This window comes from Neltuma alba, unplaced genomic scaffold, assembly GCF_004799145.2.
Source record: "Neltuma alba isolate B1F8T4 unplaced genomic scaffold, ASM479914v2 tig00004063_pilon, whole genome shotgun sequence".
Taxonomy (NCBI): domain Eukaryota; kingdom Viridiplantae; phylum Streptophyta; class Magnoliopsida; order Fabales; family Fabaceae; genus Neltuma; species Neltuma alba.
The window spans coordinates 34,418-106,506 of NW_021633550.1; the positions used below are offsets into that span (position 1 = coordinate 34,418).

The window sequence follows — 72,089 nt, forward strand, 5'->3', positions numbered from 1 at the left end:
TCCAGGTAAATCAGTCCACATGCAAATGGATTATTTTTAGTTGTAACTATATGTATCTATGTTATGAATTGTCTAATCTCATTTGCAAATGGGCCCTTGCACACCTGTTCACTCACAGACACCTCCTTCAGTACGAGTAGGTCACATGCAAATGGACTATTTATAGTTGTGAAAATATGCATGTATGGTGCAAATTGTCTAGTCCCACTTACAAATGGGCTCTCCCACACTTAAGTCGGACACACGCATTAGGTGAATCAGTCCACGTGAAGCCAGGTATGTGTCTTGCAAATTGGCTAGTCCTCCTTCTAAATGAGGTCTCCCACACATGTTCCCTCATGGACACATGCTTCAGGTGAACCAGTCCACATGTGAGTAGACTAGTTCCACATATGAATATAGGTATATCTTTTGCAAATTGGCTAGACCCCCTTGCAAATGAGGTCTCCTACACGTTCTCTCACGGACACATGCTTCAGGTGAACCAGTCTTCATGTGAATAGACTGATTCCACATGTGAATATGGGTATATCTTTTGCAAATTGGCTAGTTCCCCTTGCAAATGGGCTCTCCCCCACTTGTTCCCTCACGGAGACATGCTTCAGGTGAACTAGTCCACATGTGAATGGACTGCTTCCGCATGTGACGCCAAGTATGTGTCTTGCAAATTGGCTAGTTCCCCTTGCAAATGGGCACCCTATTCAGGCCAAGGACGGCACATGTGTATAGACTAATTCTAGTTTTGAATATATGTATAGGGGTTGCAAATTCCCTAGTTCCACATGTGAATATAGGTATATCTTTTACAAATTAGCTAGTTCCCATTGCAAATGGGCTCTACCCCACATGTTCCCTCACAGACACATGCTTCAGGTGAACCAGTCCACACGTGAATAGACTGCTTCGGCATGTGATTTCAAGTATGTGTCTTGCAAATTGGCTAGTCCCCATTACAAATGGGCACCCTGTTCAGGTTAAGGACGGCACATGTATATGGCCTAATTCTAGTTTTGAATATATGTATAGGGGTTGCAAATTCCCTAGTTCCATATGGAAATGGACACCTTGTTCAGGTGAAGGAGGGCACTTGCATATGTAAGAGGACACGTTGTTCAGCTGATAAACGACACTTGTGAATGGTCTAATTGTTGTTGTTAACTTATTTGTCTCTCTTGCAAATTGTCTAATCATTCGTGTAAAGAGCTAATCCTTAATGTAGGTTGTTCAGTTGGAAATGGATGAACATTTGGTGTTAATTTATGTATCGTTCTTTCAAATTCCTTAATTTCTGTTGTCAACCGTACATCCAATCAAAGTAAACAAGTACTGATAATATGAATCCATCAAAACAGACTTTATTAACATCTTTTGTATGCACAACATTTAAGTCTGCATAAAGTGTTCACAACAACAATTACAATGCTTATCAGTGAAAACTACAAGGTAGGAATTTGCTCTGTCATCACTTACTCTTGCGTTGTGTGTTAATTTGGTCAAGGTATCTGGCAATAGCATCTGACTTGATGTTTCTTTTATGAGTCACGAGCCACCACAACAGCTCACACCGTATAGATGTATATTGATCCTATGGGACAACAATAACGTTTCTCAGTAAGTTCACACAAATGCATGAAGTCATTAACATATAATTCAACACCTATCGCTGTATAATAAGGCATGGTGAATTGAACTCTATCCTTCTCTTGTGGGTTGGGCCACTCTCTTAGATATGCGATGACATGAACCCCACATTCGTCACTGAAAAATGAACACATCACAATGTTGGCTTATCTATGTCGATGATAATTTATGACAAATAACTTACAGTGAACAAAAGACTCACATATTCTCTTGAACATGAATCGTGGGATACAAGATGACATTGTTTGAATATGGGTTGGCCAAAGTCTCCAGCTCAGGCTTGACTTTCCTTAGCATTTCAATGAAGTGTTCCTTCTACATAATTACAAATGATTATCACACAGGGGATACTATGGTTGTCCAGAAAAGTAGAAGAATAATTACCACACTTACACAAGTTTGTGCCATTATTTGCTGCCCCTTTAATGCTAGATCAGACCTTTTCTTCTTCTTTTAGTGCTTTATTGTATCCTCGCCACCACGCAGAGAGTCTAGCATATAAAACTTTAGTGTGCTTGGTTCAAACACAAAGCAAAACCAATGCAGTGCAAACAAAACAGGTGCAAATATGTATTCACATTCAGCCAAATTGTATCCCAGGTGTTGGGGGAGTAATTCTTTCAGATGTTTGTCCACTTACCATGCTGTGTGTTCCTGCACCATCATTGCCTATCACAACAGAAAATTGCACAACAATACAAATTGTTAGTGAAGAAACTGTACCAATAACTTGACTGAACAATTTAAAGCATTGACCCATTAACAAGTGATAGCACTAACCGTGAAATTTGCATCAAATATGTGTCTTTTAACCACAGAGGCATTCTCCTATTAGTCAACATTGAAGGTGTGGGCAATCAGAGTCATGATTTACAGATTAAAGGAGCAGGAAAATTAAAAATATGGCACATTCCATATATGGCCACTTTGATGTAAGTTGAACAGGTGCACATACATGTTGCTTATCCACCTTCTGGGACCCAGTGCTTGGAGGTCTGCTTGTGTTGCCAGATGCCTAAACATATCTACCATGACCCTACAATAAATATGAAAATGGAAATAAGTAGTCAGTATTGTATACTAGTATTATTCACAAGCTATCTTTTTCATAATAACTGACTATACTTACTCTTAAGCCTCATTTGGTTGACACCACTCAGTACACATAGTATAAAATGCATCCCTGTCACTCATTTTCACCTTTCTGCCATAAGTAGACATGTAAGGAGATTTCACTGCTGGGAGTTTACGTCTACTTGACCTCCTTGTGGGTAGCTGTACCACTTTGCCTACCATTTTCCCTTCTTTGTTCCCTTCTTCAGTTTCAGATGCCTGTTCACCTTCAGTATCCTTTTTTGCAGCTTCATTTTCTCTCACGTTGTCATTCTCATCTTCATTTTCCTCTTCTTCTTCTTCCTGTTTATCATCATGCGATTTCTCACCACTTTGATGTTTTTCTCCGCCTTCTACAATCATAACTTCATCATGTTGTGGCTACTCATCTTCATCCTCCTCAATGTGGTGTTCTTTTCCTTCTTCTTCATGCTCATCTTTCTCACTTTCATCCGGCTACTCATCATTGACTTCTTCATTGCCTCTCCGGTTAAGAATTTTGTTTTCCAACTTAACCAATTCATCACAAACAAAGTTTTGAATCTTAGCCATATCATTCTTCAATGTGTTGTTGAAATTGACCCAAAACTCCTTAATGTCCTGCACATTATAAATGTATGTTATCAAACAGATATTAAGTTTGACCAACATACATTACCATATTGGTATTACTCACCAGATGATGGAAACTTCTACTGCTCCCCAGTTGTGTTGACTCATTCACTTCAGCAGAGGGTGGACTGTAGAAAATGCCATGTCGACTCTACTTTTCTGTATCAGTTCTGCTCTTCACAGCCTTATCATCCCAATGTCTGATGGTGTCTTTGTCTTTTGGTTCACCTCCTTGCAAAGGGAACCTTTGCAGGAAGTACAGCTACAGAGAAAGAAAAAACATGACTCAAAAATCAAATTACATAATACATCAACAGTTTAATGGTCAAACCAGATCTAACATCATTTATTTTGTAAGGAAATATGCAAGTACCAATAAAAAGTAGATGCAGCCTCTGACAACTCTGGCACCCTCAGTCTATCCTTCCTTACTGCTCCTATTGTACCATTTAATTTCTTCACTGAGTTTGTCAAGCACAAATGAAGCCCAATCAAAATTTTGCCAGTTATTTTCTGTGCAGGCCATTACCTTTAGCACCTTCTCACTCACACTTGCACTTCCCGTAGGACAAAGAAAAGTTCCCACTGTGAAGAGAACAAAATAGAATTCAAAGTTTTCATCTTCTTTATCACTCATTATCTTCTCCACAATTTGAGAATATGTTAGTGGAGTATAGTCCTTTTTCATCTCATTTACTTCATCCTTGAGGCCAACCAACTTCACTTTGGAGCCCTTATCTGGTAACCCAAGCACCCTCCTAACATCTGTACCAGTTACCTTCTTTGTCTTCCCCCTTATGGTCATTTGTTTACTTGGGGGGTCATATGCATGAATCAACTCCAGATATAAATCTCTGCACAACTTATTCAAAGTAATACCAAAAAGATGGCCAAATCCCATTTCTTCTACCTTGAGCTTTAAATTTTCTTTGCCATTTATAAAGTTTGTCACTTCCTTGAATTTTGTGGGGGAGCAGCAGGTAGAAAATGGGGACACATGTTTCTCCTCCTTCTTCTTCTCCTCTATCAGTTGTTGCTCCTTCTTCTTGCACGGCTCCCTGTCAGCATCACTCATCTCCTTCCAAATTGCTAAAGCCGCACCTGTGATTGCTCCCATATTTCCATGCATCTCCTGCTTCTTTTGCTCCTAATATTCTCCCTTAAATACTTTCTAGCCAATAACTTGTGCATTATTTTTTCCCATCTTCTTCCTTTATCTAATAATCACAAAGTCATTAGTTAATAGATCAAACAGCACTTCAAAATTCATACCATCCAACATTTCTTGTTACATAGACTCCAAAATTGTATGCACACTAATTGTTATTCTTAAATCCTTAAACTTACTTGTCATACGACAAGACATCAAATTGTTACATGCAACTTAACTGGATAATGACACCATTCTTCGTGTAAATTGGCTAACATTCATTGTCAAGCCACAAAAGATCAGATTCCAACAAACATGAAATTATGCAACAGAGGTGGTTAATTAACTAATTGTTCATGTCAATTTCCTAACTTTCACAGTCCAACACAGATCAAACAATTACACCGAAGGTAAGTGGAAATGCAGCTAATTGCTTGTGTCAATTGCCTAATTTTTCCTGTGAGGCTACTCCAGATTAGATTCCAACAAATATGAAATTATGCAACAAAGGTGGTTAATTAACTAATTGTTTATGTCAATTTCCTAACTTTTACAGTCCAACATGCATCAAACAGTTACACAGAAGCCAAGTGGAAATTGAGCTCATTGGTCGTGTCAATTACCTAATTTTCCCTGTGAGGCCACTCTAGGTTAGATTCCATCAAACATGAGATTATGCAACAGAGGTGGTTAATTAACTAATTGTTCATGTCAATTTCCTAACTTTCACAGTCCAACACAAATCAAACAGTTACACCGAAGGTAAGTGGAAATGCAGCTAATTGCTCATGTCAATTGCCTAATTTTCCCTGTGAGGCCACTCCAGATCAGATTCCATCAAACATGAAATTATTCAATGGAGGTGGTTAATTAACTAATTGTTCATGTCAATTTCCTAACTTTCGGAGTCCAACACAGATCAAACAGTTTCACACAAAGTAAGTGGAAATGCAGCCAATTGCTGGTGTCAATTCCCTAATTTTTCCTATGAGGCCACTACAGATCAGATTCCAACAAACATGAAATTATGCAATAAAGGTGTTTAATTAACTAATTGTTCAGGTAAATTTCCTAACTTTCAGAGTCCAACACGCATCAAACAGTTACACAGAAGCTAAGTGGAAACTGAGCTCATTGGTCGTGTCAATTGCCTAATTTTTCTTGTGAGGCCACTCTAGGTCAGATTCCATCAAACATGATATTATGCAACAGAGGTGGTTAATTAACTAATTGTTCATGTCAATTTCCTAACTTTTACCGTCCAACAAAGATCAAACAATTACATCGAAGGTAAGTTCAAATGCAGCTAATTGCTCGTGTCAATTGCCTAATTTTCCCTGTGAGGCCACTCCAGATCAGATTCCATCAAACATGAAATTATTCAATAGAGATGGTTAATTAACTAATTGTTCATGTCAATTTCCTAACTTTCAGAGTCCAACACAGATCAAACAGTTTCACATAAAGTAAGTGGAAATACAGCCAATTGCTGGTGTCAATTCCCTAATTTTCCCTGTGAAGCCACTACAGATCAGATTCCAGCAAACATGAAATTATGCAATAGAGGTGGTTAATTAACTAATTGTTCAGGTAAATTTCCTAACTTTCAGAGTCCAACACGCATCAAACAGTTACACAGAAGCTAAGTGGAAACTGAGCTCATTGGTCGTGTCAATTGCCTAATTTTTCTTGTGAGGCCACTCTAGGTCAGATTCCATCAAACATGATATTATGCAACAGAGGTGGTTAATTAACTAATTGTTCATGTCAATTTCCTAACTTTCACCGTCCAACACAGATCAAACAGTTACACCGAAGGTAAGTTCAAATGCAGCTAATTGCTCGTGTCAATTACCTAATTTTCCGTGTGAGGCCACTCCAGATCAGATTCCATCAAACATGAAATTATTCAATAGAGATGGTTAATTAACTAATTGTTCATGTCAATTTCCTAACTTTCAGAGTCCAACACAGATCAAACAGTTTCACACAAAGTAAGTGGAAATACAGCCAATTGCTGGTGTCAATTCCCTAATTTTCCCTGTGAAGCCACTACAGATCAGATTCCAGCAAACATGAAATTATGCAATAGAGGTGGTTAATTAACTAATTGTTCAGGTAAATTTCCTAACTTTCAGAGTCCAACACGTATCAAACAGTTACACAGAAGCTAAGTGGAAATTGAGCTCATTGGTCGTGTCAATTGCCTACTTTTCCCTGTGAGGCCACTCTAGGTCAGATTCCATCAAACATGATATTATGCAACAGAGGTGGTTAATTAACTAATTGTTCATGTCAATTTCCTAAATTTCACCATCCAACACAGATCAAACAGTTACACCGAAGGTAAGTGGAAATGCAGCTAATTGCTCGTGTCAATTACCTAATTTTCCGTGTGAGGCCACTCCAGATCAGATTCCATCAAACATGAAATTATTCAATAGAGATGGTTAATTAACTAATTGTTCATGTCAATTTCCTAACTTTCAGAGTCCAACACAGATCAAACAGTTTCACACAAAGTAAGTGGAAATACAGCCAATTGCTGGTGTTAATTCCTTAATTTTCCCTGTGAAGCCACTACAGATTAGATTCCAACAAACATGAAATTATGCAATAGAGGTGGTTAATTAACTAATTGTTTAGGTAAATTTCCTAACTTTCAGAGTCCAACACGGATCAAACAGTTACACAGAAGCTAAGTGGAAATTGAGCTCATTGGTCGTGTCAATTGCCTACTTTTCCCTGTGAGGCAACTACACACCAGATTCCCACAAACATAGTGGGTAATTTACTGATTCTCCATGTAAATTGCCTAACTTGACAGATTCCATAAAATATGAAACCGTTAGACAGAAGCTAAGTGGATAATCTCCTAAATCCTTGTGTCAATTGACTAATTTCCCCTGTGAGGCCACTACAGATCAAATGCCAACAAACATGAAATTTTGAATTGCAAGTTGTTACTTTACTGATTGTTCATGTAAATTTCCTAACTTCCAGAGTCTAACACACATCAAGCAGTTACACAGAAGCTAAGTGGAAATCCAGCTAATTGCTCATGTCAATTGCCTAATTTTCCTTGTGAGGCCATTACAAACCAGATTCCCACAAACATAGTGGGTAATTTACTGATTCTCCATATAAATTACCTAACTTGACAGATTCCCGAAAACATAAAACTGTTGGATAGAAGCTAAATAGATAATCCCCTAATTCCTCGTGTCAATTGCTTGATTATCCTGGTGAGGCCACTACAAATCAGATTCCAACAAACATAGCTGGTAATTTACTGATTCTTCATGCAAATTGCCTAACTTGACAAATATATGCAAACATGAGGTTGTCACATGCAACTAGTTAGTCAACTAATTCTTCATGTCAATTGACTAACTCTCATTGTTAGCCTACAAAACCTCACATTCCAACAATCAATGGGATAAACAAAACAAAACAAACTCATTTGCCTAATCCATATGACAACATTTGCCCCTCCTAATTCTTTTCTTAATTCCTGCAAAATGCCTACAAACACTATAACAATACAGTTAACTACCAACACTAATTTTTCCCTAAATAATTAATAAATTTCCTATTAGCCCCCACAAAAACGCTTCATGCTACACTCATAAGCCTTCTCTCACTAAATGAGGAGCATTTGCTAAAGGGCAACAGGGGTGACGACCAAACACTATGTGACACATTGGTAACCATTCCTGGGTTAGAACCTAAATGTCATTACCAAACACACCCACCTTTCAGCGGGTCATTCCTCCTTAACCTACCATGAAAACAAAATCAAAGAAATCTACTGCATTTAATATGGACCACGAAGCTTACCAAAGGAAATCAGTGACTTCTTCTCTCCCTGCTTCTTCCTTCTTTGTGGATAGCCTTGCAAGTCTCCTCCTTTGTCAGCCTCTTCTTATTCTCCTTCTGCTTGTAGTGACTACCACGAACCTGCAGAATGAAGCTGACAGAATTTTTGGGGGCCACGTCAAACACTTTTCGCAGATTGCGAGGGGCAAGAATCTTCCCATAGAGGTAGCACGTTCGCAACCAGGAGAGGGCAGATTTTTCGCAGAGTGGTAGCACGTTCGCTAACTGGGAGACGCTACAGTTTTCCCAGAGTGGTTGCACATTCGTATAGCGGGAGAGGAAAGAGTCTTCGCACAGTGGAATCACATTCGCATAGAGAGGGGGGGAGGACTTTTGACCATCATTTTTTGGCCTTATTTTCAAATTTCAGATGAAGTAAAATGAGGGCCAATGGCATCATTTCGTTTGTGGAATTAATATCAGATTGGCTCCTTGGTCCTGCAGTGAGGTTTCAGAAAGTTTTGGGGGCTCTTTGACATTAATTGTGTTTTGTAGTCCTTAAGTGAAATTTTCCCAAAAATATAAATATAAATAATTCAAACAACTAGAAGTTAAAAAAAAATAGTTTAAAATGAGGTATTTTTCAACTAAAACATATATAAGAGAAATTAATTTTGGTTCTTATGACGTGTAGCTGTTTTAACATTAAATTATCGGTTGATTAATATTGATATAGAGGTAATGCAATTATTAGTGCACCATCAGCATATATGGGCTTTGATAAAGTTAGTCGGCCACGAGTTTGTTGAAGCAGCGAACAACTCATCATCGCCAAATATAGTAAATATAATCGGATATTGTGGTTTTTCTTATGGAAAACTTACATGTATTGCGTTATACATGCTTTCCACTATCTCGCAATCTTTGAATAATCTTCCAAGGGCCTAATCTTTGAATATAGTTTTAGGAATCTTATAACAAATTCCACTCTACCTACTACATGAAATAATCTATAGGACTCTTAAAATGTAATCTCTACTATCCTAAACGTAAAAGTTATACAAGTAATAATTTATATAAATTATGAAATTAATTAAGGTAGTTTATAAATTAAGTTAATTTATTTATTAAAAGAAATGTCTTTTAGTTTTTCTAAAACCCTCATTTGAAAACTACCCTTATTGATTACTCTCATTAGTCGTGCAATCGGTCCCTCAATAGAGGTCATTTGGGGGAAAAAATAATAAATATAGAACATAAATATACAAATAAAATTTACCCCTAAACTAATTCTGACATTTAAAATTAGATTTTTTTCCCCCCATAAATCACAGCACACATTATATCTTATATAGTAGGATGAAACTCCAAACTTTCCCTTAGGAAAGACTCAAAGAAATACATTTAGGTCCTGTTTGGTACAAAACATTAACAATAAAGATTAGGGATTGGGATTGAAACTAAGAAAAATCATTAATAAAATATTTAGCATGAGTAATTACTTGATACATGAGATTAGGCAAATCTGTAAAGGTGGGATTAGAAAATACCACCTCCCCTATTCCTCAATCCCACATGCATAAGTTTGTCTAATCCCATGTAACAAGTAATTACGCATGCTAAATACTCTTTTAATAGATTTTCTCAATCTTAATTCCAACTGCAACACCTCACTTTTATGTACTAATATGATCATTTTAACGTCTGTGAATCACTAACGCCAGGTTTCTGTCCTGGGAAAAGACAGGGATTTTTTTTTTTCTTTAACATTAGAATCCGTTGATCAAATATTTCAAACCTTCAGATAACTGATTAGTGATCCAATATCAACCCTGCTTTCAACTCAATCTATTATCACCTAAAATAATTTCATACTATACAATCTTATAATATTATATTAAAAATAAAGCAACGCTCTTGGTTGACAGCATATACGTGCACCTGGCAATGCTCACTTCCTTCTTCTAGTGGATACAAAATAATATTTCCATAGAGTAAGTAAAGTTACTTGCCCATATAATTTGCTATACAATTTACAGAATTATAACAGGTATCTCTACTCTTCAACCAGCCACCTTCTTCTTAAACAACCTCCTTGTTCTTCGGGCTACTAGCTTTCACTGTTCATCATAAATTGGGGGGTGAGATTCCGAAGAATCCCCGTAGTAGTAATTTCCATCAAACAAATGTGCAGATCACATAAAACATGCAAAACAAGCCATATGGAACAAAACCTTGCAAGCTAATGCAATTAAGCATTTATGCGCAATGACAGATAGACAAGCTGAATAAATAATGCGCAAATAATTGGCAATCACTGCCGCGCATATAATTGGCAATCACTGCCCCATGTCTGTTAGACAAGCTGAATAAGTAAAGCGCAAATAATTGGCAATCACTGCCCCATGTCTATCAGCTGCACGTGATCACGGCTAAATAATCCATGCAAGGAATTAAGGATTACATGTTCTCATGCTTTTTGAATAGCAATATGGCACAAACAGACATGCAGCAATCATACACAAGTGTAAGGGAGGAAAGAACTACTACCTGAACCTTCTGCTTCAAAATCAAACCTTACTTGTTTCCTTTCTCTTAGCTTCTTCGGTGGGCTTTTGCAGATATCAAAACCTATTATTTTAGTAAAGGTAGGTTAATGCTTGATCCAACTAAAATTCATAAATTAGAAATCTATCTTAAAATCCCAATCCTTTTTCAATCTCTATTAGCCTTTAATTACTCTTATCCCCTTGCCTTACAAGCTTACTAATCGAAAGTGTGTACACATACACAAATATATACTTTATAGCACTTCCCATGCCAAACACCCAACATATCGCCTATTCCTACTTCCTAACACCCTTCGGACATCACTAATAATATATATACCTGTATATATTGATTTGCCTTCACTTCTTTGCCTTTTATAGAAACAGAGCCTATTAACCCCACACTTCTATGGCATCAGCGTGTAAATATATACGTTTACACTATCTTAGATTCTAAAATTTCACCCCCACCGTCCTCTCGTGCAAGCAAACATATATATAATCACCTTCCTTCATCGTTCCACACCCAAAATAAGACGCCATTATTAGAAATCATTCAACCCCTGTTTCGAAGGCCACAAACCGACATGCAACCAGAAAATATATACATATATATTCATCACTTCAATTCCACAGAACCCGACGCCAACCCCTAAACTATTAAACCCAGTTTCGTCGGTCAACCCAGCAACTCCACTCCTAACAGCGTCGTATTAACGTTTCTATAACCCAAGAACTGAGGTTTATTATCTGGTTACCCAGGAATAACGAAGCCACAGCCATGAATATATAAATCTCTGTTTCGGCTATCACAAAACAGAACCACCCTTCACTTACAGCAACAATAATCGACATATAATGGACATGCAAGCTAAAAATCATACTCCATTATCATCAACAAGCATTACTCTTTCATCATCATCAAGTTCCAGCCTTCATTGGGAGTTTCTCTCACTAAAACGTATCTCTCTCTCTCCTCAACAGCACCGGAGATATGACCGAAACCAGAAAGAAAGACAGCAGTGGACACGTGAAGCTCACCTGATTCAGAATCCAAGTTTGCATGCAAGTGTAGCTCCTCCGATCACCACCTCCGTCACCAACTTCTTCCTCTCGGTCTTTCCCTCTCTCGAGTTCTCTCACTGTCGCGGATGGAAGGAAATGAAAGAATGCCACGGTGATCAGTTATGTAATGAACAAGTGAATCAGGTGGCTAATGGAGAAGGAAGCACGTGTATTACATAGTTGCTGGACCATTTTGCCCTCCAAAATAATTATTTCTCCAATCTTATCCTTCTCCAATTTTTCTGAAATATAAGATATATCCAGAGAAAATAAACCATTCTTCTCTTAAAATTATCTATTAAAATTATTTAAGCCATTTTTGGGGAAATACCTTTTCCAAAATGTCTCTAAACCCTAAAAATCATTATTCCATAATTTTCCCCAATTGTGATTGAGCTATTAAATAATTTAATGAACTTTCTATTTTCTACTCATCCTGAGTCAGAAAATTCAGGATGTTACACCAACCCTTATTCTTTATTTTCAATATTTCGTACCAAACGGAATCTTAATGTTATTAGGATATGTTTAAGACAAGATTGAGTACATAATTTAATTTGGACCCATTTTTCTTTTGGCATTGAGTCCTTGTTGGTTTAGTTATATTTTTTGTTGGTCTAATCACAATGGGGAAAAACATATATTTTTATGACGGTAATGATTGTTTGGCTTAAATTATCGGATAACGCAATGTGATCACTTTTCTTTGGCGCCGCGTGAGATGAAAATAAGTATATAATTCATACCAAGGGGTTTGCCGCACACTAATGATTAATTTTAAGACATTACGTTCTCTCAGGTCAAGTGAGTCAAATAATAATCCATTTTATTAATTAAGCTATCAACTAATTAGGATAAAACGCAGCTAGCGACCACTGAACTGATTCCAAATAATTAATTTAGGAGGTAACCTAGAATGCGCACTGTAAAATTTAAAAAAAAAACAACAACAGAGAGATGTGCTTTAGCGGCATTTTTTCATGCATTGACTGCGTTTTAAAAATTAATTTTGAAAACCTAAAAAATATATTGAAATATTGTAGTTTTTTAATTGTTTTAATACATTACGTTGAATCTTTAATTTTGATAATTTTTCATGTTGAATATAATTGTAGTTAAATTTAGATATTTACTTCTTTTTCGATTGATTGCACTAAAAAAAAAAAAAAGGCCTTCAGTGATGACTTTCAGCAGTGACTCAAAATGTCACTACTAAAAATGTGACTTTTGGAGGTGATTCTACTTTCAGAAGTAACCCTCACTATTAGTGACTTTTTAAAGTTGTCACTGAAAGTCAATTTTTGAAAATAAAACTTTCAGCGGTATTTAGTGTTGCCATTAAAATAATCCGTGTTACTACTGAAACGGCCTTTTAGCAGTGGCCTAATGTAGCCACTAAAAGGAATATTGCTGCTGAAAAGGGCTTTCAACATCTATTCAAATGACTGAAAGCCTTACAAAATGTAGTTTCAATTATTTAAAAATACAAATATATTATATGATAATTTCAATCATTAATACGATAAAATAATTTTTATATATTTATATTACTATTTATATTAAAAAATTTATATCTTTAAAAATATAAACTTTATATTTTTCAGGTTGGATTTCACTTCAATCCATATTTTTAAATTATATTATCTAAACAAAAAATTAACTATTATAAAATCTAATTTTTTTATATAAAAAAATCAATTGATTTGAAGATATTATAGCAAAATTTAATTATTCTATATCTTTAGTTATTAATAAGTTATTTTAGTTTGGTTTTAATTTTAAGTTAAAAAGAAACCGAATCATTTAGAGTATTAAATCTTTGAAAAATGATAAAAAAAATTAAAAAACTAAACCACTTTTAGCAAATAAGATATGAAAATGTTACTCATTTTATGTAAAATCTATTGATAAGAAGAAGCTAAAAAAAATGTTTGAGAAGAGCTTCAAAATTAAGGCGCAGCTGGTGGCAGCCGACACCCCAACTCGGATACTATCTCATTGATTCCGTTCTCTTGTGGAATAGTATTCACTCAGCAGTATTATATTATTGGTGTCATAGTAATGTCAGAATTCTCTTGCTCTGGTTTCCTCCAAAATGTACAGTGGCTTAGACAAATATATGAGTTCCCTCTCATAAACATTACATATAAAATGAGCCAGTTCCTTTTCTCGTTATTTAACTTTGTAGCTTTACGATAATTCTAAGAAACATATATAGGAGCGCACTGCTCTTCATCAAACTTGAACTTTAAATAATATTCGTAGAACGAAAGATACACATGCGGAGAGTGATGAGAGGGTTCAAAATGCATACAACTACTCTTGAAGAACACCGACTAAGTATTATTTTTTGGTTCATTCATTTTGAACTACGTGAAAACATTGAATTGGAGCTCATCAAAGCAGTGAATTGGCCATAAAAGAAATTTCAGTTATATATGCATTTCGTCGATAGCTTTTAACCACTTCGTATCGAACAAGACGTTCTAGAGATTGAGTCGCATCTATCGGGCGCCTTCATCTTTACTCAATGATCAGCAAAAGAGTAAAAGAAGAAAAGGAATAAATTGAGCTAGCAATAACTTGAACAAACACAAACAGATATGACCATTGCAAAATGTAAATGTGACCTCATAATAAGAAATATAGCAGCAGTGCTGCACTAAGCAAGTGAGATGCAGAAACCCCCACATTATTCAAAACTTATTCTAAAATGATGGTAACTAGAAATACTGATCCAGTGAAGCAGTGGAAATGTAGTTTTCCCTTGAAACAACGCTAATTTTTTATCTGAAAATGATGTGAGAATCAGGTCCACTTGGGCTCAAAATTTTGTTCTCACGAACTCTAGGATCGTCTTCATTTGGCTTAACTGGTAGCTTACTCGATCGTTCTCGCATCATCACTCTCAGACTCGCCATTGTTGGGCTCAGAGACCTTGCCTCGCTTCCTGCATTTAGAAGGAAGACCAACAAAACGCATACTACAGTAAGCTTCCGCATGATCTGATGGCGATCAAATTAGTGTTTCAGAAATCAACCTGGATGTTTTTGGTAGGGGCATCAGACCTAGGAACTAGGTATTTATAGTAATCATAGTATGTTGCATTTAGAATATTCTTAAGTGTAGTGGGGCTGTGTTCTGCGTCGGATCTTCGGGCTGAATCGGCAGTTATTGTCCTTAAAATTATTCCTTTTCGCCGTCCAACCAATTAGATGGCTTCAAGTTGGAATAAAAAGAGAGATCAGCCAATGAAACTTCAAAATTATCGTGTTTATGACTCATCCATTTTCTATAGTAAAAGAATCCGGTAAATAAAGTTTCTGTAGAGTCATCACCATATGTCTCTTATGTAAAACTTGAGTCACTGTTTGTCTTGTAATATACACAATACACACAGATATTGTAAATGAATTTTAGTTATTTTTTCAACCCTCCTATGAGCTTATTTGTAAAGTGCTTTTATACCTATCCTAGAGCTCAATCAATCAAATAGGTGTGTGTGTGTGTGTGTGTATCAAGTGGTTTCGGAGATTCCTCTAAAGATAAAGGTGTCCAATACTGTTGGATAAGGAAGAAAATGAAAACAATCTTTTTTTAAAAAAATAAAATTTAAGACAAGATTTAGTGCGCACTAATGCATCCGCATGATTCCTTGTTGTTGGCAATGGTTGTTAATAATCCAATCGAAACAATAAAAACATAAATATAAGGATTAATATGCTATGTTGCGTGCCATGTAATAGAACTTGGGACAAATATAACATGACATTTGAGATATATTAACATCAAAGTTGCCACTCAGCATTGGATTCCGTTGACCTAAATACCATATACTTTATTATATGTAATAGAGTATTGGACAACTTCCTACTTTCTCATCTGAAGTCTAAGTTTCATATTTCCATGAGATTTAACTCTGACTTTAGTCCCTAAGGTAAGTATTTGGACAAAATAGGTAACAATCTTTTAACTAAGTTATATTTTAACCCTTATTCCTGTTTCTTTTTCTTACTTTTATAATCCACTATTGAAGATAAACTCTAAGGCCTTGACTTGACAATTATTATTATTATTATTTAATGAGTTATCCTGCCTCGCCCGTTAAAAGGAAAGATTAAAAAAACTGAACGAGTTGTGGAGGCTTATCACCATTCATTGATTTCATAGCTCAATCAACAACAAAAGTCATTTCATGCCATTTGTTCCAGACCCATGTCAAAAAAAATACCTAACCGGGACTTTTCAACCTCCATTATATTGGTTTTACCAATGTCGGCTATCTGGAACATGATATATATTGGGTTTAGTAGGTCTAATTAACCTTATAGATTTTGCCAGTCAATAAAGGACACATATTCAAGTCCAACTGATATACGATTCTTAATTAGTTGATTTTGATGTGAGTTTTTTTGGGCAAAAGATTATTATCATGTCTAATCATGTGATGAACCCACTTATTTAATGGATTCATATGTTGAGAAGAAACATAGAGAACCGAAAGACAACATAACACGCAACCCATTATTTGTATGCATGCATGTGACAGATGAGTATGAGTAGAGAGAGAGAGAGAGAGATAAATAGAGAGATCGAAAGACCAGTGCAAGTGCGTGCGGGCACAAACATAGAAACACTCCACGCCAGGGCTTCTCATAGGCAATTAAGGTATTGGCTTTAGTTGTTAGATTGTCAAATATAAGCCAACCCTTTTTTTTTTTCCTGGTGACAAAGAGCAAACCTAATTTAATGTAAGAATAAGTCTCACATAGAATTCGACTAAGAAAGAGGTATATAAATGGAAATAGTCATATATTATTGCCTTAAAGCTCTTGGTTAACACATGATGTCGAATTCATTTCTTTGCATCATTTGAACACCACTGTATTTCTTGTTGTGGGATGGACTTAAAAGCATACATTACAAGGCATGCATGGAGGAACTTGTGTGAAGATGATTTAAACCAGATTAAGATGCCTTTTCCTAGTATATATTTTCTACTTTTATGATGATGTTAATTTTTTTTATACATTTCAGATCAAAGTATTTTTTCTGTTGAGAACCGATTTGAACAAATGAGTATGAATTATTTTGATCCAAAAAATGTTAAAATATTGGGTGTGGAAGAATTGATATGTATGTATGTATGTATGTATGTGAATTTAGATGTATTGGACATATGCAAAGAATATCGCTAGGGATGCCAATGAGGAGAGTTTCATAGATGGCTTTTAACGCTATGAAATGACAGAGGCAAGACGAAAAAACATTATCATTATGTGGAATGCTATTATGATTCAAATTGGGCTGCATGTTCTAACACAATTAGGTTAGTAAGAGATTATGTGGTGAAGCTAGGAGAAGGCTTGGTACCTTAGAAATCAAACAAACAAAGCATAGTAGCAAAATCATCAACTGATGCGCAATATAGAGCCTTAGGAAGCATTGTATCATAAGTGATTAAGTTGGTTGGTTTTGTTAAAGGATCTGAAGATGGAAAATGTACGCAAAGCCTGTCACCGTATACTATGATGGTAAGGCTATAACTCAGACAGCCACAAGAGAACCAAACACATAGGAATGGATTATTATTCTGTAAGAGAAAAATTATAAGAAGGTTTAACTATTTTGAAAGACACGCTATGGCAGGCTAACATATTGACCCAACATGAGTAGCCTAAACATTTTTGGACCCTACCTAGTGGGGGGGGTTGTGGAGAGTGTCAGTCAGCTGGGCTGAGCATGGATAATGGGGCCCAAGTGTGAATTTGCGTTCTTCATTTGCTTTTCATTCTTGTTCCATGTATTCAGTTAGTGGGCTATATTATACTATTAGCCCATATGATAGATACATCTTTCGTTCATTTTAAAAATATGGGGTATTAAATTTGAGAGAGGTACTCATATTTAATACTTAACAGTACATCAAACAGCATAAAAAGATACATGTGCTTAAGGGGAAAAAAAAAAACGTATCTGGTTCTCCTCATTCCCTATTTCACAATATGTATTATTTTAAGTGGATGTTAATAGTGAAAATTCATATCATTCGACTCATTTTCTTTGGTTCTCATTTCATTTTAGTTTTGGGCTATATATCCATGCAAACAATATTAATTGAAGAAGAGTAACAAAAATTTATTCCAAAATTCTTGCGGGAGAGAGACCTACATTATCCTCTTTCTAGGGAATGCCCAAGTTACTCACTCTATCTCCCCCCCCCCCCAAACCCAAAATGAGTGTTTCCTTTTGAACTTGAAAACCAGCAAGAAGTTGAGCACGTGACTCAATGTGCGGTGGCGCCACGATCCAAGCTTGAACTCCTCACTAACAACATAAGGGAGAGGCAAATGGCAAAACACTTCCTCCACGTTACTCGTTGGAGCTTCATGCTTTCTACACAAACGCCAGTCAGTAGGATATATGTCTCCAATTATAGGCCAATTCCAACTACATAGAACAAACAAATTCAGAACTTGATTCTTATTTATATGAGAGAAAAGATCATCTGGGAATGAAATGAACTTTCTGCATGTAATTTGTCAACCTTTGATTCCAGGATACTAAGCAAACTTCACAGTTTCATCCTCAATTTCTGGGGCTAAAACTTCAACAAATCTTACATCACGACTTGCATAAGCGCAGATAAACATACATGAACCAGCGATCTCTTCTTGCGCTCTAGCACACCATAAATATTCTTAAGCACAAGCAAGTGACCCTTTCTGGATCTTACTGAAACATTTAATTACATTCTCCAGTTCCCAACCAAATCATACATCACAGAAGCAGTGCAACAGACAGTCACAAGCAACATGGTCATCAATCTTGTACATGTTTTCTATTGATGTAGAGCTTTGCAAAAGCCAGGATGTTACCTTCTTATCACTGTTCCACCCGGATCAACTGTATTATTGCTGACTTTTACATCATTTACACAGCAAAGAGAAGCATCTGGTTGACCAAAAAAAAAATCTCTCCATCCAACATTGCTGTTAACTCAGAAATTCATGCTATTTCAATACTTTTTCCATTGCATTTCCTATTTTTAGAATAAACTTGTGCATAATCTAGACTTTTACCAAGGAAATTGTGCATAGACAAAAGTGTAGAAGATTTTTCGGAATTTCACTACTTTTAAGTTGTGATCAAAGGTCCAAATGAAGTGGTTAAAAGCTTTGAGAAGATGGGACGAAGGAAGTTAGAAGCTAACTGGAGAAGAATCTGAAGACAAAGTAAGGAGGATCTCTGCTGTGTCCTTCGCTATTGGCAAAGGGTGTCATTCGCTATAGCCAAAGCTGCATGATTTTACAATTCGCACGTTCGCCATAGCGAATAAGTAAAAACTGTTGCCATGTGTTTTGGTTACTCATGCAAAAACATGGTTGAATATAAGGGGAAAACGCAATAGAGGCCAACATTCTTGGTTTTCAAAGGGCTGGAATAGCATAGGGAGGCTTGGAAAAGAGGAGATTGGAGGCACTGAAGATAGGGTTTGGTGTTTTGAAGAGATTTGAGACTCCAAACTTGGTTTTCTTTCTTTTTTCTTTTCCTTTTCAGTTGTACTCTGATATGGACCGAATTATTTGCTACATTTCTGGTTTCTTTAGGTTTATGAGTAGCTAGACTCTTTGCTCTAGGGTATATCCGGCCATTGTATGGATTGAGACTTGATTTCTCCTTTCTTTTAGCTATTAATGTTAAATAGGTACGTTAATTTTATCTTGTCCTTCTTGTTCCTGAATGTTTGGCCTTCATTTGGGAGGTTTTCTTTATTTAAATTTGACTTGAGAAAACTAATTTTGATAATGAACTTGGATAAAATTGTGCTAGAGTTAAAATTTGTGGTTCGAATGGATGGTTTGTTAGTAACAGATACAGTTACTAACCTGTCATTGTCATATTACAGTTGGATCTTAAATGAATTTTCATTGAGGGTTTCAAGAGATTGAGCATTTTCGTGAGAAAGAAAATTTGGTCTTGACTTGAAAAGGCTTGATCAAATATTTGTGAATTTTAGACAAGCACATCTTTGCATTAAGAAACTAATTAAAGAAGAATTAATTAAATCTTTTGAAGTACAATGGGAGAAGTAACCCTAGGTTATTTCCATCTTGAAGTCAAGTTTACTATCTAGTTTTCATTTAAATTGAATTTGCTTAACTTTTATTCAGTTTTTCCTTTAAACATTACATTTTTCAAATATTTTTAAATAACCTAATCATGAACACAATTATGATTTTTTAACTTGTCTGACCTTAGTCTTTAAGGAAATGATATCTTCATACTATTTGCGATTCATGCACCTGCGGCTAAGCTAAATGGCGAACGATTGCCAAATCCATTAGTAAAATTTTTGCAACAGAAGGAGTAACAATTCCAACAAATCCATTACAACAATGAATCTTGAAACGAAGATCGAAGCAATCCCATTTCTGGCTTTAGGTGCTTCTCATTTTTATTCCATCAATTTATTTCAGTCAACAAAATCAGCAACCAGAGATTTTGAACCAAAACCACCAAACCGAAAACCTTTATTTCCTCCTTCTCACAATAATATTTCAATTAACAGTCTAAAACAGCACCTATCAGGATTGCATATTTTATTTCCTCTCCTTTTCTTTTCATTTTTCCCCATTTTACTTTTATAATTTCCCTTCTCTTCTGCAGCTGAAACTTATCGTTTGGAGCCGGAAAAATTTGAAGAGACGCAAGATTCACGCGCGAGCTGGGAGAAGAAAGGAACCATCGTCTTCAAGATTGAGGGGAATGGAGGCTGAGCTGTTCATCTTCTTCACTGGTTCTTCATTGTCTCACAGAGAGAGCACGCCGACACTTCTGGAACAGCGGACAAGGTCGACGGAGAGGAATGAGTTCTGTAACACCTACTATAAATATATTAACAGGGTCAATAAAGATAAAAGTGAACCACTTGAAGGCTAGAAGCCAGGTTTCTAAGTAGGAAAGTTTTGTTTTAAAAAAATATTTTCAAAATACAGACTTTTAAAGTCAAATTACAATGCAGGATTCGAACCTATGAAAAACATTGGAATTCACTGGTGAAATTCATAACTTCAAGAAAAACTTGATTAATGATTTACCAATTTAACCCTATCTATCATATAATGATATTATATGATCTGTGGTCAAAAAAGCCTAAGATGAACTCCAAATCTCTTTAATATAACTCATCTATCATGAATATCATTTTATATGTAATTATAGTTGTCACTTCAGTTGATGACACTTACCTGCTTTTGGCGGTGTGCTTACCTGCTTATGGAGGATACAGAAGTGTGTATACACACACACATTTAGACATATATATTTAACAAATGATTAGTACTTGCCAAAGTAATTATAATATAAATATAATTAAATAATCCACATATTTATAAAATAAAAAAAAGCAGACATTCATGCTTTTTTCATAGCCCACCTTCTTCTTTTGTTGCTTCCTTGCCCTTGCTATTACTAGTCTTGGTTGTATCACATGGAAGGGAGGGTGAGATTCTGGAAAATTCTCATAGTAGTAATTTCTGTTAGACAAATGTGTAGATTACATATTGCATGCAAAACAAGTCAATATGAAACATAACCTTGCGAGCTAATATAGTTAAGCATTTGTGCGCAATGATAGATAGACAAGCTGAATAAATAAGGTGTAAATAATTAACAAACATTGCCCCATATCTATCAACTACATGTGATCATGGCTAAATAATCCATGCAAGGAATTAATAATTTTATGTTCTCATGCTTTAAAATAGCTATATGGTACAAACAGACATGTAGCAATAATACACAAGTATAATGTAGGAAACAACTACTACCTGGGTCTTCCTGCCCAAATCAAACCTTACTTTCTTTTTCTTCTTCTACTTTCTTGATAATCTTGCACAAATATCAAAATCCATCACATACATAAAGGTAGATTACTACTTAATCTAATTTCAGTTTTCAAAATTGAATAACTTTCTTATTTCCCCAATTCTCTTTTAATTTGCACCCTTACTTGATGATTGGTCATCTTTGGCAAAAATGTTAACTTAATTAGTATATTTAAGGACAATTACTGTGTCCCATTTACTATCCTGACCTCACTTTTATCAAGTGACAGGTCGTTGTAGAAAAATAAAAATAGATACATGCATAATTAGGTACATAATACTAACAAGCCAATTACACACATACATGTATTCAAAACTCATTTATGTGAACTTTTAATGACATAAGTCCAATCCCAATAAAGTAAGATTAATTAAAAGCCAACGTCGTTAACCTTATGGCCGACACACACACACACGCATATATCTTCCGATTTCATAACTTTTACTCCATCCTTCTGGAAGCCTCAAAAACACTTTTAATCTTCCTCTTACTTGCTTAAGGCTATTGATTTTATTTTATTAAACCTTTGCATATACTTAGCTCCTGTCTAAAAGAACCCAATAATAATTCCCAAATTTCTCCACTAAGACTCATTCTTAATTCAGTCATTCATTATTATCATTTTAATATCGTATTTATTTGATCTCTTATGATGAACACTTGACTATCTTCAAGCCAAATCCATTCTAATGTCTCCAAGGTAATTTATAACCTTTAATCATTAATCTTTAACAATTCAATCAATCCTTCCTCATTTCTAAAATACCTTTAATCTATAACTCTACAATCCAATATCAAATTAACTTCAATAGAACTACCTAACTATCATTTTAAAACTTCAACATTTACATATCTATTCCCTTCAAGGTATTACCTCAAACAACTATATAATTTTCTCATCTTTTAACTTCCATTTGTTAAATCTCTAACTTCGTCCTTAATTTATAACTCTATCCTTAATATAGTTCTAACCTCAGCAACCTTCCATCTTTCCTTGTAGCTTATAGTCCTTCTTCAACATCTCTTTACAACTTAACACCTAAAATCATTATCATACAGCAAAACAATTTAAGCCTATCATCCTATTTTAATATATTTTCTTTCTTTCCCATATGCTTATCACGCTCCTTCAACAAATCTGGAATTTTTTCGAGATTAAACATACTTCAAATTAAATTCACATCATCCTGTATCCAATATTTCACACAAACATAATTACATGTATGCATTCACCTCAAATTCATTTGCTTACTTTCAGTCTTTCTCTCGAACCCAACACCTTTCATTCTTAATTCCATAAAATTTCCAGCTTGAGAACAATGTTTAAACTATCATTCAAAAGCCTCTACACATTAAGTCTGGAATCCAGATTCAATATAACTCAACTAACACACACAAGAAATCAACATATAAATTTACTCACACACTTCCAAAATCCTCATTCATTTTGTTTAACCCTGGCCTCTCCAACATTTAATTGACTCAAAGTTTCAGATTTAACTTTATGCTTTTATACTCAAAATTATTCACCCCTTGCTTCCACTGATCTACAACACATAACACACCCTTAAACTTTTAACTATTTCCCTTTCCATTAAATCCCACGGATTCCTCTCTGAAACTCACCATTTATTCAACTTTCAACTACGTTCCATCGTAAACAGAACTTTAGATTCAATTCATATTATCCTGCATGTATGAAATATATATATATATATATATATGAATTTCATTCATCTCTTTAAATTTCCATAAAACCTGATCATTCTCCCATCTTTTAGCAAACTTGAACACCTCTTGAGTCAGAAAATGCAGTCCCAAATCTCTTGTAGCATCAACAAACATATATGCATATATATATGTATGTATGTATGTATCATTTTCTTTTCCTATCTCATGGGAGCTGACGCACAAGACCAATAGTTCACTGCTTCTGTTTTTAACCAACAAAAACCAGAAACTTCACAACCTACAGAACTTGTCGCTGCTCACCAGAATCAGGAGTCATGGGCTTCGAAACTCTACACACAATGAAGCTAGAAAATATTCAATCCCAGAACACACATATATGTCTCATTCATTTAACATCCAACACCTAAAAACCAGACATCATTATCTCAAATTATCAGCCCCTGTGTTAGAAGCTAAAAACCAGAAAAGAAAATCAACATGCAAGCACAAAAACACACTCCATAACCATCAATCAACATCATACAACCAGTTTCTTGGCTTAAACGGCGATTTCCCCTCCTAGCCAAGAAATTTCAGCGATCATTCTAATCCCAAAACAGCGGCCCTTGATGAAAATTAAGGTAGAGGAGTGATGAGGAGACTTACGTTAACCAAAATCACCGATTGCATGCACCAAGTTCCCCTCCGATCACCTCCTCCAATAGTTTCTCTTCCTCCCGGTTTCTCAAGTCTCTCCCTCTGTTTCAGATTGCAAGTCGCAAGTGGGGATGGGAAGGGGGGTTTAAGTAAGTGAAAGGATAAGAATAAACCATTATACCCTTCTAACATTTCTTATTCCCAATTTCATCCTTTCTTCTATTTTCTGAAACACAGAATAAATCCAGAAATTATTTCACAATATCTTATATGGACTTTTCTTATCCAGTAGCTTCTTTGACCCGTAAAATAGTTTTTCTAGAAAGTTTGGGTCAAAAATTAACTCCTAACTATTTTTTTCTAAAAGAAAATAGCCCTTAATTTCAAAAATTAATCTTTAGTTGATCTTAAAAATTTATACCTCAATTAGCCTCTTTACCTCATAAAATAATTTTTCTAAAATTTTCAACTCAAATATAAACCTTTAACTATTTTTCTTTAAATTTTCTATGAAAATAAGTCATTTTGCTTTGAAAATTAACTTTAAAAATTATTTAATCCATTTTTTAGGAAATAAAATTTTCTATAAAATTTCTAAGCATCCAAAACTAATATTCCATAATTTTTTTTCTACTTTACTTAGAATTAAAATAATTTTTAATAAATTTTCTTTTTTATTCTTCTCGAGTCGGAAAATTTGGAGTGTTATAAGTTCACTAGTTTTGCAGAGAAGTAAACTTCGTCGTCTTCTTCTTGGACTTGAAGACGGCGAATTTCAGGCGAGCAAAAGGGAGGAACTGTCCAACTGTGTTCTTGAAGTAAATTGCCCTTAATTTGTCACTTTGGGGTTACTCTAAAAATTAACCGAATTAATGCAATATAATGCACAATCCGAGTCGTATTCACTTTGAGGAGCCGAAAATAAAATTAAATCCTAGTAAATAAATGCAAGTAACCTAAACTATAAAAATGATTTTTTGATTTGATAATTTCTAATTAAACACCATGAATTAAATTGAAATTAAAATACTTTTTTTTGTTTTTAAATAAAAATGATCAAAATGAATGAAGATTAAAGAAATAAAAATGAAACACACAAATAACAATGATAATAATCAATCCTCCAATTCAACAACGCAGGCAATCCTCACTCTAAAAGATACGGGAGTTAAAATAATGAATTAAGAATTATAATTAAGCTTTTAATCCAACAATCGAGCCACCTCGAATTGCCACAAAATATTTTCCTAAAATATCAATTTACTAACTGCAACCAGAATAATAAAATGAGATTAAGGATGCTAAAAATCAATGTTTAATTAGAACTCTTAAATCCAAAACAACAGAATTAAAGTTAATAAGAGACAATATGATCCAAGATTCCAAGCCACCTTAGAAAATCACAATATGTTAACTCCAAAATCAATACAAATGTCATAACCACAACATTATAATTGAAATTAAAGCTATAAACAGCCTAATGTCAAATGTTAAACAATAATCCAGTTACAATAATCTCTAAATATAATCAGATTAAATAATAAAAAATTTTCAATAATCAGAATAACTATCCTAAGACCTAGGAATTGCTAAACAACTATTGGACAGGAAATTAAAGCAACTAGAAACTCTCATTTGATTATCCGAGCTCCTGCCATTATTGTTGAATTAGAGAATTATGGAACCTTAGCCAGATTGCCATAAGGAATGCCACAATCAATGTTCTGCTATGGGCTGCCATGGAAGACAAAAAGGAGACGGTGATAATGGTGATTCTGCAGTCGCTGGTCCCTGTTCACGCTGGTTCTGTTGACGCCGAGAAGGAGAAAAAGATGATGGATGGTGGAACAATGGTTGGGATTGGTGAGAATAAGAATGGAGAAGTGTGGGTGTGATTTCTGGCGAGTCCCTCTGGTCCCTGTTCACGCTCACAACGTGGAGAGGAAGAAGATGCAGTTTTTTTTCCCGTATAACTCCCTTACGCCGTCACTGTTCACTCCCTTTGGTTCTCTCCTCCTCGAATGAGAATGATGATAATCAATATGAAATAGGGTAGGAGCAAAACGCAACGTTTTGCTCCACCCTTTTATTATTTTTTCTTTTTTTTTTAATTTATTTTTTAATTATATATATTTTCTTTCTTTCTTTTTTATTTTTATTTTTATTTTCAAATCTTCCAAAAACCTTGCAAACAAAATTCAAGAATAAAGTAGCATTAATTGTCTTTAAGAATCGATTAATCATAATTAAACCAAAATATGACAATTTTGCTCCTAAAAATTAATAATTCAAAATAAAATATAATAAATCAATTAACAATCAATTAAGACAAAAAAGGACCAATTAAGTTGACAAAACCCATATAAAAGATATCAAAATATATAAAAATAATTGAGTTTGTTAGTTCTGCATCTTCATAGCGGAGCAGCTGGTTCATCTTCTTCTTCAAGTGTGACGGTCTTGGGTGGAGGAGAAGCTGCCAGCGTGGAACAGACTAGAGTGAACCAGAGGGGAGAGAGACAGAGCCGAAGAAGACGCTACTGAGTCTGTTAATTGGTTTTACTGGCTTAACAGTGTCTTAATTCTCATTTCATCTTATTCTTCCATTATGTTTTCGAAGCTGGATTTTATTGTAGCTGAGTTGATTGTGTTGAAAACCATTTGTGGTTAGTTTGCTTTTCTACTTTTTTTTTTTGGTGATAAGTTTGTTTTTCTGCTTAGAGGAGCTACGAAGTTGTTTGTGATTTAGACATTATTCCTATTGTTTTGTTATACTTAATTTTGATTCAATTTACTTAATCTCGTATCTATTGTAATTTGCTTAATACTTGGCCACCATTGAGCTTGTTGGGAATTGATGATTAAACTTGACGAAAGGGAATCTTAAAGAGAACCATGGGATTAAGTAATGTAGAGTTGAATCTAATTTGCACATAAGATAGAAATATACCTAGATGATCCATATAATCCAATTATAGTGAAATTGGATTAATTTGTGTCCAGTATAATTGTGTGAGACATTATATAATTGAGGTAGAGCTATAAGCGAACTGATAAGTATTTATAGCTATCAAGACTCTGGATATAATAACTAATAAATTTTAAGTATAACTAATTTAGTGGGGATAAGATCTAAGAAGCAAGTAATAGATTAGTAACTCTAGTTGTTTGTTTTGTTATTTGCATTTGTTAATTTGGTAAACTCTTATTTCTATTTACGTTTAATCTCATTTTCCTTACTTCAAATTCAATTTTGATTTACTTTAATTAAATAAAAAGAGAATTTTTATTGCCTATTCACTTGTTAATTTGTTTTTCTGTAAGATTGATTTTGATTTGTTATTATCTATTTTTCCGACTCGCATATTTACGGTGCCTATCAACTTTTGATAGCATCACTTGGTGAGCAACCAGAGAAGATGAACCACTCTCCCTCCACTATAATTTTCACGCTTAATATGCTTGCCATGGTTGCATCTGGGAAGGTTGAAAAGGTTGTCCACCGCTTTGTCCACCAGTAAATTGACGATGATTACTGAGGTGGACCTCGCTAAGATTCTAGAGATCCTGTCACGAAAACCAAAAGAGACTGTGGAGCTCATCTCCTTTGAACAGAAGAAAGACACTAGCGGCGATAAAAAGTCACGTGATGAACTGAGAAAGAGTCCAATGATGAAAAATATCCCCCCAAAAAAAAAAGCTGAAAGAGAGTCCAGAGTATGGTATTTTGGAGATAGAAGATGGATCGAAAGTTGAGTATTTCGGATACACACCACCATCGTCAATGTACTCACACACAAAAACTACAATCTCGATGAAACCACGCTCTGATACCATGCATGAACAATATTACTTGGAGAAGAATAACCATAATAAAATGGAGAAGAACATCTTGTTAACCATGAAGCAACAAACTCATTACAAGATCATTCTAAAACCCTTAGAAGAGAGAGAGCCATGTTATCCTCTCTCTAGCTAAGAGAAACCCAAATTACTGTCCCCCCTACATGGTGGGGATGCACGTCTCATTACATCTAAAATCAATGATAATAGATTCTTTATATACATATTAGGACTACTAACACATACAAGATCTTAATTAATTGTGTGATGAATTCTTCATTAATATCTCTGACAATCCAATATATATTTGTTAAAAATAGCAGGAAATATTCTTTTATGAATTCAATTAATTTGAGTGTTAATATGATATGTCATTTTGTAGGAGCTTTTACGAAGTTGAAGGCAAGTTAAAATAAAAGTGAAAAAATCCCACAATTTGAGGGAAAAGGGGGGAACAACAGCGAATTGGCTGCCTCGGTGACAATTCTCTCTTACTATATGATATTGGTGCAATATTAAAACACGGCTGATATGATGAACTAAACTATTTTTTATTTTTACTGCAAGACCCAACTGATTTGAGTACGTATTTTTTTCTAAACTAATTTGTCTAACTTAAAAACTAATATATAATCTAATTATACATATGAGTACGTATTTCAAAGAGATCATAAAAATATATTATAATTACATAATTTATTTAGTTTTTTTAGTCTAGTGAGTTGGATTTTATATTAAGTACTCGATGTAGTATATGTAATTTAAAAGAAAGTAAGTAGAAGGGAACAGAAAGCGGATTCGCTGCTTGAGTTATTCTAATGCGCAAGAGTCATAAAGCCCAAAAATTTACAAATATGATAATGACAACTGTAAATTAGGCATTTAAGTTTAATAGATTATTTTAAGAGATATAATTAAGAACTCAAAATTTACAAATTTTTGTATCCATATTTTTCACTTTTAAAATTTTTTTTGAAACTATTAATCGTTACTAAATTGAACTTTTGGAGTCTCATTCCTTATTTTCTTTTAAACCAAAAGAATTAATGAAAAAATAGAGGACGAACTCGTAAAGCCCAGTTTGTTATAGACTTATTCAAATACATAAAACTTAATGATAAACAGAAAGTAGAACACTGAGTGCAGATGATCGTATCTTAATTTCCAACCCTATAGGATTCATTAATGATGCCTGGGATCTGGTCCCCCAGGACTAAGTCTCGAGATTTGAGGTTTGGACACTAAACCTGGCTCCGCGGCTGCATTTTTCTTCACTGAAGTTGGCGTAACAAGAGGACGGCATAAGAACCCTGAAAAAGACATCAACACTAACATAAAGCACATCCACAGTGAAAACACCATTTTTGCCTTCGCCATTATTTCTTCTCTGCAAGTTAATTCTTTGAAAGAAACTTGGCATGTACAGATGAAGATCAGAACTGCAAAACTTGCTCACACACACACACACATATAGAGGAAATATAAACAAGTGAACTAGAGATTTGAGAATATTTAATTAAAAGATTTTGAGATATTCTTTCTCTGTGCATGCATATTGAACTAATTAAATACAAAAGCATGCATGTCAAAGTCATTATTCAACTTATCAACGTAGATCATCCGTCAAAGGGCACTGCTATTAATAAGCTGCTCGTGTGCTTAATCTATGTTCCTTTCATGCTCAGAATGATTGCAATATTAAACTCCTTTACTGATATGACTGAACATATATAATTTTTATGACAAGTTCGTGTAGAGGCTGCGAACATTTTAAAACGGAAAGCTGCAAATCTTTATGATACAACTTTTATCGCTCTTGATTCTTCAAGCTCTGAGATGGGAATTTTAAAAGCTTTATTTTAATATATATAATTTTTCTTGTCAACAGATGAAAGCTAAAATGCGGCGGTTTGAAATACTTATTTTAATTGATTCAGCATGCGATTTAAAAGGTTCCAGGGAATTAGTTCAGGTCCATTTGATATGGTTCTTAGTTGATTTCTGACGCAAAGTTATTTGCGCGTGTTCAAAGCATTCCACCGGCGATTAGGAAGTGGCTTCTTACGTGGAAGAACCGAATGACAAAACGATACCTCAAAGTGCAGACCCGCACATAAAAAATCAATTTCTTTTACAGGCTCACTTGGGCTTTCGTGGTTCGTTGCTTCACGTTAGAGTTGGAAAATGAGCCAGCCCAATGTTAATAGGCTAAGCCCGATAATGCTTAGATGGGTAAGATTTGCATTACTACATAAAACTATCCATAAATCACCAAAGATATCAACGTGGGTTGAATCTAGCAGAAAAAACTAATTCCTCACAATATGACAAATCAAAGTTCGAATCCCTGTTGAGAGAATTATCTACATTTAGTACCAAATAGTGCTTCAAATAGTATTATCTCTAATAAGAGAATGCCTATACTTTGGTAATTAAAAAGAAATCACTAAAGATTGGTTTTAGTGAATAGGATTAATAATCTACCAAGTTTTTATCCTTACTAGAAGATGTACCCACTTTTAGCACTTCGAATAGGGTTATATTCAATAGGAAGATACATATGTATTAACAAAGTGAAAAAGCTATTTATCAGCAGTTAGGCGCAGGAATAATTCTGCTTCCCATAAAACTATCAAAAACTAGATGTATTGTTTGCCAATTTGTTTGATTCTTGACTAGTATAAAGTTCCAAACCAGTTACATCCCCCATTCATTATTTGATCCGGTTGTAATAACATTATACGTGCTTTTTAGTGATCATAATGACATATTGTACTAAAATGACTTTCTTCCGAGTCTATCCTCAACCATTCATTTTTCTGATATGCAACGATATAGATGGGAGGAGAAGAGACAAAAAGGAGATCCAAATCCCTATTATCTTGTTTTTACCTTATATTGACCTCTCATACGAAGCACTAAAATTTTTTGTCCATTTAAGTACCCCTTCGTTGGCATCATAAGTATAGTATTTGAAGAAAATAACCTAATGCTCCTTTCTAGTTTGTCGTTTTTACTTTTTACTCAAATTAGTTAATTAGGTCTTACAAGGGGGAAGTAGTATTAAAGGAATAATAAAAAGTAGAGGGGATCGAACATAGGACAGTCTCTTATTTACTTATTCAAATGCATACAACTTAGCGATAACACAATCTGAAAAATCACTAAGCACATGTACTTATTTCTGATCAAAGATGCGATAACAACACTAAAAGATCCCATCCCCAAATGTAAATTCCATGGTATTAAAAACCGGACCGGACCGGCCGGTTCAGGCCGGAAACCGGTGAACCGGCCACTTGTCCGGTCCGGTTCTTGTATTAACTCGGAATAGATTTGAACCGGATTGAACCGTTTTGAATCGGTGTGACTCGAACATAAACCGAATAACCCACTGGGTTGAATGGGTTGCTCGGGTTACCTTTTTCGTCTTCCCCACTGGGCACGATGCCATTACAGGTGAAAAAAAAGAAGCTTGCATGGGGAGAGAGAGAGAGAGAGAGTGAGTGAGAGAGAGAAATGTTATAAGGAAGAACAAACCTTAAAAAGATTAAAAAAATGATGAAAGAAATTACCTAGTTTTAAATAGATCAGATGTTAATGGAGAGGACAACACAACCATTGATGCGAGGAGAATAAAATACCCAGTCGAACTACTGAAGAGAAGATGGAAGATGGAAGAGAGCGAACTGAAGCTGAAAAGGACGAAAAAGTGGAACTGAAGAAGGAGAAAAGTTATGGAGGCTGAGAGGTTCCATGGAAAGATGGAGTAAGTCTAGGCATTGGGAGAAAACAAAGCTTTGAGAAGCTCACAAATCACGGGTTCCCAACTTTCGATACATAGCTAAATCCGTAGATTGAAGTCTAGTGCAAAAATAATTGTATATATATATCATAATTCCTTTTTTATTTATTTATTTGCGCTTTGATTTAATTTCTAACGATTTTAAAAGTAATATTAAATCTATGTATATTATAGATTTGAAAAAAGTTTAACGATATGATCATATTAATATATATTGCCACATATTTTTATTATTAATTAAAAATTACTTTTATATTATGTTTTATTCTCATTATTTTATCTAAAATATTTACTATATTATTAAAAATTATATTATTTTAATTACACCGGTCTAACTCCTGTCTGATTCCGATCTGACCCATTAACCCTTGACCCACTGTCTCGACCGGTTCATTGACCGGTCCGATTTTCAATACCTTGGTAAATTCCAGACATCGAAATCACTTTTGCGGGATTCAATGATGTCTCCGATCTGGTCCACCAGGACTAAGTCGAGAGATTATATGTTGGAATCCTAAACTTGAATCGTCTGCTTCATTGCTCTGCACCAAAGTTGGCGTAACTAAAGGACGACATAAGAATCCTGAAAAACACAAAGAACAATATGAAGCACATCCACAGTGAAAACACCATTTTTGGCTTCGCCATTGGTTATCCTGCGACAAGTTCACGTACGTAGAGTTAATTATTCCAAGCTGTTCTTTTCCTTTGTAATGATACTTGGCACAGAAGCTTATGAGAATTGCAGAACTAATGGCCTATATATAGGCCATATGTGCATGCATGTGAGATTAAGAATTGAAATTATTAAAATGACTCTATAGCTCTTTCTGTGGATGCAATGCAATTAATGGGCAAATAATGGTCACAAGTTATCAACGTAGATCATCCTCTTAAGGGAAATCTTATTAGCTGCTTTTTCCCTAACACCCACAGCTCGCAAAATTATCAAACGCTTTTGCCAATACAACTCCAATATGTTTGTTATTGGTAAACTTTTGGGATTCGTGGGGATTGTGGTTCAGTAGTGCTCTTACTTAAGAGAAAGCATATGGTGCCTTTTATTTTGGTTTTAATGTTTTCATGCATAAAAATATACTTTTTAGTTTCGCAAAGGTATACTGATGACAAAAAAATTTTATAAAGGAAAATCCAGATATCAATATATAAATTTATATTAGATATACACTAGATAGAGTATGCTAGGCAGATACATGAAGCGTGTGAATGACTGAGGTTAATTGTCCTTAATTTGTCGCTTCAGGGTTACTCCAAAAATTAACCGAATTAATACAATATAGTGCACAATCCGGGTCGTATTCACTTTGAGGAGCCGAAAACAAAATTAAATCCTAGTAAATAAATGCAAGTAAACTAAACTAAAAAAAAAAAGGATTTTTGATTTTGAAAAATTGCTAACTAAATGCCTTGAATTAAATTGAAATTAAAATACTTTTTTTTGGTTATTTTTATATAAAAATGATGGAAATAAATTGAAGATGAAAGAACTGAAAATGAAACACACAATTAACAATGATAATAATCAATTCTCTAATTCAACAACGTAGGCAATCATCACTCCAAAAAATATGGGAGTTAAAATAATGAATTAAGAATTATAACTAAGCTTTTAATCCAACAACCGAGCCACCTCGAATTGCCACAAAAGATTTTTCCAAAATCCTAATTTACTAACTGCAATCAGAATAGGAAAATAGAATTAAGGATGCTAAAAACCAATGCTTAATTAAAATTCTTAAATCCAAAATAATAGAATTAAAGCTAGCAAGAGATAATATGATCCAAAATTCCAAGCCACCTTAAAAAATCACAATATATTAACTTTTGCAAATGTCATAACCACAACATTATAGTTGAAATCAAAGCTATAAGCAGCCCAATATCAAATGCTAAGCAATAATCCAGCCACAATAATCTCCATAGATAATCAGATTTAACAATACAAAATTTTCCAATAATTAGAATAACTATCCTAAGACCTAGGAATTGTTAAACAACTATTAGACAAGAAATTAAAGTAACTAAAACTCCCCTTTGATGATCCGAGCTCCTGCCATTATTGTTGAATTAGAGAATTATATAACATTAGCCATGGATTGCCATAAGGAATGCCACAATCAGTCTTCTGCTATGGGCTGCCATGAAGAACACAGTGGAGATATCAAAGACAGCGATGGAACAGTACACACGGTGAAGACTGGTCTTTCGTTTTGTCACTCTCCCTTGTCGCTGGTCTCATTCACGCTACTGCCACTCTGTTTTACTACCAGGTCCCTCATGCCATCTAGCTCCTGCTTCTCGCCGTCACGAGCTCACTGTGTGTCTGCGTCCTCCTCTGCTCTCAGCTCGCTGGTGTGTGTGTGTATCTTTGTTTTTTTGCTGTCTATTTTCTTTTCCCCACGCATTCAGTTCGTGAGTTGTGTTTGTCTCCATCGCACGCCCCCTACCACCAGGAAGGTTCAACGGAGAAGAATAAGGAAGGCGTCGTCAGCTCCCTCAGCTTGCTGGTCTCGTGTTCAGCTTGTGGGTCTCCTCTCTACCATCAGCTCGCGTTGAAGATCATATGAATAATAGGTTTAGTGGGGTGGGGGCAAAACATCCTTCTTTTTAATTATCTTTTTGTTATATATTTTTTTAATTTTTTAATTTTTATTTCTTCCAAAACCTGCAAGCAAAATTCATGGATAAGGTAGCATTAATTGTCCTCAAAAATCAATTAGTCACAATTAAACCAAAATATGACAATTTTGCCCCTATAAAATAATAATTCAAAATAAAACATATCAAACCAATTAATAATCAATTAAGGCCAAAAGGAACTAATTAAGTTGACAAAACTCATATAAAAGATATCAAAATATGTAAAAATAATTGAGTTTGTCAACTCCCCCACACTTAGCCTTTTGCACTTCTGGGCAAAACATCAATAAAGAGGGATCCAATAGAGAGATAATGCATGCAACCATAAAATTAACTAAGCATGAATGTGCAACTAACTCAAGCAATCCTTACTCCTAATTAATCAACAATCATAGAATACTTTAGTGCAAAAAAATTATCACAAGAACATGGCAGGATAAAGGAAGAGAAACATAATAGAGCTCACATGGGGTACAAGTGTTTCACTCATCTCTCAAATGGGGAAAATTTTCACTCAATCCACCTAGATTAGCACGTACCATAAGCTTGTAGAGATTCTAATATCTCCACCACTAGCATATCTTAGACTCATGATCAAGGGGACTTGAAGGGTTGTAATGTCGGAAAAAACAAGGCCAAATGAATGCAATGGACTAACAAGTGAAATGTATGAGTAACAAAGTATCAACTCAAAGTGAGCTAAAGTACAATCATGAAACAACACCAATGTGCAGATTTTAACCTTTTGAAATAGAAATCTTTGCTCTTCAAACCACCATGAAATGTCTTATTTCAAATTTATTCTTTTGTTACAACTTATTTTCTTTTCTTCTTCTTGTTTTTTTTAAACTTTCTTTCTTTGGCTTTTTCTAAACATTTTCTTCCCTTTCTTGCCTTTTTCTATGTCTTTTTTTTTGCTTTTTTTTTTCCTTTGGCATCCAAACCCAAGAAGGCAAAGATATAGACATTAATGAAGTACTTTGCAAAATGAAAAACCAAATGTAACTCATGCAAAATACTTGCTAAAAAGCAATGAATAGAATGAAAGTAAAGGCTCAAAGGGGTGAACAAAGGTTAAATGAAGTGGTTTGTGTTTGGGTAAAGGTTTAGAAATGAATGTCCCTATTATCTTCACAAATCTAGGTATTAATGCAGCTTTGAAAAAGAATCTAAACAAGTTCTAGAGGTTAACCAAAACTAGATGAAAATCACACAAGATTAGAAAGAATACATGGCTAAAAAATCCTTCCATCAAGGCTTTTTCCAAGATGTTTTCTCCTTAAGGATCAAGCTATGAGACAAGGTTAATAACACTGCACCAAAGGTATTTTACTATGCTAATAAACTAAGAACAGAAATCACTCAAATCAAATGCAATCAAACTTAGCTGTGCAATATTCGCAAGCATTATGCAAAAAGATTTTAAAAAGAGATGCCCAAGGATTACAAAAGTCAAGTCAGCAACAAAGAAAACAGCAACTATCCCATACAGCAGTGCATAACACTGAGGCGAGTGAAAACAAGAGGACATAGAAACCAGCAACAAAATTCCCAAGCAAGAATCACTCTCAAATCATGCTATGCAATTCAGAAGTCAACCAATAAGGCAAAGAAGAGAGCAATTATAATAGCAATACTTAGGAAAGAGGAGCAAATCCAAAGGCAAAATTTTTTTTTTAAAAAAATAGATCAACAAATCAACAACAATCCCTCCCCCACACTTGGTCAATACATTGTCCTCAATGTAAGAAAAACAACATTATCTTAACCTAAACTCTCGGGTGAAGTGGAAGTTGTGAAGTTCGATTTGAAATCAAAGCATAACACGTAACTATCATGAAGAAGAAAGAAGGGAGAGGTAGGATAAGATAATGTGAAATGAAAATAGACAAGTATAAATCAAGTGATCAGAAGAGATGGCAGAATCAAGAGGAAACAAAACACAAAACTACTAAACAGAAATAAACAGCTACAACTACAACTACTGGAAAAGTTCCCTCCCCCACACTTACTCCTAACTATCTCAGCAAACAGATATCACCAGCAATACAACAGAAAGTAAAAGAGTAGGGTGGAAGGGAACAACCATGTGATTAGGGAGGTCTTTGATCCTTGTGGTAGTGCTTCAGTAGATGGCCTTTGAGTTGTGAAGTTATACCGGTCTCCTCATCTATGAGCTCTGCCGTGCTAAAAGGATATACTTTCGTAACTCTAAATGGACCTTCCCACTTGGTGACAAACTTCCCGGGTATCAGCTTCAACCGGGCTTTAAACTTTAGAACCTTGTCACCTTCATGAAACTGCTTCCTCAGAATCTGTCTGTCATGAATCATTTTCAATTTGTCCTTATAGATTCTAGCATTGTCATAGGACTCAAGTCTCATTTCTTCAAGTTCCTAGAGTTGCATCTTCTGATTGACAAGTGAAGATTCAAGATCTGCATCACATTCCTTGATTGTCCAACAAGATTTGTGCTTGATCTCCATAGGCAAATGGCAAGCCTTGCCATAGAGCAATCGGAAGGGAGACATGCCTATAGGGGTCTTGTAGGCAGTCTTGTAAGCCCAAAGAGCTTCCTCAAGCCTTTCACTCTAGTCCTTACGTGATGGTTTCATGATCTTCTCAAGTATTCGCTTCACTTCTCGGTTAGAGACTTTACCTAACCCATTCGTCTGAGGGTGATAAGGAGTGGCCAGCTTGTGATTGACTCCATGTTTAGCCAATAGAGACTTGATGGTCCTGTTGCATAAGTGTGTTCCTTGGTCACTAATGATTGCTCTTGGAATGCCATACCTGCAAAAAATATGAGAACGTAAAAACTTGGCAACAGTAAAAGCATCATCTTTCCTAGTTGGCACTACCTCTCTACCCATCAAGACACATAATCTACCGCAAGTAATATGTATGAAAACCCAAAAGATGAAGGAAAGGGACCTATAAAGTCCATGCCTCACACATCAAAGATTTCACAAAAATGCATAGGTCTTAGACGCATCTCATGCTTCCTACCCAAACTCCCAAACTCCAAACCTCTTACACTTATCACAAGACTTGCAGAAAGAATAAGCATCCTTAAATAGAGAAGGCCAATAAAAACCACACTCTAAAACCCTCCTAGCAGTCCTGTTAGCACTAAAATGCCCCCCACAAGATAAAGAATGTGCAAAGGTTAGGATAGAGTGGATCTCATTGTTTAGAACACAGCGTCTGATGATCTGGTCACTGCATTGCTTCCACAAGATTAGAGCATCCTAGATATAGTATCTTGCCTCCCTCTTCAGCTTATAATATGAAATTTAGACATAGAAGGAGGTACAAGGTTAGTGACAAGATAATTAACTATATTAGAATACCAAGGCTCATGAATAGCCAAGACAAAAAATGCAGAATCAGGAAAAGAGTCAATAACAAGATCAGAAGAATCAACTCCCTGTGTGCTTTCAGGTATCCGGCTAAGGTGGTTAGCTATATGATTCTCTGCTCTAGCTCTATCTCTTATCTCGATATCAAACTCCTGTAGCAGCAAAGCCCATCTCAGCAGTCTAAGTTTAGACTGAGGCTTCTTAAACAAGTATTGAACCGCTGCATGATCGTAAACAGTAAAGTCATCAATGAAAACTTCCATGTTTTGCTCTAGAAGATCACTAAATATCGCCATCATACACCTCTGAAAGGTGCCTGGAGCATTACACAACCCAAATGGTATCCCTTGATAAGCAAAGGTACCAAAAGGGCATGTGAAGGTAGTCTTGTCCTGATCTTCAGAAGCGATAGGCATCTGAAAATAGCCAGAAAAACCATCAAGAAAACAATAGTGAGACTTTCCTGAAATTCTCTTCAACATCTGATCTATAAAAGGTAATGGAAATTGATCCTTTCTCGTAGCATTATTCAACTTCCTATAATCTATACACACTCTCCAAGCATTTTGAACCCTAGTTGGAATCAATTCATCATTTTCATTTCTCACTACTGTGATACCGCTCTTCTTTGGTACTACCTGTACCAGACTTACCCACTCACTATCTGATATGGGATAGATGATCCTAGCACTCAACAGTTTAGAGACTTCCTTTTTAACCACATCCAGAATGAGAGGATTCAGTTTCCTCTGTGGTTGCTTAACTAGCTTGGACCCTTCATTCAAAAGAATCCTGTGTGTGCAAACTGAGGGATTAATCTCTGGAATATCCCCTAAAGACCATCCTATAGCCCCTTTGTGACTCTTCAACACAGAAATCAATCTTTCTTCTTCAGAACTACTCAAAGAACTAGAAATAATAATAGGCAATTTAGAATCAACAGCAAGAAAGACATATTTCAAATTAGGGGGAGGGGTTTCAGTTCTAAATCAAGAGGTTGCACAATAGAAGGAACCAAATCTTTTATGTCAAGTGCATTCAATGCAAGCGGCATGTCTATATGGCTTAGGGAAGGAGATATAAGCTTATCATAATGTGTATGTCCTCCACTTTCCAACTCAGTGCCATTCTTAGATAACTTACAAAAAGAAGGATCGGTATCAATTTTATTAGTAGAAACATCAAGTAAATCACAAGAAAGAGTGGGATTAGAAGTGACTAAGTCAGCAGCAAGCCTGTTGCTAGCCTCTTCTAATGTTTCAACACTACTCAAAGGAGAAACTACTGGTGTAGCTTGTGTAACAGCTCCTTTATCATTAGTACCTACAAAATCAACAAACTCACCTTTCTCAAGGCTATCATCAAGTGTAATGTTCAAAGCAGAATCACGGTTAAGACAAAATGATGCATTAAAATCATGAGAGATGGAAAGGAAGCGATCAACTTCTAAACAGTTAACGCACACCACGTCACCATAACATGAGCAAAAAGAAGAAGAATGAGGGGTAGATAAACAAGTAAATGCATCATCATGCTCAACAATCTCATCATGCCAGTCATATTCATGCATTTTAGATTCATGCAAATCATCAACATCATTAATAGCATAATCAATCAAATTAACACCTAAGTAAGAGCAGTCTGCATAACCTTGACTCATCGCATCAGAAATATTGAAGGTAATCTGTTGGTCCCCAAAGCCTATGGTAATGACCCCGTCTTTCACATTAATTATAGTTTGGGCTGTTCTAAGAAAAGGTCTTCCTAGAATCAAAGTGCCATCGGCTTTAATCTTATTAGTCATATCTAGCACATAAAAGTCAGCTGGGAACACAAAACCCTTCACTTGCACAAGAACATCCTTAAGAAAGCCCTTGGGGTGTCTCACAGTCCTATCAGCTAGACCTAACACAACACTGGTGTCTTTCAAGGCATGAATACCCAAACTCTCATAAATAGAGGTAGGCATAACATTTATGGCTACACCCAAGTCTAGTAAGGCATGTGAAATATTTGTTTTGCCTATGGTACAGGGAATAGTGTAGGAACCTGGGTCTTTACACTTAATAGGCAGCTGTGGTTTGAAAATAGGACTAACACTAGACTCTAGTTGGATTCTCTCACTATGCCTATACTTCCTCTTGTTTGTACATAGATCTTTTAGAAACTTAACACACTTAGGCATCTTCTTAATCAAATCAAGTAATGGCACATTAACCTCAAGTTTGCTAAACATTTCAAAAAGCTCATTATTATCTTTCTTTTCAACAACTTTCTTACTCATGAGATATGAATGAGGAAAAGGCAAGTCAGAAATATTTACCTCATCACCTTTGGAAGGTGATCCTTTCTCTATTAGCCCTTTGGATTGAATGGAGGTCTATTAAGTAGTCTTGGGAATGTCTTGAGTGGTTTTAGAAGGAGGAGACTCAACTTCTATCTCTTCATCAACCGGTTCTTCACTCTCTTCATCTTCTTTGAATTGCACTTTCTTAGTACCAATTTCCTTACCGCTTCTTAATGTAATTGCATTCAAAGATTTAGGATTTATCACCGTGTTGGAAGGCATTGAACCACTAGTCTTAGCTTGCTATTTACTCATACCATTTGACAACTTAGTGATGTAAGAAGTCAAATTAGAGGTTCTAGTTTCCCATTGCTCCATCCTGTTCTCTAGGGCTGCAAATCTCACTTCAGATTTAGCTTCAGACTTAGATATGTGCTCAGTCATTACCTCAATGCCCTTGAGTATTTGAGAAAATCGCTCATCATCCTTAGACTGTGGTTGCTGCGAGGTAGACATGGCTCTAGAGGATTCTCCTTGCAACCCTCCATAGTAAGATTGCCCTTGAGGAACCATATTCCCTTGAAACCCTTCTTGAACCTGCCTATTGTCACCTCCTCCCCATCGGAGATTCGGATGAGCTTTCCACCCTTCATTATAGGTATTTGAGTGTGGGTTCCATTGCTTGGATTGATTGACCCTTCCTTGATACATGGCAGAAACTTCCTCATATCTATGAGGGCAAGCAGTAGAGATGTGCATAACAAAGTTACAATGCTCACAACTAGGTGCAGTCATCTCCATGGAATTAGGATTCCCAGTGTCAACAGGAGGAGTGTGAGATGTAAGCTTATTCAACTATGTAGTCAAAGCAGCAATTTGAGAAGTAAATGTGTCCAATTGAGGAATGTGGACTGAAGAAGGATTAGCATGCATTGCATTGATATTTTTAGACTCCTTGATGCTGTACTGTTGATGGTTCAATGCCATTTTCTTGATAAGTTCCCATGCCTCCTCAGCAATTAAATCAATGAGAGAACCCCCAGAAGCAACATCTAACATCCCTTTGTCTTGGGTCTTAAGTCCATCATAAAAGTATTGGACTAACTGCTCATCTGGAATCCTGATGGTGTGGACATCTAGAAAGCAAGTCCTGAAAACAATTCCAGTAGTCATAAAATGACTCATCATAGTCTTGCTTCGCAGAGTAGATCTCTTTTCTCAATGTAGAAGTCCGGGAAGCGGGGAAATACTTCTCTAAGAATGCTTTTCTGAGGTTGTTCCAGTTATAGTAGGCATCTGCCATATGCCTAGGCAAGCTCATATACCATTCTCACGCTTTGCCCTCCAGAGACAAGTGGAATACCTTCCAAAGAACCTCATCCAAATTAGCTCCAACCGGCTTCATGCTAGCACATACCATAGAGAGAGATTTTAGATGATTATACGGGTCCTCACCTGTCAAACCATAGAATTTAGGCAAAGAATTAAGCAGTGGACCTTTAATCTCAAAATTGACATCAACATTAGGGCATGCAACATTAAAAGGATCATAATTTGCATTAGAAGTAGTGGCTTCCCTGATGGTTCTTCTCCTAGGGTTACCTCCATTATTCTCTCCTACTCTATCATGTTCCCCATTATGTCCATTGCCTTCTCTGCCATTACCACCAGTGGGTTGTAATTAGTTTCCATTATGTCACCTAAGTCAACCACCAAATCTAGACCAGTTAAATTATCTAGTTCAACCTCACTAGTCCTTTCTACCCTTTGGTCTTGTCTAACTTCCCTTAAAGAACTTTAAAGCTCAAGATTGGAAGGAACTAGAGTTTTAGACCTATCCCTTCTTGGCATAAACAATCAACCAACCAGAAGCAATTAAGAAAAAAAGAACAGATGAATGCAGTGCAATGCAAGTGTATGTGTATGAGAATGAAAATGCAAGAGGTAAAATGAAAATGAAAATAAAAAATGCAAATGGATGAAAAATAAGATATTTAGTTGTGTTTTTGAAAAATTTTCTATGTGAAAGAAATGCTATGAAAAATCAAAAGAAAAAAAATGCAAACTACTAAAGAAAATGCAAAAACTAACAAAAATAGCTCAACAAATGAACCCCAATCAAGGCTACTTCACACTTAATTACTACGGAACCAATTTCTTGGCTCCCCGGCAACAGCGCCACTTGAAGTTAATTGCCTTTAATTTGTCGCTTTAGGGTTACTCCAAAAATTAACCGAATTAATGCAATATAATGCACAATCCGGGTCGTATTCACTTTGAGGATCCGAAAACGAAATTAAATCCTAGTAAATAAATGCAAGTAACCTAAACTAAAAAAAAAGATTTTTGATTTTGAAAAATTGCTAACTAAATGCCTTGAATTAAATTGAAATTAAAATACTTTTTTTTGGTTATTTTTATATAAAAATGATTGAAATAAATTGAAGATGAAAGAACTGAAAATGAAACACACAATTAACAATGATAATAATCAATTCTCCAATTCAACAACGTAGGCAATCATCACTCCAAAAAATATGAGAGTTAAAACAATGAATTAAAAATTATAATTAAGCTTTTAATCTAACAACTGAGCCACCTCGAATTAGGCAATCAACGGAGAAGAATGAGGAAGGCGCCATCAGCTCCCTTTGCTCGTTGGTCTCGTGTTCAGCTTGTGGGTCTCCTCTCTGCCGTCAGCTCACGTTGAAGATCATATGAATAATAGGTTTAGTGGGGTGGGGGCAAAACGTCCTTCTTTTTAATTATCTTTTTGTTATATTTTTTTTCTTTTTTTATTATTTCTTCCAAAAACTGCAAGCAAAATTCAAGGATAAGGTAGCATTAATTGTCCTCAAAAATCAATTAGTCACAATTAAACCAAAATATGACAATTTTGCCCCTATAAAATAATAATTCAAAATAAAACATATCAAACCAATTAATAATCAATTAAGGCCAAAAGGAACCAATTAAGTTGACAAAACTCATATAAAAGATATCAAAATATGTAAAAATAATTGAGTTTGTCAATGATAAGTTTTAAGGGAATAATATTAAGATTATGTAACCATTTTCGGATAGTTTTGTGATTGTAAACCAAGGAAAAGGTTACGGTATACTTTTTCTTGAGGAAACTGAATCATATATGTACAATTTCATTGGTTCATTCAATTTTTTTGTATCAGCTTCACGCATCACTCTCGAAAGCGGCGAACTTTTTGAAAAGAATTTGTCCTTACTTTCCAAGCTCCAATATGATAATTTTCAGGACTTTTCCGGTATAACTTTAGTTCAAGAGAAAAAGCCAAAGGTTTGTTCTTTGTTAACAATTATTGATTTATTAGCATGCATGTCTAACATTAGTTTTGTTCGGACAGTAAAGGACAAAGAACACATTTATATTTGAATGCTTATATCCAATTGATGTGGTTCTTAATTGATTCTGATTTGAAGTTATTTCACTTGTTTAATGGATTCCAGGATGGATGAAGTGGCTTCATGTATTGAGAAGAAAAAGGAAAAAGACAAAATAACACACTCAACATACTTCCGTCCATAATAGACGAGCTATTTAGAGAATTTGATTTGATTTTAAATATAAGATTTTAATTCATTTTGTTCCCCAGATTTATTATTCTTTTTTAAACTAATTTACTGAACTTACAAACTAATATATAATATAATATTACACAAATATTTCATAGAGATTAGATTATATTTATTATAATTAACTAATTTATCTATCTTTCCCAATTTGTTATAATTAATTCAATAGCTCTTGTATGTTAAAGACGGGAGGAAGTATAATGTTTTCCATCTTCTAGTTCCTTTTAGGCAAAACGTTTTTATTTTAACATAAATTTTTCTTGTCTTCTTTTGTTATGAGTTGTCGTTAGGGTGTGTCAAGCACAAGTGGGTCGATCAATTGAGGAGGTTTAACTCTCTTGAGTTGTATTGTTATATTATATATATATATATATATATATCCCAAAAATATGTGTGTATCAATATAACAATACTTTAAAGTTATAACATGCAAACAATTAAAATTGAAATTATATACCTCAATATTTTATTTCATTCGTTTCTCATTCTGTGTATACACACACACACACACAAGAAATTTATTTTATAAATACAATTGAGAACTTTAAAAAATAATTACTAAGTTATTTTGTTATCATTCAGACAGTAATTTTATAAAATTATTTCATATATTTTAACGTTATGTTAATTTTTTTAAAAAAATCTAGTTTACTTCATTTTTAATTTTACAGTCTTGAATCTCATTTATTTTTTTAAAAAAATTATTTTTAGCTACAATGGTGACAAACCACATAACAAGTTACTTTTTTGGGGCGACCGTTAGTGTGGCCGCAGAAAGTATTCACTTTTTGTGGTGACAATTAAAAGTCATTATTAAAAGTCTATTTAATGCTACTGATTAATTGGCCACTAATTAGTTGACTTATGTACTTGAGTACTGCTTGAAAGAAACAACTTGAGTGTAAAGTTAAGGTAAAGTCGCATGTAACAGCGTAAATTTTGTTAGTTAAAAACTCGATTTGACTTGACAAAAAATTTTAAAATACGTTTTCAAGTATCTTTGGCTATCACACATCATTATCAAGAATTTGTAAGGAGGCTAATTAAACGTTATGAAATACAATTAGGAGGAATATTCTTAAGTCCCATTAATTATAATCTTTATATCAAATTTTCATTTTAATTTCACTTGAAGCACTTTGATTCTGTCATTTTATTTCATTTTAGTTTGAAAACATCTCAATTGATTTTGTACAATCTAGTTTGGAATTATAACCACACCTTCTGCATTAATTCTCATGAAAATGATTTTTTTATCATCACCAAACTACTTATGGTGACCCGTACTCTTGTAGCACACTTTTGGCCGCGAACAAATACCCCCATTTTAAACTTGTCATTTTGGAAAAGAATGATGACTTTTTATTATAACAACACCCAATGTGAAAATTTTGAACATACATCCTTGTAACACCTAATTTGATTTTAGCAACGGTCCCTTTAATATATAATTAATTATAAGACCTCCAGAAGTTATTGTAAGAAAACTCTTTTTAAAAAAGAAAAAAGGAAATATGGAATGCAATTAATAAGAAAGGGTATAATACACACACACACAAACATAAAATTAAAATTAATATGTGCTTCTTTAAGGTATCAAATGAAGTAAAGCTTACTTATTATTCCTCATTTTACACTAATGATTTAGGGTCTCTACATGATTTTAAAAATTATGTTAGGGCCTTTACATGATTTTAAAAATGATGTATTTTGACTAAATGCTAATTTATCAGCCAAAAAATAAGCTTTTTAATTCAATATATTTTTATTGAGGTCTTTTCACCTTTAATGCCTCTTTTTACTCTTGAAAAACCCATTAGGATCCATTTTCCAATTTTTCCTTCAATTGGTGAGTTTTTTGGTTTTGGGTAAATTTTTCATAATTACACTTATAACTCAAGATTTTTGGAAATTAAATTTTGACCTTAGCATAACTTGCCATTCATGTAATCCTCTTCAATATCTCATGGGTTCTTGAAATAACTTGCAAGTTTTTTCGACTTGAAATATTCTCTAGATTGCATTACTATCATATATATGTCATTTCTTTTTTTTTTTTTGGTATAGTAATTTTCATTATATTTATTTACACTTTAACACCTTAGCTTTCAATAATTACAAGTTGACCCTTGTACTTTTTCATTCTCTATTTCTGACTTCCGTAATTAGAGGTATTTTCACCTTATTAGCTACTTTAGCAGTCAGTTCACTATACAATTGCTTCTTTAATTTGACACTACTTGGAATTAAGCAAAGCTAATTTGGTAGGTTACCATGACATCTTGGGGAATATAACCAAAGAATGAAGAGTAAAGGGGAATCATAGAGCATAGTCTCTTATTGACTAAAGAAAGAAAGGCTAGGGTAAAATATTGAATATGCCGAGACAATCAATTGTGCTCTGGCCTCCTGTATTATATATATCAGAAAGAATAGAGAATCTTCGTACAATACAAAGGGAATATCACAAATGAATAAAAGAGAGCCCTACACGTGTTGAACTATACAGCTGTATATGATAAGCTTAAAACTATACAAATAATATTTATATTAATGTTCTAACATTCCCCCTCAAACGAGAGGGTGTCTTCGACAGTCCGAGTTTGTTCCTGAAATCAGAATATTGAGAGTGAGACAATGCTTTTGTTAGGCAATCAGCAACTTGATGTGAAGAGGGTACATATCGAACATCCAGAAAGCCAGAAAGAACGAGATCTCTAATAAAGTGAATATCAATTTCTATGTGTTTGCTTCTTGCATGATGAACTGGGTTTGCTGCAAGTGCTCTGGCACTAAGATTATCACACCAAACTATCGAAGGCTGTTTTATCCTGAGTCCAAGTTCACACAATAATGAACTTAACCATTTAATTTCAGCTGCACCATCAGCGAGTGCCCTATACTCAGATTCTGTGCTAGATCTAGACACAACCCGTTGCTTACGAGACATCCAAGAAACCAGTGTTCCACCAAAGTACACACACACTCCAGCCATGGATTTTCTATCATCAACATCGGTAGCCCAGTCTGCATCTGTAAAGGCCACTAACTGAGGAGAAGAAACAGGCTTAATGTTTAAACCGAGATAATGAGTCCCTTTGAGATATCGTAAAATTCTCTTTACTCCTTGAAAATGAACATCAGTTGGCTTTGACATAAATTGACTGAGTTTGTTGACTGCACAAGCTATGTCTGGACGTGTTGTAGTGAGATATTGCAGAGACCCAATAGCTTTTCTGTATAATGAGGGGTCTTTCATGAGCTCACCATCGTTGATGGAGAAATAGCGTCCTGTAACCATTGGTGTACTCACAGGTGCACAATCTAGCATACCAAACTTCTTCAAGATATCCTGTATATATTTACTTTGATTCAAATAAAAACCGGACCTATCTCTGTAAATTTCCAAGCCAAGAAAGTAGTACAAAGGTCCTAGATCCTTTAACGAAAACATAGCATTCATCCTCTGAATAAATTGCTTCAAATATGAAGAGTTATTACCAGTCACAAGAATATCATCAACATAAATTAGCACAAAGACTATGACAGAATTTGTACGTAAATAGAACAAAGAGATATCACTCTTGGCATTTTGAAAACCCCATTGATGCAAAGTGTCTCTTAGTCGATCAAACCAGGCCCTTGGAGCCTGTTTAAGTCCATAAATGGCTTTAATCAACTTGCATACATGATTCGGCCTCTGTGGATCATGAAAACCTTCCGGTTGATGCATAAAAACGTCCTCTCTAAGATACCCATTTAAAAATGCATTGTTCACATCAAATTGTCTTACCTCCCAATTGAAAGTCGCTGCAATTGTAAGCACAACACGAATAGTTGTCGGTTTGATAACTGGACTGAAGGTTTCTCCATAGTCTATCCCTGGTGCTTGTTGAAAACCTTTAGCCACCAAACGAGCTTTATGCTTTAAAATTGACCCATCAGCCTTGAATTTAGTTTTAAACACCCATTTGCAGTCGACAAGTTTTTGAGAGCTATTACGAGGAACTAGGATCCATGTTCTATTCTTCTGCAAGGCAGCAAACTCATCCTTCATTGCTCGCAACCAGTGAGGCATCTGTAAGGCTTCACCAACAGTGAGTGGTTCAGACGCACTAATGAGAGAATTCGGATTTTCAGATTGGAGGAGCCCAATAAAAGGATGTTTGGGCTTAAATATTCCATCCTTGGATCGAGTGATCATGTGATGCTGATTTCCTTGGACATGTGGAAGCTGGACTTCTTGGGCCGATGAGTCCAAAGAATTGGAAATAGAAGGAGAGTTTAGTGGAGAATTTTGATCCATAGAGCTAGCCGTTGGAGATGCATCTCTGTCATGGGACCCATTCTGCACTGATCGATTAATGACTGGTAAAGGAGAGTCACGTGCTGCTGGAATAGAACCCAATAAAGAAGTCTCTGTTGAGGAAGATGAAGGACTCATCTCTGAAGCATCTAGCCGAGGAGAATTAAGCATCTGCAGAGAAATATCACCACCAGATTCTGGATTAGAAGATCTGCGATTCAAGAATCCTGTTACAAAAGGAAAAAGTGATGGATCAAACACAACATGTCGAGAAATATATATTCGACCAGTGGCACTCAAGCATTTGAACCCTTTGTGTTGAGCTGCAGGTCCAAGGTATACACACTTCTGACTATGAAATTGAAACTTATGATTGTTATAGGGCTTGAGACACGGATAACAGGCACAACCAAAAGGTTGTATACTATGATAATCTGGTTCTACTCTGTATAGTTGAAACAAGGCGTTATACCATTTAGCACTGGAGTTGGAAGGCGATTTATTAGAAACACAGCAGCCTGAAAAGCATCAACCCAATAAGTAAGAGGCATTCTTGCTTGAGCTAATAAAGTCAATCCCATTTCTACAATATGCCTGTGTTTTCTCTCCGCTCTGCCATTTTGTGGTGATGAATATGGACAAGTATATCTCAAATTAATTCCCGCAGCTTGAGCCACAGGAATAAAAGGCTTATATTCAGATCCATTATCACACTGTAGTTCTTTGATTTTTGCATTAAGCTGATTCTCAACAAGAGCTCTAAAAGTATTGAAGGCATTGACTGCTTCTCCTTTATTTTTCAGTGGATATATCCATGTATATCTGCTATAGTCATCGACAAAATGAATGTAAAAACGATGTCCATGTATTGACTGCACTGGAGATGGACCCCAAAGGTCCGTGTGGACTAATTCTAACGGAGAAGATGCATGAGAGACAGACTGAGGAAAAGGTAACAATTTAGATTTACCAAATTGGCATGCTTCACAAACAAAGTTTTCATTAACAGAAACTTTCTCATTACATTGATTCAATATTTTCTTTAGAACTCTACTACTGGGGTGTCCTAATTTGCAATGCCATCTAATAAAGTCTTCCTCTCCAGAAACTCCAAAACGTGCTGCATGAACTTGAGGCTGAAACTTCTGTCCATTAAACATTGGATATATTCCTTGCTTCGGTAGCCCTTGCATCAACAGTTGACCGGTTACCTTGTCCTTCACAGTGCAGCCAGAGTCAGAAAATTTAACATCAACGTAATTATCCTCAACAAGTCTGTTAACACTCATCAAATTTTTAGTTGCAGAGGGAACTACAAGCACATCCTTAAGATGAAGATTGGAATTATAACAAGAAACAGAGGCAGAACCTATACCAGTTACTTGGCTCTTTTCTCCAGTACAGGTAGTGATGTGAGACTTACCAATTTGAGTAACATTATCAAGGTTTTCTGGATGTGGTGTCACGTGATAATTGGCACCACTGTCCATGTACCAATTTGGGTCAGCCACAGTCTGAGAGTTTGCATAAAATGCTTGAGGGGAGTACCCGTTTGAATAACCATTGTGAGCTCTGCCATATTCAGAGGGAGGACGAAAATTTCTGTCATACCTGTGGAAACAATGAGCACTAATATGTCCAAAATGTTCACAAAGATCACAATACGGACGACCACCATCACTGTCACGATTGTGGCTGTTTCCCCCTCTGCGACCACGTGAGCGTCTACCTCGCGACCCTCGGATGCCCCTCCAGGAACCACCAGTGTAGTCACGACGAGAAAAATCAGAGGAGCGAAAAACAGAGTCACGACGGTTTTGAGCAAAGTTGGCAGAAGGTTGCAGGGACAATGAAGAAAAATGATTGAGCTGCTCCAACCTTGTTTCAAAGGCAAGAAGGGAGGCCTGAGCATCAATCCAGGTGAGATCGACTTTATCAACTAGCTTGACAACCACAGCATTGTAGTCAGCATCCAAACCATTTAAGGTATGTAAAACGAGATCCTCGTCGGATACAGGGGTACCAGCAAGAGCAAGCTGGTCTGCTAAGTTCTTCATTTTACCTAAATATTCCTCCATCTTCATCCCATTTTTGCGGGTCTGTGTGAGTTCAGATTTGAGAACCATTGTGCGAGCCTTGATCGCAGCACAAGTCAGAGAGCGGGCTCCATTCCACAACTCAAGTGCCGTTTTGCAATGCAAAAGCTGGGTACCAACGTCTTGCGTCATAGTATTCCGCAGCCAGCCAACGAGCATCCTATCAGTAGCATACCATTCTTCAAAAGCGGGATTCACCTTCACACCAGCAGCTTCTGGAATGAGTTTCGGTGGAGGGGTAGCAGAGGAGCTGATATGAGCTTCAAGCTTATTGCCTTCGATCAGAGGGAAAACAACAGATTCCCAAAAAAGAAAATTAGTGCGATCCAGCTTAATCGCACTTGTTTGACTGGAGGAGTTAAACAATGAATATGTTTTTGGGCTCTGTGAAGAAAAACCATCAGAGGTCGCCGCCGTTGAGTCAGACATGGTAGGGTAAGGCTCTGGTACCAAGAAAGAAAGGCTAGGGTAAAATATTGAATATGCCGAGACAATCAATTGTGCTCTGGCCTCCTGTATTATATATATCAGAAAGAATAGAGAATCTTCGTACAATACAAAGGGAATATCACAAATGAATAAAAGAGAGCCCTACACGTGTTGAACTATACAGCTGTATATGATAAGCTTAAAACTATACAAATAATATTTATATTAATGTTCTAACAACTAATTCAAAATGCATACAACTTAGTGATGATACAATCTGATCGAAAGTATATACTTATTGGTGATCAAAGATGCCATAACAATCCTAAAAAAATCCACCCCTCAGATGTAAATTCCAAACACCGAATCCCTTTTATAGGATTCAATGATGTCTCGGATCTGGTCCACCAGCACTATGTCGAGAAATTATATGTTGGAATCCTAAATTTGAATCCTCTTCATTGCTCTGCCCCAGAGTTGGCGTAACTAACGGACGACATAAGAACAAAACGGAAAAACACACAAACACAAAGATGAAGCACATCCACAGTGAAAAGACCACTTTGCTTTCGCCATTGATTCTTCTGCAGCAAGTTCACGTACGTAGAGTTAATTATTCTAAGTTTTTCTTTCTTTTGTGATGATACTTTGCACAGATGCTTATGAGAATTGTAGAACTAATAACCAATATTTATATACAGGTCATATATGCATGCATGTGAGATTAAGAATTGAAATTATTGAAATGATTTTGCAGATCTTTCTGTGGATGCAATTAATGAGCAAATAATGCGCGCGACGCACGCACATATATGCGCGCTTGCATGCTCACAACTCATCAGCGTAGATAATCCTTTTAAGGGAAATGCTATGAGCAGATTCGTAAATCAAACAAAGACTATGGTATAACTTTTCTTGAGGAAACCGAATCACATGTACAATTCCCTTGGTTCATTAATTTTTTTTGTCTTTTTAATATCAGCTTCATGCCGTACTCTCAAAAGCGGAGAACATTTTGAAAATTTTGTTTGTCTTCACCTCAGAAGCCCCAGTACAAGAATTTCCAGGACTTTTTAAATATAATTTTAGGTCAACAGAAAAAGCAAAGGTTGGTTGTTTGTTAACACAGTTATTATATTTAACTGATTTATTAGTATGTCTAACCTTTGTTTCATTTGTCGGACAGTAAAGGACAAAGAACACATCTATATTTGAATGCTTATCCAATTTATATGGTTAATTCACCTTATTGCACTTGCTTAATGGAGGAATCAGTTTCAGTACTCATAATGAGCACTATGATACTCATCAAATTTTAACCATTCAAATTTTAATATGAATAACTAAGACTTAATATTTAATATTTTTGTTTTTTAAGACATATTTTTCTTTTAATAGGTAAATAATCCAAAATAAATGTAATATCTTAACTGTCACTTTTTTAAAACATAAATTTTTTTATTTAAAAATCACTAGTTGAAAATTCTAAATCTAGACCATCAAAATTGATTTTGAATGGTTTAGATTTCACCGTGTGGATGAATATCATGGTAAACATCACAATGATGAGCACTGAAACTGGTTCTACTTAATGGATTCCACCATGGATTAAAGGGATTCATGTGCATAGAAGAACTAAAAGATAAAATAACACACAATACATAATTTATTTTTCATCTTAATTCCGTTCCGGCAATCTTTATTTGGGAACATTTTTCTTTAAACATAAACTTTTGAGTGCTCAAGATTCCTGAATGAAAATCCTAATTTTATTAGTAACCCAGATGTATACTTGTCATTGGGTTTCATTAATTGTAGTAAGACATTGCGCAATTGATGAAATTAAACACTTAATTTTGACTTGAGAAATCTCTTTCAAAACTTTTTAAACTTTTGGCCAACACACGTATCATCATTAAGAATTATGAATTTGATTGTGAAGGGTAATAACTTAGTACCAACAGAATTAGCGTCAAGAAAATTATTCTGTCGCTAATTTCTTATAGATTATCGATAAAAATTCTATCACTAAATTTAGCAAAGGATTAGCAATGCAATTTCATTCCATTGGTTCTCTATCAGAAATTTCTGTCTATTAATATGTCAAACTCTCCAATCATAATTTACTATGTGTACTATTTTTGAAATATTAGTATTTAATAATATTTAATTATAAACCCATGTAATAAATATAAGAAACTTGACTAAAGTATTTGTCATTAACTACTACTATCTCTGGTCTTTAATATAAGACTCAGATGAGTAATTTAAGAAGATTAACCAAAGCTAAATAAATTACTATAAAATATTTATATTTATTATTTTTCTCTAAATTGACTTGCCTAACTTATAAATTGATATATAACATAATAATACACGTAAATATTTCAGAGAGATCATATAACATATGCTATAATTAAATAATTTATTTAGCTTTTTTAATCTCCCTAAATTAGTCAACTTGGTCTTATATTAAGAATTAGATACAGTATGTAATTAAAAAAAAAAACCAAGTAAAGGGGAACAGAAAGCGGATTTTTTTATTGGCTATATTCTTAGAAGATAACAGTCCTAAAAGATCCCTTGCCATGTCTTAATTTCAATGATGCCTCAGGTCTGCTTGATCTTGACTAAATCGAGAGGTTCTATGCATGTTGGAATCCTAAACATGGATCTTCTAGAAAGAATCCAAAAAAATACCTTTAAATTTTAAAATTTCAAATCAGTTTTTTGTTGACTATAAGCAAACAACAACATATTTTTGTGGTATTTTTGATTTGGGATTTTAAAATTTTAAAGGTATTTTATTTTTATAATTTTTTCAATTTTCTGCTGTATTGTTCTTCGATCACCAAAAAGTTGGCGCAACCAGAGGATGACATAAAACCTGAAAAAGCACTATAAACCCTACGTGTTGTTGGATCCAAAATGGATTGGGCAAAACGCCTAAGCTTTGAAGCAGGGTTCAAACCTGAAGACTTTTGGCGAGCTGACTTTAATATAAAGCAGAAGAGATTTAGGGCCACACTAAATGTTTTATTTGACTTGAGTCCCAAAACTTTTTGTTATAATAAGATGAGTTGTTAATATCAGTTCAAACTATTATTACAAATAAGATAGTGCCAACTGCAAACTAGGCATTTAAGTTTAATAGATTATTTTTAGGGATATAATTAAGAATTCTAAATTTAAAAATTTTTGTATCCATATTTATCATTTTTTTGTAATTTTTTTGAAACTTAATTGTTATTAAATTGAAATTTTGAACTCTCATTCCTTTTTTAAACCAAAAGAAATGATGAAGAAGTGGAGGACGAAGCTTAGTTTCTTATTGACTTATTCAAATACATAAAACTTGCTGAAAAACAGAAGATAAAGCAATAAGTATGTGATCGTATCTCAGTTTCCAGCACCCTTACAATGAAACCAAACCTTCATTATAGGATTCAATGATGCCTCGGATTTGGTCCCCCAGGACCAAGTCGAGAGATTTGAGGTTGGAACTCTGATCCTGTTGCTGCATTTTTCTTCGTCAAAGCTGGCGTAACAAGAGGACGACATAGAAACCCTGAAAAACACATAAACACTAACAGAAAGCACGTCCACATTGAAAACACCATTTTCCTCTTTGCCATTAGTTCTTCTGCAACAACGATATATCTCACTTGGAGTTTAATTCTATGTAATGACACTTGGCATATGCAGATGATGATCAGAACTGCAAAATTTGCTGATATATACAGAGAGGAAATATAAACAAGTGAGCTAGAGATTTGAGAATATTTACTTTAAAGATTTGAGCTTTCTCTGTGCATGCATTGAACTAATTAAAGCTAAAAGCGTTCATGTGCATAGTCACTATTCAACTTATCAACGTAGATCATCCGTCAAAGGGCACTGCCATTAGCTGCTCTTGTGCTTAATCTATGTTCCCTTAACGTCTCATGCTCAGAATGATTGCAATATTAAATGCTTTTACTGATATAACTGAACGTAATTTTTATGGCAAGCTCGTGCAGAGGCTGCGAACATTTTAAAAGGGAAAGCCGCAAATCTTTATGAAACTATATTTTATCCCTCCTGATTCTTCAAGTTTTGAGATGAGAATTTTAAAAGCTTTATTATGGTATAATTATATTTCCGATCAACAGAAAAAGGCTAAAATGCGGTGGTTTGAAACACTTATTTTAATTAATTGATTCTGCATGCGAGTTTTTTTTGGACATAATTATAAAAGGTTACGAATAGTGGTTTCTTAGTTGATTCTGACACAGAGTTATTGCGATTTGCGCGTGTTCAACGCATTCCTCTGGGGATTAGTTGGCTTCCTATGTGGAAGAACCGAAAGACAAAATAATATCTAGACTGCAGAGACTCACGTTTAAAATTTATTTTCTTTTACTGGCTCACTTGGGCTTTTGTTGTTCATTGCTTGCCATTAGAGTTGGAAAATGAGACAGCCCAATATTAATAGGCTAAGCCCAATAATGCTTAAATCGGTAATATTTGCATTTGCTATATAAATTTTTCATAAATCGCTATTGGGTTAAGCAAAAATGATTAGTCTCTTATAATACAAGTTAAAGTGTGCATCTTTGTGAGAAGATGTACCCACACATTTAGTACTTCAAATAGTACTGTGTTTAATAGGAGGATATTTGTGTATTAACAAACAAAAACGCTATTTATATGCGATTTGTACGGGAATAATGGTACTTCCCATGAAACTATGCAAGATAGATGGATCTAAAATGATGCTATTTTATAGCAGTGGAAAAGAAAAGAAAATTTTGAACCGATTGAACCATAACCCATCCTATATTATACATGCTTTTTAATAGTCATGATGACATTGTACATTGAAATGACTTGTTTTCTTGACGCTAATGCTCCTTTCTAGTTTTTGGTTACAAATGAAAATTGCGCATATCCATGTGACAGCTGGCTAGTTTAGCGATCACTTCAATACATAGCGCATAGAGCATTGTCTCTTATTTTGACAGTTGAAATTGAGCAAAGCTACTTTTTATCTGTCGTCATGAAATCTTGAGTAGTAGAATTAAAGGAATAATGAAAAGTAGAGGGGAATCATAGAGCGTAGTCTCTTATTGACTTATTCAAATGCATACAACTTAGTGATGATACAATCTAATCGAAAAGGCACTAAGTATATACTTATTTGTGATCAAAGATGCCATAACAACACTTCAAAAGTCCACCCCGCAGATGTAAATTCCAAACACCGAATCCCTTTTATAGGATTCAATGATGCCTCGGATCTGGTCCACCAGGAGGATTCAATGATGCCTCGGATCTGGTCCACCAGGACTAAGTCGAGAGATTATATGCTGGAATCCTAAACTTGAACCTTCTGCTTCATCGTTCTGCACCAAAGTTGGCGTACCTAAAGGACGACATAGGAACCCTGAAAAACACAGAAACAAAAATATGAAGAACATCCACAGTGAAAACATCATTTTTGCTTTCGCCATTGATTCTTCTGCAACAAGTTCACGTAAGTAGAGTTAATTATTCTAAGCTGTTGTTTCCTTTGTGATGATACTTGGCACAGATGCTTGTGAGAATTGCAGAACTGACTGCCGATATTTATATATAGGCCATATAAGCATGCATGCGAGATTAAGAATTGAAATTATTAAAATGACTTTGCAGTTCTTCCCGTGGATGCAATTAATGAGCGAATAGTGCCAAAGCATATGCTTGCATGCTCACAGCTCATCAGCGTAGATCATCCTCTTAAGGGAAATCCTATTCGCTGCTTTGTAAATCAAGCAAAGCTTATGGTATACTTTTTGTTGAGGAAACTGAATCATATGTACAATTCCCTTGGTTCACTCAATTTGTTTTTTCATATCAGCTTCATGCCGTACTCTCTCGAAAGCGGCAAACTTTTTGAAAATTTGGTTTTTGTCTTTACTTTTTAAGGCCCAGTATGAGAATTTTTAGGACTTTTCAAATATAATTTTAGGTCAACAGAAAAAGCCAAAGGTTAGTTGTTTGTTAACCCACTTATTATATTTAATTGATTTATTAGCATGTCTAACCTTTGTTTATGTCGGACAGTAAAGGACAAAGAAAACATTTATATTTGAATGCTTGTCCAATTGATATGGTTCTTAATTAACGTAATTGCACTTGTTAATGGGCTCCGCCATGGATTAAAGGGATTCATGCGCACAGAACAACTAAAGGATAAAATAACACACACAATACGGAATTTATATTTCATTTTAATTCCTTTCTGACAATCTTTATTTGGAAATTTTTTTCTTTAAACATAAACTTTCAGGACAAAATTACAACACAAAAAGACTTTGGAGTGGCCAGCACTCTTTAAAAAAATCCTAATTTTATTAGTAACATAAATATATGCTTGCTATTGGGTTCTATTAATTGTAGTAAGAGACTGTGCAATAGATGAAATTAAACACTTAAATTTTGACTTAAGAAAGCTCTTCCAAAACTTTTTAAACTTTTGGCTAGCTCATATATCATCATTAAGAATTATGAATTTGATTGTGAAGGGTCTAATTACGTGTTATGAAACAAAATGGGGAGAATATTCGCAGCTTTCATTAATTTATAATGTTCATATCAAAGTCTCATTAGGTTTTATTAATTGCGCTTGAAGCACTTTAACTCTGTCATTTTATTTCATTTTGGTCTGAAAACATCTCAATTGATTTTGCACGATATTTGCAACTTTTAACCACCTTTTACATTAATCCTGGTCAAAACGACCTTTCATCATCATTACACTACTTGTAATGATCCATACTCTTTAGCTTGAGGCATATGCTTCACCGCGAAGAAATACTCCCATTTTCAATTTGTTATTCTGGAAAGGAATGGTGATTTTTTATTATATCAACATCCAACATAAAAATTTTGAATATCCATATAACATCTAATTTAAGTTTAGCATTTGTCCCCTTAATATATAATTAATTTGAAGGCCTCCAGTAGTATTGTAAGAAAAATTAAAAAGAAAACGATATATGGCATGCAGCTCAAGAAAAGAGCTATGCTTTGTGGATAATGCAGTTCTCTAGTTCTTTATAGTGAGTGTGTGTGTGTGTGTGAGAGAGAGAGAGAGAGAGAGAGAGATTAAAATTAATGTGCTTCTTTGATACATCAAATTACGTAAAGCTCACTTATTATCTGTAGACTGCAGTGACATCTTTGTTGTTTGGATAATAAATGAAGAATTAATGACAACACACACACACACATCTCTGTCGATGGGTAAATCATAAAGCAGCAGAACTTAATCAAAGTGCATACAACTTATATTACCACATAACATTGATAAGATGAACTCAATGGGTCACGGACATATTATGAAAGGAAAATATGTGGATTATTCATTGATGACAAGCTCAAAGTAGCATTACAATGAGAACTATTAACCCTTCCACGAATAATAAACTATTGAACCTTCATCGAGGGGGTCACAGATAATAACGTTAAGAACAAGCCCCAATACTACTAAAAAAGGACACACATGAGAATGACCTATTTATATCTCATACACTACGTTAATAGCTAGTTTTATAATACAAATTAGCTCTTAAATTTAAGACCAGAAATAGTACTCCTCCGGTTCTAAATTTAAAACTCATTTTGTAATATAAATTACCCCAAAAAGTAAGTCTTACATTTAGGATAAGAGGTGTATATCACTAACAACAATCTTTAGTTTTAGGATTCAATGATGCCCCGGATCTGGTCCCTCTGGACTAAGTTGAGACTTTCTACGTTGGTGGAATATCCTGAAGCTGAATCTTCTGCTGCATCATTCTTCACCAAAGTTGGTGCAGCCAGAGGACGACAAAAAAGACACTGAAAAAGACAGAAACGCCAGTGTAAAACACATCCAAAGCACAAACACATGTATTCTCAGACAGAGTTAACTCTATATGTAGATATTAATATTCTTCCTGTGTAATGACACTAGGCGTAGATGCTCATCAGAACTGCAAAATTTTCTGATATATATAGGCCATGAATATATTTGAGCTTGAGGGTTAGAATATTTAAAAGATCTGAGTTTCTTTCTATGCAGGATCAACACTCAACTTGCTAATGTAGATAATCCACTTAAAGGTTTTCCTATTTGCAGCTCCTGATTTTTCCTTCATAACGCTTACACTCAATCACATTAATTTTAGGTTTGTCTTTTACCTTAGAAATATATTGAATGCTCTCGATCCCCAGTATAAAGCCCGGAGTATTTGCTATTCCTATACTTTGGACGTAGTTAATTGAAGCTTCATATATGAGCATAATCTCATTGTTCCAGGCCATTCATCAATTTTTTATATCAAGTTCATGGAGTACCTTCCAGAAAAGCTGCAAACCTTTTGAATCTTTCTTGTCACCACTCTTCAAGCTCCAATAGAGGAACTTTCAAACTTTTATTCATAATCTTGTGTCGGCAGAAAAAGCCAACGGTTTGCTATTTAAAACGCTTATTTTAATTGAGTGAGCAGGGCTAACGTTGGTTTTTGTCGGATAGTAAAAAGGACACACGTAAGTCCTAATCCAATTGATATGGCACTTGATTATTGCACTTGTTTAATGGATTCCACAACGGATTATGTGGCTTAAACTGCTCAGGCAAAAACAAAAAAGGAAAAAAAAAAATCTCAGGTCTAGATCCTCTCAGGATCTCCCTCCGTCATTTTCACACTTGAATAACAAATAGATAATTTAAATTTAACATCTTAAAAAAATGGATGTTGACCATTTCTCTCCTTTTATAAAATATTAAATCTCAACGATTTATGTTTTAATCCAAGGATAGATACAGGATTTTCAGAAGAAAAGGAAAGGGATGGATTCTGACGAGATCCAAATCCAGCTCTTATATGAAAATTCTTGGATACAACTCATATGAACTCTGTCCAATTAAAAACCTCCACCTCATATAATTTTAACCCACATGTCATCTACTCATACTCATTAGTTTGTTGTTATAAAATAATAAAAATTACTTTTCCCGTTTTGCCCCACTTCCCTCTCTCTCAACTTCTCCCTTCTTTCCTCATCTGCTTCAAATCTCTTCTTATTTTTTTGGCCACCGACAATGTGCCTATCTCCATGGCCGCTGAGCTCTTATGAAATTCTTTGAGTCAGCCAGAACGTTTCACCAAGAGGGATCAAGTTGGCTGGTCGGAATTTTTACCCCCTCCGCCCCGCCGCGTTGCGCTCGTGAGTTCGCAGGTAGTAGCAATGCCGATTCTGAAGAGGATGAATAGGGCGATGAGGATTTTGAGAATGGAGATGAAGGAGACTATTTTGACAACAAAAATTATGATGTTCTTGTTATCATGATTAAGGAAGAAGCGAATAATGCAGTCTGAGAGTATTCTAATAATTTGTCTAAGATGTTGTCTGACAAACCTATGTTTTACATGTATTTTCATGTATTTTTGATGGGTTTTTGTTATTATTATTGATCCTTAATTGCATTATTTGAGTATAATTCACACTAGAGTGCTTTCACTTGAATTGGTGCATAATAAGGACAAAATTGTCATAATTATGATTAACTGATCTTTAAAGACAATTAATACTACCTCTCTTTCAATTTTTAATTGTAGGCTTTTTGAAGAATTTAAAAAAAAAAGAAAACAAAAAAAAAGAGAAAGAAATGTTAAAAAAAAATTAAAAGAGGGCCAGGTAGTAAAACGGTACTTGCCCTAAAAATTCAAAATCATCATCTTCATTCAGCGTGGGGAGAGAGCAAACAGAGAGGGAGGCGACGGAGGGTCAGTGAGGACCAAAGGTCGATGGTGTGGGGAACGAAGCTACAGGGGATTGCGACGGCATGGCAGAATCTTCCATCATCACTATCGCCTTCATCTTCTTCTTGTCCTCTTTCTGGGATCAGAGGAGCTTGACAGAACCAGACAGAGACCGAGAGTGAGGAACCAGAGGAAGCTCGACGAAACCATCCACCTCTTCTTCCATTTACGGAAATCCATCATCATCATCGACTTCGTCTTCTTCCTTTCTCGGCGCGACAGAATCTGGGACCAGAGGAGTGTGCGTGCCGGCGACAGCGTAAACAGAACCAGAGAACAGAGAGCTTGAACAGCAAAATCACACCTCCAGATTTCATCCTCCATCAGTCCAATTCCATCCAGCATCATCATCGTTCTCTTCCACCTTTGTTCAAGTCCACCATTGTCACCGTCTTTGGCACTTCTCTGATTTTCCCATTGGCTCCTTCACTGTTCTGCTATGGCTGTGATTATTGAAGCATACGGTGGAGCTTCAGTGATGCAGAGGCTTAGCTAAATCCTTCAATTCTCATAGCACAGTATTTATGACCTGAACTTGGAGCTTCAAAGGGGAGTTTCAGCTCTTCCAATCTTTACTTCTTTCATTGTAATTGTGATTTCTATATCTTAGAATAAGGGTGTGTTTGGATGAAACCAAACCGTGGTTTGAAAAAGTGATTCTGGAGAATAGATTCTATGAAGAATAGATTCTGGAGTGATTTTGAGAAGTGAGAGTGTTTGGATAGTTGTTATCAGAAACACTTTTTATATACACAAATTACTAAAAAAAAAGACATAAGTTAATATGATAATTACAGAAAAATAGATTTTATGATATATTTTAATTTAAAGGAATAAAATTGTTAATAATATATTTTTTACCAACATAATTAATAATACATAAGATAATATAATTAATAAATAATTAATATGTATATATATTTATAAAATATAAGATTAAATATGTTTATAAAAAAAATAACAAGATACATATCCTATAGGCTCTCACACTCTCCCTTTTTTCTCCAAAAGCAAAAAATTTTTGTTTTTTCCAAAACCATGGTTTTGGAGTCAAAACCATTTGGAGTCAAAACCATGGTTTTGACCCAAAACCATGGTTTGGTTTTTGAGATGACTGTTTGGGTAGTTTTTTACCCAAACCATGGTTTGGGCCCCCAAACCATGATTTGGGCAAACATCCAAACGGTACCTAAATTTTACAATGTTTGAATGTGCCGTGGTGATTTATATTTGTATTGAGATTGGTTGTAATTGTTGAAATCTTTTATTAGCATTTGACATTATGCTGTGATTAGCCTTAATTTCTTTATATTGTACTTGGTTAGACCATGTTTTGAAATGTAGCTTGATTATTAGACTAAAAATGTTAATTGCTTTTCTTTGATTTTCTTTAGCTCACTGTGCTAAAACAGTTTAATCGTAAGTAATTAATATGCAAGGTAGCTTGGTGTTGATTATTCCAATTAAACTGAGTCCAAGGGGTGCCCTTAGAGTCTTATAAATTTAGCTAACTCCCAAATTAATTAAAGTAATGATGATAGCCTAAATCATTGTGCTAAAAGATTGCTATTCCATTTGTTATCACTTGTTAATTCTCTTTGTTTATTTTATTCATATTCATTTTATAAATTAAAAATGCAAAAATTACTTACTCATTTTGTATCTTTTTAAATTTTGCCATTTAATTAGTTAGAAAGAAAATCAATCTCTTTCCAAGTCAATTCTTTATCTTTTGTATACTTAATTACTTAGAATCTTTTTAGAGGCTCCCTAAAGTAAATACGACTCGGATCGTGTACTGTATTACATTAATTCGGTTAATTTTTGAAGTGGACCTAAAGTGACTAATGGTTCGATCTTCATTGTGCCTTTTCCTCCATGCTTGATGTTGTGCTGCAAATCTGGATATGGTGCGAGGGGCGAAGGGAAAAAAATGAGAAGAGAGAGTTTGAGTGTCTTGAAGAGAGAAGAGAGAGGGTGTGAGAAAGAGGATAGAGGGGCAACAAAGGAAAAGGCATTTTAAAACAACAGATTAATGGGCATGAGTCAGAAAACTTATGGGTTGAAATTATTTGAAGTGGAGGGTTCTTATTGGATAGAGTTGTTATGAGTTCATACTCTCGGAGTATCTAAGAATTTCTCTTGATTGGAGACGCTCACAAGGATTTTTAAATTCCATTATTTAGCACCAAGAAAGTAAGTATCTCTTTGTGCGTGTGTGTTGTAGAGAGACAGAGAGAGTAATTAAGTATTTATTGAATAATAATCTATATCACGACTTTTAACAAGTTTAGCCATTTTAAAACAAGATAAATTTCAATAACTGCATGTTTATATGTCAATTTATTTAATATGAGCGCTACTTCAGTAACTAACAATTAAAAGCAATAACTAACAATTAAAAAACAGTGCTAAATCTCAGTCCCACAAAAAAACACCGTGCTAAATCTAAACAAGTAGGATTGGCGTCGCTCAAATTTGAATCTAAATAAAAATTATAGATCACAACTAGTGGGATTGGCTGCCCACAGTGTGGAATCTAACAGGAATCCAAAAGTATTACCCTGTGTGTGCCTTATTATAACAAACAACTATCAAAAATCAAAACAATGAAATTCAAAATATTAGTCAAATTTAATTAAAAATAATAAATGTGTAAGATATGTACATATTTATTAATTATACTCTTATTTGTCAAAAAAGTACATGAGAGATAATTAATAAGTAAAAATCTTTTGCAAAAAGATAATAAGTTTCGCATATTTAATGAGGATAAAATTAAAAAGATTAGTTTAAAATTTCAGATAAAGAGGCCGGAATTTTTTTTTCCTTATATTTAAGAATACCATTATGAAAGTGATTGTTTTTCATAAAAGGGGCAGATGGAGTATGATACTTTTCAGGTAATTTCCAAAGGGATGGATTTTAATTTGCCGTCATAAAGTATTTATACAATGCTTGCTAGGTACAGAAGTATTATTTTGCATAAAAGGCACAATTTAAAAATAAAAAATATTTTAATTTAAGATTTTTTAATAAAATTTAGACCGTTAAATTAAACCAGGATTATTCTCATTTAATATTTATCATCCTCACTCTATCCTCATTTCTCGGTCAATGACAAGCAATGTCATAGAAAGAATTTTACGAAGAACCTAGAACTATGAATGGCATCGTAGTCTAATCACATGAAAGCTATTTTTTAAGTGAGAGATCAATCATAGATTCGATTCTATTTATCTTACTCAATTTATGTTTTTTGTGACAATAATGTTGTTTTTCTTAGAGATTTAAGTTATTAAAACTAATTTATAAAATTATTATTTTTATTGCAATAAAAATTATAAATTTAATTTATATTTTAAATTAAAAGTTACTTATACGATTCAAATATATATTCAAGATTTGTTAAAATAAATAAATGATAAACGTGAAATAATTGTTGAATAACCTTCTTCATCTTATTTTTCACAGGAATAATTTATTTTTGTAAAATGTAAGGATATTTATAGAATTTCAAAGAGCTTAACTTAATATGTCTGCTCTTGCATTTTTATGTGTTTTTTCACATTTAAATGATATTGCGCTATAACTAGAGCTGGTTGCCTGGTTCCTTCACTTCCTTGTATTTGCATGATATTTAGGATAAACCATAGACACTACTGACTACTCGATGCTCTTTTTTATAAAAACATAAATGTACGTGAATTTTGAAAACAAGCACTAAAGAATGTAGCATCTTACTATTTTTTAGTCGTAGTTGTCTTTCTTAAATAAAAGATCAAATGATGATATTAATAAGCAAGATGTAACATTATATGTAAATAGCTGAAGAAGAGCTGCAAAAAGATAAATTATAAAAAACATAAGACAAAGGATGAACAACAACGGCATCTAAATTAGAAAACAATTTGCAGAAAACATTCATAGCCTAGATAATGATTACAGTTGCTCCTTCTACTGAGTTACCGGTATGCGCCAGTTGTTTGATGGAAGCCGAAATCTGTAGCAATTGGTTACCAAAAGAGAATAATGGAGAATTAACAATCCAACTAAAAAAAGACCGCAAACATTTATAATTGAAAGAATGATCCGGTACACTCAAACTTTACGAGTCCATTAAAAGTATTAAAGAGTACTGTAGTCATCAGCTCTTCCATATACATTGTAGTTGTACTTCTCACAGAGATGTGTGTGCGTGTGGCATATATCAAAAGTTTTCAGCTCGAAATTCGAATGAGATAAATTGTTTAAAATGCAAATAATTAGGAATTGTAACTGGTACTTAGTAGTTGCGGTTATACAAAATCGGAGGGAGGCGACAATTTTTCTGACTTCATGCATGCAAAGATAAAAGCTGAAAAAGATGGGACGAGGTAACAATCTAAACCTTGTGACACTAAAACGAGACTGGATTCTGACATGATATTTAAAATCTGAAAGTCATTATTTTTAAATAGTATACAGCTCATTCTTTATATTCTATGCAGCATATATAAGGACCTACCCAGTTATTTAAGCTTGTGATGATGTTCGCCGGGACCTCCTGGACTCACACGGTGTGTTCTGGGCTTTCCATCAATACCATTATCATCTGATGAACTCATTAAGCTTCCACGTTCCAGATCAAAGTATTGCTTTGTACTAGTACTGATAAAGTGAAATCTGACGTGAAGATGCAATGAAGATGCATGCTCATCATTTTTCAACAGTCGAGTCTCCGACAGGGACAACGACATGAACATAGAAAGCAGTACGAGGAAAGTGAAGGAACAAAAACCCAGCTTCGCCATTATTTCTCTTTAGGGGTTTGAAAAATGCTAGGATTGTTTTATCCAAGAAAATAAAGTAGGATATGGTCACACACACACACATGTATATATAGGTCATAAAGGTGCTCAACTTTTCGAGTTTTATAAATAATTCGAGTGGGGACTAAAAATTAGGACGTCAACTTTTTTGGTCTGTGTCTGTCCTGTTGTGCTTTTTTGAGCACTTTGAAGCAAAGCGCCAAGAACTTAGATAACCGTATTGATAGATTAATGCTTAATCTATTTGGACTCTTAAATTGAAAAGGGAGATTTTGTATCAATTAAGATTAAAGTGCTTGTCTTTGATCCTCATCCACGTCTTATAATACTCCTTATTGGCAAGAACTAGTTAATTTTGCCCACATGATGAGTGTGTTCGTATGTCGTATATGGGTGGCCGCCTTTACCATTTACATACACACTCCTCTTTTTATTATAGAAGTGACCTATTGGTAATCCATAATAATCCAGAAAATTTTGGCATTATATCAGATATTTTGTTTAATTGGAGTGATAGACAGTAACAGCTTGATGTTATAAGTGGAATCATATTCACAGCTTGACACTTATAAAAGAGTTTTCATGTCAATAGGTGACAAGGCCATTGGCAATATATCAAATATTTTCAACAATGTAATATGTTGCCCCTTTGTTCAATCAAAATCAGAAAAAAAAAATTATTGGGAGTTATCATTTAGAAACACAGCGCTAGGAATATAAATCCTTTTTCATTATAAGTTTATTTTTTTATAAAAAAATAATTTGAGGTAAGTTAGGTTTGGGCATACCATATTTATTATTATAAATTTAGGTCATGAGTGTGTTACCGAGGTTTCACGCTACTCTGGGTTTAGAAAAATGTGTTTTTGGCAACTTTGGGCTTAAGCCCATGACTAGTGCCAGATGTGCTCATCATCTTTGACAAATATTTGGATAGAAATCAAATCATAATTTTAAAAGTAATTTTACGATGTACAAAATAAATATATAAAAAAATTTGTCTTGATTTATGAAAAATATTTTTAGAAAATACTTTTAGGGGTATCCAAACGCCCCTAAACATCATGTACAATATTTCTAGCAACCACGGGTTAAGCAACAATAGTTCTCATGTTGCGACTTCAAGCCCAATTTTGACTATACCTTGGTTTGGCTTCTAAAAGTGCTTTATGGTTTGCCCATCAAAACCATGCTTTTGTCATGAGCAAAATTTTGTTGCTTTTTGAACGAATTTGGATATCATTGTCAGCGAAATATTTTGCCCTATCACTGTCATCTTCACGCCTTCACATTTCTCCTTCTTTCTCTCCCTGGTTCTTTTTTTTTTTTTTTGACCGGTTATCCTCCCCCATTTAAAATAATATTTTTCAGTTAATTTTTTTTTTCATTTTCTAAAAACATATTTGATCTTATATTTTATAAATATATACACACATATTAGCAATTAATTAATATATTTGTATATATTATTTATTATGTTGGCAAAAGGAACTATTAACAAATTTATTATTCCAGTCTTTAATATAGGACCTAATTAGTGTTCCCTCAACAATAATCAAGTAGAAGAGGAGGAAGGAAATTAAAAAAGATGCTTAGGGTGTCTTAAAAAAATATCATGTTAACTAATTTAACTTACATTCTCAATCTATTCAAATTAATTAATTAGATCTTACATTAAAGATAGTAGAAAAACTTCAAATAAAAATATAAATTAAAAAATATTTTTTTATGTAATATTATATTAACTTATACCCTTTTTAGTAATTTGTACCTAAAAAAGTGTTTCTGACAACAATTATCTAAACATTCTTTCTTTATTAGAATTACTTTTTCACAAAATTTATTCTCCAGAAGCTATTTTTCAAACTATGAAGTTTTTAAAGCACTTTTTAAAGCATTCATGAAGTTTCTCAAACTCTCCAGGCCTGTAGTTCTATTATATCTCACATTTGCTACGCATCTCAGACCCCCTCTGTGGGATATCATATGGGAAAATCATGCTCAAAATACCGAACAGATGTAAGAATTACTAAGGACAATCGATTTTTATTGTTTTTAGCTCCAAATGCCGTTATTTCTTCTCCGTGAAACCCCAAAATGCACCAAAATAATGCTTTATGTGAAATCAATCATTTAAAAACTATAATTGTCATACTTTCACACAAATTATAGATGCGGGTAAATTATTAGGTAAAATTTAGGCTTATCAATTATAATTTCAGCTATAAACCATGAAAGCTACTTGGGATCTAGCTAGGGTACGAGTATTGATCAATCAATGAATTGAAGCAAAACAAAAGAAAGTATGAGAAAAGCTTGAAGATTTATGGCTTGTGTGGGAAGTGTTTAAAAGCACTTATAAGCATGCTTCACATAAGTCTAAAAAAAATTATTCTCTGATCTTACCTCATATTTCATAAATCACGGTTGTAAAGATTGTAAAGCTATTGAAAAGTAATTCTAGGAGGCAGTTCTCTCTGTTTTTTTTTTTTATGTGATGCGAAAAGATGTTTTACCATACTTAAACCAACTTCCCTAGACTGGTTTCAAAATTCTTTTTACAAAGCCAGGTGATAAAAAGAAATAGTCGACTAATAAACCTTTTTCAGTCAACTGATAAGCTTAAAAGACAATGAAAAATTTCAATGGTAACTACAACCAGTTAAATAACTCCTAACATTCAACTAATCATTTGACAAAATGCATTAAGTGCCGTACTCAACGAGTAGTTTTAGACTAATCCGGTTTAAAATTATATAATCAACGTTCTCAACCTTCTAACTGCACCTTTGTCTCAAATTAAAATCCCTCAATGTTGTGGCCCACCCCAGAACCAACCCCCTACACTATAATTAATTGCATGCATATATTGCTAAAGCTATTAAATCGTCTGACAAATAATTAAAACAGTCCTACACATGAAACTGCACACGAAGAGGAAAAAGGTAATCTTCAAAAGGCTATAACATTTAATGCTCAACTATATGGATGGGTATATGTGGTGAGTCTAATTTTGCTTATAATAACCAGACCATGGTATCATACATATAATACATGAATTTTCCCATTCTTGGTATCAAATCTTTATTGTGTCTGCATATTCTTGCTCTCCCACCCTCATCTTTCTAGCAGTGTACCATGAAGATCCTTGTCCCCTTAATGATCATGTTCTTCATCGTATTGGGGTTTTCTGAGGAAGTTGGATCAAATCCCAGTGATAGCGATCATCCATATGAGGCAATCTTCAACTTTGGAGACTCTTTAAGTGACACTGGGAATTTCTTATCCTCAGGTGCTCTTGCTTTCCCTGTCATTGGAAAGTTTCCTTATGGTGAAACCTTCTTCCGACATGCCACTGGTCGTTGCTCTGATGGACGTCTCATTGTTGATTTTATAGGTACGCTTTCTCCATGAGTTGATCTCAACATTGATAAAAAATCTCCAGTTCATTGGAAAGCTTCCCTGTCATTAGTTTTCTTCTTTAATTATCATAATGATTAGAAAACCTCCAATTACTCAGCATTGATTAAAAAAATTAAAATTTAAAGTTTTATATTGTTACCAATAATTAGTTAATCTCCAGTAAAGATTATGAGGTAGGTTAGCTCTCTCTGTCTCTCTCTTCAATAAATTAATAATTAATTAAACATAATTTGGGATGAATTTTATTATTGTAGCTGAGGCATATGGATTGCCATATTTGACACCATATCTGAAACTAAGGAAAGGCCAAGATGGGCATCATGGGGTGAATTTCGCCGTGGCAGGGGCCACTGCACTTGATGCAGATTTCTTCTACAAAAGAGGACTTGGAAAGATACTGTGGACACATGATTCTTTAAGTGTTCAGCTTGACTGGTTCAAGAAGATCAAACGCTCACTATGCACCACAAGACAAGGTGATCGACATTAATTGACTGATTATATCTAATTTTACTTTTTTACACTTTCATATAACATAAATACCTCATATCCCTATTATAAGGCACATCGGACCATCTCATCAAAATTAACAAGAGATGGTTAAATTATTACTACCTCCGGTTTTAAATATAAGAGTTAGTTGGGGGTTAGATTTAATCCTAAATTTATAATATTTTCGCCAAATATCCCTATTATTTGTAAGGAGTTTCCACCAAGGGGTAATTCCAATATACATGATTGAATAGGGTAATTTAGAGAAGTCAACACATATTTGTCACAAATAACCAACTTAACTAATTTTCTTAATTTTTCCAGATTAATTATATCACTCTTATATTAAAGACCAGAGGCAGTAATTTTTTTTAAATGAATGTTTTTTCCCCAAATTTATCCACATTTAAAATCACGAGTTATATCTTGAGAAGTGAAAAAGAAAAAGTGGCAACTTTAATTTACTTTTTTTTTTTTGCCGAAGCAACTTTAATTTACTTGGAAAATGTAATTAATAACCCATTTTGGTGATTTATACCACCCTTTTTTTTAAAAAACAAAAGTGCCTTATAATAGCAATAGCACATACTGTATAATTTCCATGATAGCAATTTTTCTGTGTATTTGAAGATGCATGTGACAGATTGTGATAGGTACTTGAAAAGATCACTGTTTCTGGTCGGGGAGATTGGTGGAAATGATTATAACTACGCCGCTTTTGCTGGTGGCAACATTAATCAGCTTCTAGCAACCGTTCCTGCAGTTGTTGGAGCAATAACTAATGTCACCAGTGTATGTATATTATACATTTAAGTTTCAATCTATCGCGCAAATCATAAAACGTTTCATATATCGTCTACAAGCGTTGTTAGTTTGAAGATACATTAATTTCCAATATAATACTAAACACAGAAATTTAATTTACGTATAATATATAATGTCCACTTGTTTTCCCTTAAATTTTTCTTCGTCAAATTGATCCAATTTTTATGTTTTTGATGACTCATATCGCTAAAGATATGCATAGGTAAAATTGTTTTTGGACAATCCACAATAAATATGAAGATCTTATTATTTTATATTTTTTTTATTGAAGTCATTCTTTCAAAGTGAAAAAGAGTATTAGCTAACAATGATATTTATTCTACATGTTTTTTGTTTTAGAATAACATTATCAAAATAAGGGGAAAAATGGATCTAGAGATCATCACATATTCATATGAATGATTTCAAAAACATGTGCACCCTTCATGCTAAGATTTATATGTATATATTAATAAGAAAGATTAACTAGCATGACTTGATTTTGAACTAGAACGACCAACTAAAATTTTTATAAAATTGGAAGAATTAAAAGTATAATCAAAAGAGATCTAAATATGTGTGCTTTATTAGAACTTGCAAACGTACATTAATTTGATTTTGTTTTTATATGTTTGATAGGAATTGATAGCCGAAGGAGCAGTGGAGCTCGTAGTGCCAGGGAATTTACCAGTTGGTTGCTCTCCTTTGTACATGACATTGTTTATGAGCCAAAACAACGAGGACTTCGATAAAAATGGATGCTTGAAAAACTTTAATGCTTTTGCTCAGTTCCATAACAAGCAGCTCAATCTTGCCTTAGACACTCTCAGGAAGAAGAATCCTCAAGTTAGGATCATTTATGCTGACTACTATGGTGCAGCCAAACGTTTCATTCATAAGCCACAACATTTCGGTACGTAATAAATTCCAATAGTTCTTTCTAGAATTCTATAAAGCACAATATATATCTTGATAATTCCTATACAATATTAAAAATACCCACAAAAAAAAAGTTTAGCATGCCATTATATCTCTGTGTGTACTTCAAATGTCCCCTAATCATAACCAATGTAAAAAGAGATAAAATTTTTAATATCATGAATTATTATTCGTAAGTTATAGACAATATGACTGATTCTTTAGACTACTTGCAATGCACGAAAAACATTTATTTGATACGCATGCAACCTCTTTTGCATTTATGTTAAACTTGACATAGGCTATTCCGTATAGCACAAAGGCTGAAGAATAAACTGTACTATAGTTCATGATTACTCATATTCCATCGGACCCTTTTTGATTATAGTATGCAATTGGTTTTTTTTTTTTGTGTGTAGCCATCGCTTTTTATGTTACCCTTTTTACATGCGTTTAAATGGCTGAAAACACCTATTTAAACTATTTATTGCCAAAGAGTACTTGAATTTTACTTAAACACCCAGGTGCAATTCATGTTCGGAGTATATAACCCTTTTTCAGTAGCAATTTATCTACAATTATTTGCAAAGCAGAAAACATTTACGCATAGCTAAATATACATTGCGCCTGCTGAAGATGAGTTGCATCTGCTAAATTCAAATTCTTTGAAGCCAAAAAAAAAAATCCCAAATAGGTACTTTTCAGCATTTTTTTTTCCTAATTTTTCCGAACCTCTAAAAAGTAATATAACCATTAGGACAATTATATAAAGGGTAGATTTGAAGAAAAGAAAAAAAAATTAGACACAAACAACTTCCATGATCTCCTTGAGTTTAGCTACTAAATACTAACTCTAATCCTTAATATAAGAGCTTGTTCGACTTTTATTTATTTTGGTCCTAAATATAAGACTGTTATCCACTTTGCTCTCATATTCATTCATTTTTTTTTCCAAGTTGGTCCTTGTAATAATAATAGTTACAGTCAATACACTTGATTAACAAAAGTATTTTAGGAAAGATAACACCTATTTATTGCAAAATAACTAACTTAATTAATTTTCTTAATTTACTCAGATTAATCAACTAGCTATTATATTAAGGACCAGAGGTAGTAGTATATTAGGGAATGAAGGGAGTAAATAATATACAGCTTTCTATGAGATCACAGCCACATTGCTAGAAGAGTTAATTAAATATCGAAATGTCACCTAATGGCTACAATATATTCATATATTGATCAATA

General features: G+C 34.4%; 1 protein-coding gene and 1 long non-coding RNA gene across 3 annotated transcripts in view; one reads left to right on the forward strand and one right to left on the reverse strand.

Annotated features, from left to right (window-relative positions):
* Positions 1–39,712: 39,712 nt before the first annotated feature.
* Positions 39,713–40,921, reverse strand: LOC114743604 (uncharacterized). The gene is made up of 3 exons (XR_003740015.1): positions 40,909–40,921; positions 39,938–39,945; positions 39,713–39,831 (listed from the first exon to the last, which is right to left on the reverse strand). It is a non-coding gene; the product is annotated as an uncharacterized LOC114743604 (long non-coding RNA).
* A 27,347-nt stretch (positions 40,922–68,268) lies between these two features.
* LOC114743602 (GDSL esterase/lipase At5g45910-like) overlaps positions 68,269–72,089 on the forward strand; it is a 4,352-nt gene continuing 531 nt past the window's right edge. For both annotated transcript variants that reach the window (XM_028931820.1, XM_028931821.1), the window contains exons 1-4: positions 68,269–68,604; positions 68,885–69,106; positions 69,766–69,914; positions 70,566–70,839. In XM_028931820.1, coding sequence (XP_028787653.1) covers positions 68,346–68,604; positions 68,885–69,106; positions 69,766–69,914; positions 70,566–70,839 — 904 coding nt within the window. In that variant the 5' untranslated portion in view covers positions 68,269–68,345. The remainder of the gene's footprint in view (positions 68,605–68,884; positions 69,107–69,765; positions 69,915–70,565; positions 70,840–72,089) is intronic.